At 34.6% G+C, this 72,089-nt stretch overlaps 2 protein-coding genes across 3 annotated transcripts; both read right to left on the reverse strand.

The window, feature by feature from the left end:
* Nucleotides 1-22,445: 22,445 nt before the first annotated feature.
* On the reverse strand, nt 22,446-24,574 carry LOC114181879 (large ribosomal subunit protein eL19y-like). The gene is made up of 5 exons (XM_028068551.2): nt 24,363-24,574; nt 23,952-24,074; nt 22,891-23,204; nt 22,710-22,774; nt 22,446-22,627 (listed from the first exon to the last, which is right to left on the reverse strand). The coding sequence occupies exons 1-5, from the start codon at nt 24,472-24,474 to the stop codon at nt 22,603-22,605; spliced, it is 639 nt and encodes a 212-aa protein (XP_027924352.1). The 5' UTR covers nt 24,475-24,574; the 3' UTR covers nt 22,446-22,602.
* Nucleotides 24,575-36,317: 11,743 nt separating this feature from the next.
* Nucleotides 36,318-59,651, reverse strand: LOC114184768 (serine/threonine-protein kinase STY13-like). 2 transcript variants are annotated; one of them, XM_028072081.2, is made up of 6 exons: nt 58,931-59,651; nt 58,596-58,728; nt 58,193-58,388; nt 38,940-39,064; nt 38,686-38,844; nt 36,318-36,958 (listed from the first exon to the last, which is right to left on the reverse strand). In XM_028072081.2, the coding sequence occupies exons 1-6, from the start codon at nt 59,059-59,061 to the stop codon at nt 36,644-36,646; spliced, it is 1,059 nt and encodes a 352-aa protein (XP_027927882.2). In that variant the 5' UTR covers nt 59,062-59,651; the 3' UTR covers nt 36,318-36,643. The 2 variants fall into 2 exon arrangements, with proteins under 2 accessions (XP_027927882.2, XP_027927890.2); XM_028072089.2 differs by lacking the exon at nt 58,596-58,728 and having other exon boundaries at nt 58,931-59,650.
* Between the last annotated feature and the right edge of the window lie 12,438 nt (nt 59,652-72,089).

Here is a 72,089-nt window from a genome sequence, read left to right on the forward strand (position 1 = left end):
CCGCTCGTGGTCCAACTCTTCGAACCTCCTCGCTCGTAGTTCAACTCTACGGACCTCCCCGCCTGTAGTCCAACACGCGTGGTCCATCCAGCTACGAACCTCCCCGTTCGCAACAACTCTCAAGTGTGAGCACGGAACATATGACCCTCCCGACTTGTATCCTCACACGAGAATATCGTTAATATGAACCTCCTCATTCATATTAATCACGCATTCCAACACCAATCACGAACCTACCCGTTCGTGATACAGTCAAGCATATCCTAGACCAGACCCAACATAACAAGCCATGCAACACATCATAAACGCACCTTGCCACTTGCATTATCGCCTGGTGCAACTTACGCGCCACCAGGCGAAATAGTAGTGTAGACTGCTTGGCAATTCCACAACACCATCAGGCGCCACAACACAGGGCTTCCCTATTTCTTGCTATCACTTGGCGGTTCACTCTGCACCACTAGGCGCTACATCAATAATGTGCACTACTAGTTTTAGGTACTCTAATTCAATTCCTAGCATCTAACAATTCAATTCTCAATTATCCAGAAACCAAAATACGCATTCATATACTTCATATACTCAATTTTACATCATAACTCATATGCATCATTCAAGTATAAGCACACATCTATCCCTTTATAAATTCATATAAAACCATCAAAATAAAGTGTTATACCCAACACAATCCTGGACAACCAAACAATATACAACCTAGGAAGAACACATAACCATTGCCCCAAAATATCTCACGAACAATAAAATAGTAATAATGATAATAATAAAAATAAGAACAACAACAATAATGATAATAATAATAATAAAAATAATAATAGTGAAAATAATAATAAAATAAAATAAAATGAAACAATAATAATAAAATAATAACACTAATAAGATAAAAGAATAAAAAAAAATAATAAAGTAAAACAATAATGATAATAAAATCACAAATAAAATAAAAAATGATAATAATAATAACAATAATAATAAAATAATAGTAAAATAAAAAAATAATATAAAAATAAAAATAAAAATAATAATAAGAATAATCTATAACAATATATAAAGGGGATTCCCCTTTTTGTGTCCACTTTTCAAAATACCGATTTTAACCTTTAAATATAATAATTTATTAAATTTTTAAAAATTGATCGTTACTTTTACAAACTTTTTATAAAATCATACGTCTCTGTTTCTTCTCTTCTTCTTTGTTTATCAATGGTTATTTTTTTATCTGTTCTGATATATTTCACTTTATATTTTTTTTTAACTTAATAACATTATAATATTATCACCTACTAATATAATATCATGTATATTTAAAAACTGCATACACACAGGCGCGATAGCGCCTGTGTTACTCTAGTAATAGTAATAGTAATAATAATAATAATAGTAAAATAAAATAATAAGAATAATAATAACAATAGTAATAATAATAATATAAATAATAATAATACTAATAGTAATAATTATAATAAAAATAATAATAATAATAATAATAAGTGTTCCACATTTAGAAGAAAAACTATAAACATCACGACAAGTAAAAAAATAATAATCATAATAATCACAGTAGTGATGGAGTCATATAGAGAACTCAATACAACGGAAACCACAAGCACATATATATTCTCTCTAAAACCACATACAACAAACATCAAGAGGTTAAACGATAAAAGAATTTGGTTCATGAGAAGACTTTCATGCATCAATATATAACGCAAATGCATATAATATCATTAAAACAAGAAATGACAACTCCCCTAACCTAGATTCCTTGCTTCCAATTGCAAGTTATGATCCTTGATGATTAACACAACTCCCATTTCCTGACCCTTTTACTTTTCCACGTTCAATATCTCCCAATTCCCTCTTAGCTCTCTCTTTTCAGTGCAATTTGATTGAATGTATCCAAAGGTCTCTACCTCACCCTTAACTCACTGTTATTCTCCCCTCACAACCTTAATTTTAATGGCTTTAATGATTAAAACGAAATTATCATTAACAAAGAGCTTAATGATCATAACTCACTGTTATTCTCCCCTCACAACCTTAATTTTAATGGCTTTAATGATTAAAACGAAATTATCATTAACAAAGAGCTTAATGATCATTGAATTACTATTTTGTGATGGTTTTCCAGCCCTCTTGACTTCCCCTTTTGACGGCTAGGGTTTATGACCTTTCCCATTCATGCCAAAATTAATTTTAGCAAAAAGAAAGCCTAATTCATGTTTAACAAGGTTTGAACACACAATCATTCAATTACAGAACAATTGTACAATCAATTCAACCAATTCATGTTTCGTGATAATTCTTATAAATCTAGGATTTTATAATCACTCATCATGATCAAACATATCATTAAAAATAATAAACTATTAAAATAATATACAACTAACATACATAGGACTTGAACCCAAATTCTCTCACATAACTAAGTAATCTTAACCACTAAAGCTAATATTATTCCACATCATAAACCCCAACATTAAATGCCATAAAGGTTCCTACTACCTGCATTTATTAAATAATTTATTTATTTAATTATTTAAAATTTTCAAGTCTTACACCAACTGTATTAGAGTGAACGAGCAAAGAAGGGTGAGGATTGGTGGTTGATTCTGGCTAGTTATATGGTCATGAATGATGATGAAGGGTTCTGTTCCAAGTGCAGGCTGCAGGAGTAGGAATATGAGGATGATTGGTTTGGGTGAAGGTGAATGAATGAAGGAATGGAAAGGATGATGGTGATATAACTTTGTTAAAGGTTGGAGGTACGATGGAGGCGTGAAGATTCTGTCAAGGGTGATAGTGGTTTCAATTAAAACAATATTGTGATTCAATGCAGTAATGCACACAACAGATTCAATATGAGTCAAATAAATGACACGCAAAGCTCGATATACAACTACATTGTGTTTGTTTTCAAGCACAACGGAACTGCATCACATTCACCACAAACATTCAACCATTCAGATGGAGTACTTACCTTTTGCAGTCCCTATCAGTTGTGTTGATGGTTTCACGTCTTAGACAATTCCTTCCTCCCCTCGACTCACTTCCTTTCTCTGTTTTTTTTTCTTTCTCTATTTTTTTTCTCCTTGATGTATAGTTGGCTATCTCCAATTTTTTTATCTAATTCCAGTTTTTCATGAACTCTGCTCCCCTCCTCGCTCCTCTTTTTCCCTTTGATTTTGTTCTCTCTGTCGTGTATCATGAACTCCCCAGGAAGATGCAAAGAAAATCCAACTTAAAATCCCTTATCCTTCTTGTATTTCTTGAGTCGTGTGAGGAGAAGCCAGAGGAAAGGGCGATTGTTTCCTGCAACTTAGCCACCCTATTTCCTATCCACCACAGACACCAATTTTTCATTTTTGTATACTAATTAATAGCAAATCAAGCTAATGCATGGAGTCAAGCACCATGGGAAAAGGCCTAAGCCTAGTTAAATTTTAGACAATGGATCTTTGCATCTTCTTTCTCTTATTATTTTTTAATCTGTTTTCCGTTTTTTTTTCTTTTTCTTAAATAATAAAGAGTAAAAATAAATATGAAGAAAAATGTAAATAAAATAAAAATAAATAAAATAAGAATAAAAATGAAATAAATAAAATAAAAGTAAAATAAGATGAAATGACAAAAAAAATAAAAGTAAAATAAGATAAGAAGAAAAAAAATAAAAAAAAACAAAAGTAAATAATAATAATAAAAAATATACATTATAACCCAGACAAAATTGGGTGTTGACAAGACCCATCTGCTCTAGTTCAAAATCATACGCTACAACCTTAGGCAAAAATGCAATGCCAAAAGAAACCTAGACTACTTGGCCCAAGACCCAAAAGGAAAATCTTACACTACTAGAACCATAATAGAACGCCCAAAATAAAGTTAATTTAAAAAGAACTCATTGATGACCTAAAATGATAGGAGCTTGGGCCCATCTTCCACAAATGATTCCAACTCCTATTGAGTGTGCTTGGCCATATCTAGGGGGTATGCCAAAACATATAGTATGTTCGTACTGTAGTCAAAACATGAAATTGCAGAGATTCTAATTCCACTAGATAAAATTGGTGTTGTCATGTTCTAGATTTCTACTGCCATATGGTTTTATGCATACTTTCATCTAATTTTAGCAGCATTCATGGTTTCCACTCATTCATCTTCATTTTAGAGTACTTTAGATCATCTTTGCATCCATATTTCATCTTAATCTGTTTAATTTAAGTTCTCATTCATATGAACATTTTTTCCTTATTTTAATTTTCATATTTTTGTGTGGAGGAAACCTAATTACATAAGTCAAGCACAAAGTAATGAAATATGTGCACCAGCAAGGAACTCGTTCAAAATGTGTGATGCAAGTTGCCACCTAATACCTTTGTGGTTGTCCTATGATGCTTACTCATGATTTTGAACATGGAATAATAACAAATTGTGATTGTAAAATTGAAACCACATAAATCATTTGGAATAAAAAAATGCATGAACCATATTTCCAAATCAAAAATAGACAAAATAATGAACCTCATTAAACCTAAATTGCAATGAACCCTACAACCACAAAGGGAAAATCCATACTCACCTCATATGGACCAAATCATTTATCCAAAACTATCACACATCCTAAATGGAAGAAATATGGTAACCCAAAAACCCTAAACCCAAATATCACATATCCACACAATAAAAACTAAATCAATCACCAAACCTTTAACCCAATAAAAGAACGAAAACGTACCACCTTCAATTGGAACCAACACACCATAAAAACATGATCACAACGAACAAGAGACAGAATTGTAAACAACATACCACCTTCAATTGAAAGGCACGCCAAGATGGAACGAGAAGAAACAATGGTAGAGTTTCCCTAAACCTAGAATACTTCAAAGTGGGTGGCACAAGATAGTTTGAAGGCACACAAGAGAGGAGTTTGTCCTAAATGCAATATGTTAAAGATGGAAATAACACAGAGGTGGGAGGAGGGCAAAACTTATAGAGGTTTCAAAGAAGGGACATGGGAGACGAGTTTCTTCCTAATTGCAATATGTGAAAAAAAATGTTTGAACCCTTACCCTTTAGCTTCCACTATGGAATAAAAAATTCAGTTTAAAAAAAAAACAAATTAATGCCATGTAATGTGCCACCTCAGGTTGTCAAAAGTTGTAACTCCAAAATATTGTCAAAATATCAGTTTCATGTTATATATTATATCATGGATTTTATTTATTCAACCTATTATCTTCTCGTTCCAAGATACTTGAAAGAAATTCTAAGATATTGGGTTTTTTCTTACCTAAATGGGTTGTCTTGTACACAAATTACAAAAATGGGAAGGTTTAAAAATAATTAGCAAGTCTAGGGTAAGTTATGTTCAACTAACACAACTTCAACATTCATTGTATACAAGTTATAAGCTTCAAAGATGACTTTAAATTTAAATTTTCAAAGTCAAAAGTCGTGTGGAAAGAGCATGCCTTCTACTACAAAAGTCGTAAGCCACGAAAGCAACTTTCATTTATTATTATTATTTTAAAATTAAAAGTTGTGCTCTAGATGCACTACTTCTCCTTAAATTTTTTTAAATTGAAGTTGTTCCTTTAGTTAACGACTAGTACTTAAATAGAAAAAACCTCTAACCGTAGTATCTTCCAAATAAGATCCTTACACATATGCTCATCTCTCTCGCACCCAATTCACCTACTCATTCCCTATAACACTGAGCCCTAAGTTATTCCTTCGCATTTTCTTCTACTCAAATGCTTATGCAAAATTTGAACACTCCAAAGCGTGCTTCTTAGTCAAAGCAAACACATACACCCTCTCTCAATATTTCAATGCTTCCTTGACGTTGTTGACAACCTTGCCAAATCTGACATCTTGTTCAATGAGTATTGTGTCAACCTCAAAGACGGTTGCTAAATGTAACCTTCATTTAAAACACCACATTCCAGCATCCATACTTGTACGCATTCATCAATGGGATCTAGATTTTTCCAATGCCCTATTATCTCTTGGAGTGATAAACAAAATGGTATACTAGTGGTTAGAGACTATGTAATCATCATCTCAATCCCATATAATCATAATAGAATTCATGTTCTTATAAAATGACTTTAGTGGAAAATTTCTAAAATGAAAATTGTGACCAAAGAGCACGACTTTAGTGTTGAATCATTTACACGGGAGTCGTGCAAACAGAACATGACTTATAATTTCCACAAATAAATTGAAATTTATTCTCCTCACTCACGATTTTAGTTTAATAAACAAAAGTCATGCATCAAGAACACAAATTCTAATTAAAAAAAATGAAAGTTGTTTTCATTGCTCACAACTTTAGTAGTTGAAAAGGTGTGCTCTTTACACATGACTTTTGACTTTGAAAATTGAAACTCATTTGAAAGAAGATTGTGTTGCCAAGTTTCCAAAGTTCTCAAAATAGTATAAAGCTCTTTTTCATAAATGGAATAGTTGATGTGACTCGTTCAACCTCTCATTGAAGTAGGTTATGGGGTGTTCCTCTTGGAGAAGCACGACCTCATCACCTATATTGGAGGCATCACACTCAACCTCAAATTTCTTGGAGAAGTTGAAAAGGACTATAAATGATGCATTGATAATTTTTTGTTTTAAAGTTGCAAAGCCCTTTGCTTGATCATTGTCCCATTTGAAGTCCACGCCCTTCTTCACCAACTCATTTAAGGGTATGACTATGGTACTAAAATCCTTGATAAACCTCCTATAGAAACTAGCCAACCCATGAAAGCTTCTCACTTCACTCATGGATTTTGGGGTTGGTCAATCTCTTATTGTCACCACTTTCTCTTAATCCACACGAACTCCTTTGGAGTTCACCATAAACCCTAGGAAGATCACACGATCCATCCCAAAAAAATGCATTTTTCTTTGTTAGCATACAAGGACTCCTTCCTTAGGGTCTCCAGTACAATCCTTAAATGACGCATGTGCTCTTCCCTAAACAAACTATAGATGTGGATGTAATCAAAGTATACCACTACAAAATTGAATATGAACTCTATAAGCATATGATGCATGTGCCTCATGAATGTATTAGGTGCATTGGTCAAGCCAAAAGGCATGACTAACTACTCATACAATCCAAACTTAATCTTGAAGGCGGTTTTCCATTCATATCCCTCTTTAATCCTCATTTGATTATACCCATTTTTCAAGTCTATTTTGGAGAATATGATAGTACCATGTAACTCATCAAACAAGTAATCTAATCTTGGAATGTGATGCCTATACTTAATTGTGATGTTGTTGATGACCCTACAATATATGCACATCCTCCTACTCCCATTCTTTTTAGAGAAAAGAATCACATGCACTGCACAAGGACTCGTGCTAGGTTGCACCCACTCTTTTTTCCTTAGCTTTACCACTTGTTTTTGGATTTCTCTAGCCACTTCAGGATTGGTCCTATAGATCGGCTGATAAGTTCATATTTATGCCTTCATTTAACCTTTATTTTAGGTTTCTTAATTAGATTTTTTGTTGTTTTAATTAGGATTTATTCTAATATCGCTAAATGAGCTTGAGATATAAAATATGTTAAAAGTAACTTTTCAATTGTATAAATTTTCTATAAATATTAGGTTAAATTACTATTTTTGTCCCTCTATTTGTCAAGTAATATTAGTTTGGTCCTCAAGTTTTCATTGTCTCAATTTGGTCCTCATTTTCTTAAAAATGATTGAATTTGGTCCTTGTCGTTAATTTTGACCAGACAGTGTTAAAGTCAAAGCCACGTGTCAATTTCTGGTTTTTTTATTTTTTATTTTTATTTGTTTTTGGTTTAATTACTCGGATTGTACCCACTTTGGTACAAGTGTGTCAATCTGTTACTCGCTTTTAAAAAAGTGTCAATTGCATCCAAACTTTTGAAAAAGTGCTTCAATTAGGTCCCTTTTAGACGGAGTTGACTAACGTCATTAGTCAACGTGCCACGTGTCAATCTGTGGTTTTTTTGATTTTTTAAAATTTTTTAAAATGTTTTTTTTTTATTTTTTGAAAAAAAAATGCCATGTGTCAGGTCCCTGTGTGTGACACGTGGCATTGTTAGTGCCACGTGTCAATGTCACTCTCAGATGTCATTGTGTTGATTTCGATTTAATCCTCATATATGTCTTTTTGTTTCAATTTAGTACTTACTTATGTGTATCTAATTCAATCTTGACCTATTTTTTTTTAATAATTAAAATCCATTTTTTATAAAATTAAAAGTAATTAAGTATAAAAGTTTAACAAAAATTAAGTATTTGATATTTATATTAAAATTTAGTGGTAAAAGTCATTTTATTAAGTCATTTTTAATAAATAAAAAAATTAGTGTAACATTAAGACAAAAAGAAATTTTGGTTTAAAATTAGTAAGAAACAATATTGTTCTATTTTGGAAAAAAAAAATTAACAAAACATGAGTACTTAATAAAAAAGTAATTAATAAAGTAATATGTTAAAAAGTCATTTTTAATAAAAAAAAATATTAGTAAAACATTTTATACAAATAATAAATTTAGTCTAAAAAATATTAGTAAAAAAAGATAGATATTAGTACTTAATTTTGCAAAAATATTTATACTTAATTAGTTTTAATCTTAAAAAAATGGATTACCAAAATATTTTTCTTAGTAAAAAAAATTGGGACAAAATTGAATAAGATACACATAAGTGGGTACCAAATTGAAACAAAAAGACATATATAGGGACTAAATCGAAATCAACACAATAGCATCGGATAGTGACACTGACACGTGACATTGCAATGCCACGTGTCACTGACAATGCCATGTGTCACACACAAGGAACTGACACGTGGCATTTTAATTTTTTTTTTCAAAAAAATTTTAAAAAAAATTAAATTTTTTTAAAAAACAAAAAAAAAATAAAAATAAACCACAGATTGACACGTGGCATGTTGACTAACGGCGTTAGTCAATTCTGTCTGAAAGGGACCTAATTGAAGCACTTTTTCAAAAGTTGGGATGCAATTGACACTTTTTTAAAAGTGGGTACCAGATTGACACACCTGTACCAAAGTGGGTATCATCCAAGTAATTAAACCATTTTTTTTAATTTTAAATTTTTTTTAAATTTTTTACACGTGTCACTTCGCAGTTGCGCCACGTGTCAAAATAACTCAATTTGGTTCCTATATTTGTTTTTAGTTTCCATTTAGACCCAATTTTTGAAAAAAGAAGCAATATTGTTCCTCCTTAAATTGACACTCAATTTAATTTTTTTATAAATCTTATGATGATATTCTTAATAAAATTGACATTAATTTTTGTAAAAAAGAAGCAATATTGTCCCTCCTTAAATTGACACTCAATTTAATTTTTTTATAAATCTTATGATGATATTCTTAATAAAATTGATATTTTTATTAAATATTTGTAGAAATATTTTTAAACAATTTTTTTTAGTTTTATTATTAAACAAAAAGTTTAATTACTCGGATGATACCCACTTTGTCATCATATATAAAGGCAACAAGTGTATCATATTATACGAACTTAGTGAAGATTAAAAATCAAATAACTTGTCACACATAAGTTTAGGAACTAAATTTCAAATTCAAAACAAAACCAAAGTCTAATGTTTTGTATAGAATTTAAAGTTAATTTAAAATATTTAATAAAAACGTTAATTTTAGTAAGAATATCACCATAAAATTTATAAAAAAGTAAATTAGGTGTCAATTTAAGGAGGGACGATATTACTTTATTTTTATAAAAATTGGGACTAAATTGAAACTAAAAACAAATATAGGGACCAAATTGAGTCATTTTGACATGTGGCACAACTGTGAAGTGACACGTGTAAAAAATAGAAAAATAAATAAATAAATAAATAAACTAAAAATTGACACGTGGCGTTGACTTTAACATCGTCTGGTCAAACTAACAATAAGGACTAAATTGAATCATTTTTAAGAAAATGAGGACCAATTTGAGACAACGAAATTTTTGAGGGCCAAACTGATATTACTTGATAAATAGAGGGATCAAAAGAATAATTTAACCTAAATATTATAAGGTGTTTTGATTGAGTTAAAAGCTAAGTTTAAGCTCATGGATTAGTTAAGCTACAAGAAATCAAGTCAAGCATTACATGAAAAAGGCAAATAAAAGCCTAAAAAGTGAATAAATGGTCTAAAAACCAAATTGGTTGAGTCAAACTAAATTTGGCTAAGATAGGAAGAGGGAATAGGCAACGAAAATTAAACCTTCTAGTTTTCTCTATTTTTTTCACAAAAAGGCTTTGATAATGCAAAAATATTAATGATAAAAGATAATTTGGAACAAATATATCTTTAGAAATTTTATTTGATACTTTTAAATAATTATATAAATTAATTATATCATATATATAAAAAGATAATAAGTATCATATCCTTTTAAACCTAACAAGGACTCTTTGCTTGTAAATACTAGATTAGGATTTTATTTTGGTCTTTGTATTTTGGACCTAGTAGAATAGGGCTTTCTTTGGGCCATGTATTGGGCCTTAGAGGAAATTGGGCTTTAGAAGTAATTTTGGACCAAAAAGAGGAATTGGGCCAAATGGGCCGAGAGTAGTGCATATACTCTAGAGAAGCCTAGAAGCTTCTCAAACTTGCTCTCCAAGGATGAAAGTTAGCTTCCCATGGCATGACAAGTGTGACTTGCTTAGGTGGCAAGTCACACCTCCCACATGCTCCTTTTTGGCTCCAAAATTCAACTTTCTAGACTCCTTTTTCCCTCTACTTTTTGGAGACTCCTTGGTCTCATTTTAGCCTATTAATAGAAGGCTATGGACATGTATTTTTCAGCTTGAAATTGAGTAATGAATTGCTGCCCAAATTTGTGCACAAATCTCTTTTGAGCTCACCTTAGAGTAAACTCTTCTCTAGTTTACTCTAGTCTTCTTCCTTAGGAGTTGGCCTCACCTCTTTTAAGAATCCTTTCACCTACACCAAACCAAACACCTTAAGCTTCTTTCCTTCATGCTTCCGCATCCAACACCATCTATGGAGTCTTCATTCTTAATGCAAGCTTCAATGGAGACAAGAAGAAGCCATCATGTGGTATTATGAGCCTTGGTTGCTCTCAGTTTTAGTGAGTTAAGTGTTTCTTCTCCATTTTTCTTTCAATTTCGTGTTGTTCATCTCTTGTTCTACTTGTCTTGCTATTTTTGTTTCTTTTATTTTAAGTATTCATGTCTTTTTACTTTGGTTCATCTTCATTTGCTTCATCTTGAACCATCCTTGTGTGCTTTAGGTGTTCTATTTGATTTCTACTATTTACTTTTCATTTTAATTGAGTATTTGTTGTTTTTGTTCAATTCATTCTCTTGTTCTTGAGTTTATTTTGATTTTAAGATCTATATGTTTTGTCTAGAGTCATGTTTAGTCCATATATGTCATTAATTCCTTGTTTAGCTTTTAATTTGCTTTGAATTTGTTGGTGATGTGCTGCTGAATTCTGTTTCAGATTTAAGTGTAGTTTTTAATCCTTAAAAATTAACACTCTCTTCTCCCTTTGAGCCTTGGAAATGAACCTTCACATCTAGATAACCTTAGTTATCTTAATGTCCAGTGGGAATTTTCCTTGTGCTTGCTTAACATCACCATAAACCATACTAAATTTCCTTTCAATTAATTATGCTTTGGTGCTTTTTCATTTCTGTTTTTGAGTTCAAATTGCTATTTAGATCTTAGCAATGTCTTAGAGTCAATTTCCATTGTGTTTTATGATCTTCTTTTGATTCCTTTAAGTTTCCTTCTTCTTTGTGTTTTTTGTTTCCATTAAAATGCAAATGATCAAGTATAGTTGATGTGACCCTAACAAGCCTATCGTAACCGGAATTACGACGGGACGGCGAATCAAAAAAGAAAACGGGTTTAAAAAAGAGATTTGGGAGTCGTCACCATAGTTATTATGGAAAATTATGGAAAACCATAAAAATAAGACAAGTCTACGAAAAACCAGATTTTGGATCCGAGAGTCGGTTACGCGTAGGGAAGGTGTTAGCACCCTACGACGCCCGCCCGAGGGCGATACCTTTAATTAAAAATGCAAAGTCGATGTGGTTTTCAAGTTGTTAATTTTCCCCAAAAATAATAAGACAAAAAATGATAATAAGAAAAAAAAATATTTTTTTAAATTTTTTGGGCCCGACAAGGATTGACCTTGGTCCTACGTATTCTCATTAAAAATGAGAAATCAGGGTTATGTAGTTCTTTAAAAAGATATTTGGGCAACAATTGAGAAAATGATTTGATTTTTTGGAGGTGAACCTGACAAGGACTGGCCTTGCTTCTACATATCTCACGGTGGAGAATCAAGGATCACGTAGTTCTTAAAAAAGACTTTTTGCTTGAAAATGTTGATATTTTTGTATTTTGAAAATTTTATATTTTTTTGTATTTTTGAATTACATGAAAATATGTGTCACACGACGCGAGCGGTCGGATAGACACTAAAAGAGAAAGAAAAATATTTTGGTATTTTTAGAAAATAAGTGTCACACGGTGCGAGCGACCGGACAAACACAATGAAGAGAAAAAAAAAATTCTTTAGTATTTTTAGATTATTTTGAAGAAAGTGTCACACAACGCGAGCGACCGGACAGACACAATAAAACTTTAAAAGAACATTTTTTTGATTTTTCTATATTTGTAATTTTTATAATTTTCAAATATTTTGTTTCCTTTTTAATAAATAAATAAATAAATAAATAAAAGAGTAAATTATTTAAGAAGGATAAAAGTGGAAAATAAAATATGGGGGTACATGAGTAATTAGTGGGAGTTGCATGAAGTAAATGAGGTGTCTTTATTAAAAGTGGGGGTAAAAATGAAACAAGTCTAAAATAGGAATAATACACAAATGAGTGGTGGAGTCAGTAAACTTGGTAGTGCAGGAAGTATTGACTGGGGGGTGTGTAGTGAAACATAGACAACAAATAGTAATATCAAACAAATCCAAAACAAATATGGGAGTATGGGACTATCAAATATCAGGGGTGCGTACGAAAATAACAAACAGTCCAAATGAAGGTGCAAAGATAAGAAAATGGGGTGTACGAAGGAAGCAAACCCAAATGAAATACAAAAAGGGAGTGCATGCAGTATGGCATGGGTGTGCGAAGAAAAAGCAGTGGCATGCCACTTTCTTTTATTCCCTTAAACAAAACCCTAATTAAAGGGTAATCTCTCACGACAACCTCTTCTTCTCACGGCAGTCTCTTCCTCTTTAGCCACCACCTCGACTCCAACCCCTGCGTTCACTCTTTAGCCGCCACCACGACCTCCGTTGGAGGCTTCATTGGCGACACCATCACCCTTCACTCCACCTCACGCGAAACACTATCGCATCTGTGTCTCCTCCTTCTTCTTTGGCGCGTTCAAGAGAGCGGTGGCTTCTTGCTCGCGGGATCACACGACAGCGCCGATCCCCTCACGGTTGCGCGTCGCTGGCGTCCACTCCGGCGCCCACTCATCCCCAATCCTCGAACCTTTTCTTCCGCGAGAGAGAAATGTGTGATTGCCTCCACGATTCGCCACCACCGCGTCAGCCACACCGCGACTAGGTCCGCAAACTTCACGCGACCACACTTTTCAGTTCAAAGCTACGACTCACCGATGACATATTTGGGTGTTAATGATTGGGGAAGACGTGAGAGTTTGTGTGCTATTCGTGATTTAACAGGTTGAAGGTGATGGAAGAAATAAAGAAGAAAAGATTGGCATTGAATCTGTGATTAAAGATGAAGGTCGTTGGCTTATTTGTGTGCGAGTTGCGTGTTGATGGAAGTGAGTATGGGGAAAGGTTAACAGAGGGTGGATTTTTGATGGGGATGGAAAAATGGTGAGGAGGTGAATCTGTTTAGTGAGAGGTAATGGGTGACAATGGATTATGGTGTTTTTGTTGGAATTCTGAGGATGAAGGTGTCATTTTTTTATTTTGTAGAGAATAGAATGAGAAAAAAGCCCCCTTGATTGAAGAAGGTGACTTCATGAATGAAGGGACTCTGATGATATTTGTTGTGCCTCTGCTTCGTTCCTTTCCCACATCGAGACGTAGGATAAGGCTGAAAGCAGATGTTGCTTCCTGCTCCTTCCTTCTTCAGCCATCATGACCATGGCCAGCTAGCTATCAGAGACCTTACGCTAACCTCTTGGTCTTCTCTTTTTTTCATTTCATTTTTTTTCTTAAATAATAAAAAGTAAAAAAAGGAAAATAAAGAAAATTTTAAATAAAATAAAAATAAATAAAATAAGATTAAAACGAAATAAAATAAAATAAAAATAAAATAAAACAAAAAAAAATATAAAACAAAAAAATAAAAATAAAAATAAAATAAAAATAGAATAATAATAAAAATAAAAAAATAAAATAAAAGTAAAATAAGATGAAGAGAAAAAACAAAATACATTATAACCCGGACAAAATTGGGTGTTGACAAAGCCCAACCTCAATTGCATCAACAATCCCAAGCCCACATCAAGGTCCAATCACTAGAAGCATGATGAGAAAGATTCACATGGCCCTCTCATAAGATGATCAAGTCAATCATGGGCTATTTACATTATTCACATGGGCTGAAGAAATCTCTAAAATATGAGATGATGCATGAAGGAAGTAGTCTAGGTTTAAATTGGGCCATTGTTTAGGCTTTGCTTTCAATAAAAGCTAGAACACTTTTTGGGATCAATTGGGCCGAGCCCAATTTGCTACCTTTGGCCAAGAATTACTTGAGTGACTCTTCATTTGGATGCAAGCAAAGCATGAACTAAGCAAGGAGAATGTGATGGAAGCATGGCGCGTGTGACTTGGGCAAGGAGAGTGTGATATGCCACTTGGCATCATTAAGACTCATCTACTACATCACATAGTCTACAATCAAGCTTCTTCTCCAAGCTACATCTGGATTTCATCTTTGTTGCATTTTCTCTTCATTTGGCCGGTCATGTGCCTATAAATAGAGCCACTCAAATATTGTAATGAACTCTTGAAATTTCTAATAGAATATTTGTGTTGAGATCACTCCACTCTTCTATTATTTTGAGAGCACACATGGCTAACCTTCTCCTTCATCTCCTCTAGCCACCTTCCATACCATAGCTCCACTTTTACTCTTCATCTTCCCCAAAAACCTCCATTGCCTAGAGCTCTTCTTGCTCTTATCTTCATTTCCGCTGCATTTCATCTTCTTTTTGGTGTCTTCCATGGATCTCCTTCCTCTCCTACTCCAAGGACGTCCATCAATTGGTATCTAGAGCCATCCAAGCCTTTTGTGCATCCATCGTCTTGGTTTGGGTAAGGTTCTTGGTTCATACTTGTCTCTTGTTTCAATTTCCGTTTTGTCTCTCTTCTCCACTGTTTTCTTCACTTTTGCTGCTGTTTTTTTCATGTTTTTGTTGCTCTCCACCGTTTGACATTGAGGCTACATGAATCTCCATTGATTCATCTTGTAGTACTCCTTGCTTCATTGGTGCAAATCTGTGTTTAGGTTCCATTTTCGTTTTTCCAGCACTTCTTCTTTGATTCTTGAGTTTTCTGCATTTTTATTCGGTGAATTCAGTCCTTCTTTGCATTTTATCATTCCAGTTATGTTTAAGTCATGTTCTATGCTTTGTTTGTGCTTCAATTCATCTTTTCCACCGTTTAATTTCATTGCTTATGATTTGATTGAGTTTCCGAGCCACATCTCACAGCCAAAACACTATGATCCTTCAAGGAAGTGTGTGGATGTTTAAGGCCTGAATCCTCACTGTTTTTCATCCATTTCACCGATTGGATTGTGCTTTTATGTGTCTAATATGTTCTTCTATGATTCATGCTTGATTTCAGTTCATAATCAAGTTCTTTAGCTATGCTTTCCATAGAACATCTCCTCCAATTTCAGAGAGCAAATCTGCTCCAGTTTTCTTCTGTTCTCTACCAAATCATTGCACGCAGTCTCTGTTTTTGATTTTTTGTGAGTAACTTAGTGCACCAAAATTCAATCTGATTTTTGCCTCATTTAGTTAACATCTAGACGAAAAATACAAAAAAAGAACCATTCAAAAATGTTGAGTACAAAAAAAATGAAAAATCACGCAAGTTGAGGCTCATATTTCCGTTTTCTGGCACTGCAGTTTCCGAGAATTCACCGTTCCATTGCTGTTTTGTGCGTGTTTATGTGTTGTTAGTGCTTGTTTTCACATGAATTTTGGCTTGAGTTTGTACTCTATATTGCTCCATTATTGATTTGATTTGGAAGTCAATTCATCACTTCATTTGCTACTGCTTTGCAATGAGTACTTTAGCCATATGATTGAGCACTTTTGTTTTGTTGTTTTTGTTGTTTTCATCTATTCTAGTGCCTTTCTAGGTTCCTTTTGTGGTGCTTGTTTTTATTTTCCAGCCTTTAATTTTTTGTTTGTCACTTCTTGAACCTCCTTCTAGTCATGTTTTATTTCAATTCTCTTTTGGTTTAGCATTTCTAATTAGCTTTTCTTGCTTTCTCCTTTGTTTGGGTTCATCTACTTGTCTCTCGGTTTTGGTTGATTAATGATGCTATGGAGTTTAGAATGGTTTGTATGATATGGTAGCATCTTAGGTGGTGGATATTGAAGTAGAATTTTAGCTTGTGTGCTTATTCTTTTCCTCACCTATTGAGAGTTTTGGACCTATTCATTTGAGAGTGTGTGTGCTAACTCCATTGCTTGGTAGAGTTTTCTTGCTGTTTTGTTTTTTGGTGCAGGTTTGGTGGTTGTTTTGGCCTTAATTTTGGTGTCTTGAAGTGCTTACAAGTGCCTTACTTGGTGGTGGTCTTTGTTCAAATCAAAAGGAGGCTAAAAGCCAAGCTCTTGGCTCTTGATTTTGTGCAAATTGGCAGCACTTTGACAGCACATTTGGAGTTGCATTGTTTCTTATTTTTGGCTTTATTTCTTTGTACTTTGTACTTCTTTTTGGCACACCTTATTTTGTACCATTTTGAAGCTTCCTTGATTGTGAAATTGCATCTTTTGAGCATCAAAATTTGAGATATTAAGTGGCTTGAGGTTGCTTCATTTTGAGTACCAAATTAGTGAACCAAAAATGCTTTCAAATTCTCATTTGTATCCATGGCCTACTTAGGTGTCTTGGGGAACCAAAGGTGTTCAATCCCATCTCCTAAGTAGAACCTTTTTCATATTATAGTGCAACGTTTTAGTAAGTGAGTGTGTTGAAAGTTCTAAGTGCTTTCTCACCTTGCTTTTAGGCCGCATAGTTAGACGCTTAGTGGTTTAAATTTGTGAGACCAAAGTCTCTAAAATTTTTGCCATTTAGGGGTCCGTTTTTAGTGTTAGTCTTTTCTTTTCTTTGAGTCTTGTTTGTGCTTGTTGTGTGTTTTGCCTCATGTGGTTCTATCTACTTATTACTTGAACATTTGTGTGAACTTTGAGTACTTTTTCAAGTGTAACCTTGGCAAGGATTGGCCTTGGTACTTAAGAAGTCCGTGAGACTCACCTCGCTTACCTTGAGCTACACTTGTGCTAGTCCTCTTCTTTCACCCTTTTATCCAAGTGCATAAGTTCATTCAATCACCATGAGTACATATTCTACATATAGTCCTAGGTTGCATAAGCATGATAGTCATGAGTTGCATCATACATTTCATAGTGACATTCCATTCTTTGGGGAGAATATAGGTCCACTATCATTCATAGATTGGATGTGGGATATAGAGAAGTTGGTGCAACCATTCTTTAATAGATATAGTCAGTATGATATTCTTAGGCATGTTATTTCTAGATTTGTAGGACGTGCATGTGAGTGGTGGCATCAAAGGCAATTTCAAGTGGAAAAGGGAAGAGCATCATGCATTAATACCTTTTATGAACTGAAAGCATGCATGTGGAAACATTTTGTTCCCTCTTCATATAGGATCACTCGAGAGCACAGTCTCGACAAGAAAACTTCATTGATATAGGAGATACATTCATTCAAAATCTAAAGAAGTTTTCTCGTCAAGAAAGAGATTTTAAAGATAAACTTGACTTGCTCTTGAGTAAGAAAAGAGAAATTGAAAAGCAAAGAGAAATTAAAAAGCAAAGAGACCATGTGCAAAAAGAGAAAGAGGAAAAGGAAAGAAGAGATAGAGAGGAAGAGGAAAGGAAAGATTCTGACAAGGCATTGCGAGAACAGAGAGCAAAAATAGAGCTTCAAAAGAAAGAGGAAGAGGAAGAAGAAATCCTACTCAATAAAAGAGTGCTACTAAAGGCACCTCTGACCCCCACAATTCTCATTGAATCAGGAATTTTAAAGGGAGTGCTCAAATCTTTTAACTCTTCTTATTTCATCAATCATTCTCATTTCTTGAAACCAATCTTTACTTTTGCTGAGTTTTTCAAGCCAATTTCCCTTCCCATTGTTTTAAACTCCTCAAAAGATTTTGCAAAATCAGACTTTGAGTTGATGTTGCCTACTAGGTTTGAGACAACTCAAAGTACACAAAATTATTTTTGTGAAGTAGGTCTTGTTAATCTTCAAGTAACTTTCAACAATACAACAAGACCTTCATTTGTCCTCTACTTTAGATATACTCATGCTTATCAATATGGTTTTCATTCCACTTTCAATATATCTCATTTAATTCCTTTTGTAGGATCCATGGATGATGACCACCAAGATTTGAGGGCAAATCCTCTTCAAGGGGAGGGGATGATGTGACCCAACAAGCCCAAGTCCACATCAAGGCCCAATCATTAGAAGCATGATGAGAAAGATTCACATGGGCCTCTCACAAGATGATCAAGTCAATCATGGGCTTTTTACATTATTCACATGGGCTAAAAAAATCTCTAAAATATGAGATGATGCATGAAGGAAGTAGTCTAGATTTAAATTGGGCAATTGTTTAGGCTTTGCTTTCAATAAAAGCTAGAACACTTTTTGGGATCAATTGGGCCGAGCCCAATTTGCTACCTTTGGTCAAGAATTACTTGAGTGACTCTCCATTTGGATGCAAGCAAAGCATGAACTAAGCAAGGAGAATGTGATGGAAGCATGGTGCGTATGACTTGGGCAAGGAGAGTGTGATATGCCACTTGGCATCATCAAAACTCATCTACTACATCACATGGTCTACAATTAAGCTTCTTCTCCAAGCTACATTTGCATTACATCTTTGTTGCATTTTCTCTTCATTTGGCCGGCCATGTGCCTATAAATAGAGCCACTCAAATATTGTAATGAACTCTTGAAATTTCCTATAGAATGTTTGTGTTGAGATCACTCCACTCTTCTATTATTTTGAGAGCACACATGGCTAACCTTCTCCTTCATCTCCTTTAGCCACCTTCCATACCATAGCTTCACTTTTACTCTTCATCTTCACCAAAAACCTCCATTGCCTAGAGCTCTTCTTGATCTTATCTTCATTTCCGCTGCATTTCATCTTCTTTTTGGTGTCTTCCATGGATCTCCTTCCTCTCCTACACCAAGGACGTCCATCAATAGTGTGGTGGTGATTCTGATTTGTGGTGGAAACTAGTTGCTGTAAGAGCTACAAAAGAAAGAAAACTCCTTGTCCAAGAAACACATGAAGGGGGATTGATGGGTCACTTTGGGGTAGAAAAAACCCTAGGTCTTTTGAAAGAAAAGTTCTTTTGGTCACATATGAGGAAAGATGTCCAAAGGCATTGTAATAGATGTATTTCATGTTTGCAATCCAAGTCTAAGACAATGCCCCATGGATTATACACCCCCTTACCTGTTGCTTTAGCCCCTTAGGAAGATATAAGCATGGATTTTGTCTTAGAACTCCCAAGAACACAATGGGGTGTTGATTCTATTTTTGTGGTGGTAGATCGTTTTAGCAAAATGACACATTTTATACCCTACCTCAAAATGGATGATGCTAGCAACATTGCTAGGCTTTTCTTTAGAGATGTGGTCAATCTTCATGGTATATCCCGCACCATAGTTTTTGATATAGACACTAAGTTTCTTAGCCGTTTTTGGAAAACTCTTTGGTCAAGACTTGAAACTAAGCTTAATTTCTCTACTTCATGTCACCCACAAACTAATGGGCAAACTGGAGTTGTTAATAGGTCTCTATCTACTATGCTAAGGGCAATTTTGAAAGGAAACCACAAATCTTGGGATGAATGCCTTTCCCATATTGAGTTTGCCTACAATAGAGTAGTTCATAGGACTACTAAAATCTCTCCATTTGAAGTTGTTCATGGCTTTAATCCTCTCACTCCCATGGACTTGCTACCACTTCCTACATCTTTTGATTTTATTCATAAAGAAAGGGTGGCAAAATATGATTTTGTTAAGAAAATGCATGAGAGGATTAAAAGACAAATCCAGCAACAAACAGAGAGGTATGCTAAGTACTACAATAAGGGGAAGAGTGAAATAATTTTTGAAGAAGGGGATTAGGTGTGGCTACACCTTAGAAAATTCCTAAGCAAAGGAAGTCTAAACTTAGCCCTCGAGGTGATGGTCCCTTTAAAGTGCTGAAAAGAGTCAATGATAATGTGTATAGGCTAGAGCTGCCTCAGGGCTATGATGTGCATACCACCTTTAATGTTGCTGACTTGATACCTTTTGCAGGTGGCACTGATGATGAGGCAGAGACTACATATTTGAGGACAAATCCTTCTCAAGAGGGAGGGGATGATGAGATGCCTCAAGTCAATGGACCTACAACAAGAGCCATGGCTAAAAGAATACAAGAAGAATGGGTCTTAAATGCGCATGCAAGGCCCAAGATGAACTTCACATGGGCAAGGAAGATGTGAAGACCTAGCCTAGGACTCTTTGCTTGTAAATACTAGATTAGGATTTTATTTTGACCTTTGTATTTTGGGCCCAGTAGAATAGGGTTTTCTTTGGCCATGTATTGGACCTTAGAGGAAATTAGGCTTTAGAAGTAATTTTGGACTAAGAAGAAGAATTGGGCCAAATGGGTCGAGAGTAGTGCATCTACTCTAGAGAAGCCTAGAAGCTTCTCAAATTTGCTCTCCAAGGATGAGAGTTAGCTTCCCATGGCAAGACAAATGTGACTTGCTTATGTGGCAAGTCACACCTCCCACATGCTCCTTTTTGGCTTCAAAATTCAACTTTCTAGACTCCTTTTTCCCTCTACTTTTTGGAGACTCCTTAGTCTCATTTTAGCCTATAAATAGAAGGCTTTGGACATGTATTTTTCAGCTTGAAATTGAGTAGTGAATGTTGCCCAAATTTGTGCACAAATCTCTTTTGAGCTCACCTTAGAGTAAACTCTTCTCTAGTTTACTCTAGTCTTCTTCCTTAGGAGTTGTCCTCACTTCTCTTGAGAATCCTTTCACCTACACCAAACCAAACACCTTAAGCTTCTTTTCTTCATTCTTGCACATCCAACACCATCCATGAAGTCTCCATTCTTCATGCAAGCTTCAATAAAGATAAGAAGAAGCCATCAGTGTATGAACAATCAATTTTATGCATAAATATCATTTAAATCACAATAATCAAACCCTAATTAAGACGACCCGACTAAAATGTGTGGCTTTGATATTTAAATGTTTCCACCACCTAAGATATACTATAAATTTGAATATAAATTTGAATATATATATATATATATATATATATATATATATATATATATATATATATTAAAAATATTTAAATGTCTAAAAAATATGAGAAAGAAGTAAATACCGAAGATATTTTACATTGACAAAACGTGTATAGGTAAATTGAAAATTCCTTTCTTATTTCAACTTTAAAATGATGCTTTGATTTCAAGTTTTTCTTAAAATCACACGTAAGTTCGAGTCAGCCTCATCATCACACCTTTATGAATGGCAAGAACTGAAATCTTGTGTTTTCTCTTTTTAGAACCAAATTAATATTTTTGCTTTGTCAGTTTATAAAATGCAATTTAAAACATTACAGATTAACAACTTTTTCACCAAAATATCTTTAAATACTTTAAACAAAATACTTCATAGGAAATCGCCCAATTCATACATGAAATTTGCCAAAAGTATAAAATAACTACCGAATTTCTGCAAGAGCACCTATAAATATGACATAAAATATATACTTATAAACTCTGTTTAATATAAATAATTTCTTGTATACTTAAAGACCTTGAATATTGCAAAGTCTACCTATATCTTGTTCGTACAAAGATAATTAAGATAATACATACATCAATGCCAAATAAGACTAAACAGATCAGGAGGCGATAGAAATGCCTTACTAGTTTAACAAAATATATAAATTTAAAATAAGTTACTTAATAAAACAACTAATTCTCTAGTACTTTCGGTCGCTTAACACGGACAAGACGGAGCTAATTTACATGTAACCTAACTCTGTATTGTAGTTGAATTATATACGCGGCAAATAAAACAAAATTCGAGAACTTAAAACCAAAACACATTCGTGCAAAAGCATAATGTTATAATTTCATATACTTAAATAAGACCAAAAGAAGGTCTAAGCAACACAAAAATTCAACAATACTTGTCAAAACTACTTTAAAACAATAACTGAGAATGGCAGCCCCAAAAATTCTACGAGCCAATATCAGAATACGTGGCTCACTTCTTGGATTTCTTTTGTGCTCTGCAGTGAAAGATGTTCAATTAGACAACACATAAAACCCAAAGGGTATAAACATAGGACAAGCATAAATTAAACTACTCACTGGGCGGGCTGTGACGCTGTAGCAGCAGGAGCACTGGGTGCAGCTGATGACTTCTCCCCAGGACCCTAGTCAAATTTTATAATTCCAATTTCAGCAAAAATTATTTTGAATGCATTAAATCCCAAGCGCACCAATCACTACATTTTCATTTAATATCTACTCAATTAAGTATGAAACTCACTTGGGCCAATCGCTCCTCCCTCCGGGCAATTTTCCTTTCTCTGCTGGCCTTGTTCTTGGCACGTTTCGCCTCAAACTGATCAGACAATGTCTTCTCTCTTGCCTTCTCAGCTTTCGACTTGTGTATGCTCTCCATCAAAACCCTCTTGTTCTTGAAAACATTACCCTTAACCTTCATGTACATGTCATGGTACATATGCTTGTCAATCTTCTTCGACTCCCTGTACTTGCGAAGCAAGCGTCTGAGCACACGCATTCTCCTCATCCAAAGGATTTTAGTTGGAAGCCTAGCCTCCCTCGTACCCTTACGCTTACCTAGTATTATTCAGCAAATAATATAAGTATTAAGTAATCCCCTATTTCCTTGCTGTCTCACCCATATATGTTTCATACATAAACTTGGTATTTTGCAAGACAATTAAACTGATAAGTCCAATTATCAAGAGTGCCAAAATCATGGAATGTAAACATGTAATTGTGGCTTATGGTGCACCATTGCAGGACTCCCTAAACATATGACACATGGCAGTCAGCAAAAATTAACCCACCACACTGCTCTGCCATGGCATCACCACTTAACATTATTTGTCAAAATGGGAAAGAACCCAGTAAAACATTTCATGATAACACAGCAAGTCCATGATATTTCATAAATATCAACAAAGTTTGGGACATTAAGAATTAAAGTTAAGATTACATTACACATTAAGGTCCGCTTACATAAATAGCTGAGATAAAGCTTTATTGAATAAGTAAATAGCATGCAGGCAATCAGGCACCTAATCATATATATACTGGTTTTATATGTAGGTTGAACTATTTTCAAGTAAGTTGCAAGATTATTTTCAGCATCTATTGTGTAGAGCTTATTTCTGAAAAAGTTCATGGACATAAGCTATTTAAAAAAACTCTAAACCATTTCCACGAGTGGCTACTTCATCATATGAATCTAAATAAACTACAAAGATTTAACCAATTGAGAAAAAAAAATGATCAAACAATTTTTAGATACCCAAATCATGATGGTTTTCACATTTGGGCAATTAGGGCTGTGACCAATACCATATCCAGAATGACGTCCTTTTCTCTTGGCTTCCTTCATTCGACGGGCACGTGAGCGAGAGTGAATCTTGGTGGGCTTCCTGATAATAAACCCATCCTTAACCAGCTTCCTTATGTTTTGGCCTGAAAATAAAAACTCTCAAGTATTAAAAACAAATACACAGAACCACGAATAAGGCATTTGGATCCCGCAAGACCGATGCAATCATTAGCAAAAACCAACGACATTCGACAGTAACATTAGCGACAAAGGAATTGCAATCTACGCGTAAAATATCTCGTGTTAGCATCCGCATATGTTCATGCAAACGCACAAAATCACCGAAAAGGTTCAGATCCTATAAAACCTAAAACGAGATTATTGAAATGAAATTAATAATGACAAAAAAACGGAAGAGAGTGAGTGAGTACGAGAATTAGCCATGGAGATTTCGTTGACTTCATTGGGGTCAAGCCAAACCTTTCCTCTGCCGCACTTGAGAACGCTTGCAGCGAGGCGCTTCTGCAGTTTCAGCGAAACCATCTTTGCTGCAGAATGTTGGTGATGCCAACCTTATCACGGACGGACGGAGAAGAGAAAGGACCTTAAATCTCTAGGGTTTGAATATTATACTAGGTTGGGTTTGTATCCCATGACTAGCTTTCACGCCGACTTTCACTTTGGGCTGGTTCTTCCTGCACCCTCGCTTTTTCTCTCTGCACAACCTAAATTTTGATATTTCCATTTTACCCCTCCGTCAATATTTAGTCAAACCATAATTTGAAATCTCTTTTTCCACCACACTTTCCTGGGTTCGGTTTTTCTACCGGAAAAATATATATTTTGCGTCTACTGAGTTGCCAAAACGATATCGTTCCACTTAAGTTAGTAAATAAAAAGTATTTTCCAACTTTAATGATATCTCTTAAACGGTAATGTTTTATTATGTAGTCTTTACTATTATAAAAGTAAAAATTGGAAGATCCCAGATTCTTTGTAAGTTAACCTCAGTGACAAAGGAAGTGATTTAGCTAAAATGATTCATTTGTTGTAAGGATATCCAGACAAGCAAATAAAACGTCCACTACCACAAACACCACCACAAATGGTAATGATTAAGCTTGAGGTGTAAATAAAGTGATGAAACAATGTAACAGAAAGCAAAAATTTGTAACTAATCCAACCAATTGATACAAGCAGGAATGTTTGCATAGGATAAATTTAATCACACGAGAAAAGAAATATATCCACTTTAGATGGAGAAAGTGAAGTTCAAAGAGATAAGATACAAAGTGTCATAGCCAATATAAGATGGGAAATTGAAATTCTATTATGAATAATGTATCTGATTTCCTCCAAATTGAATATCCTGCATTCTGCAAAGTGGAATGTACAAAGCAGAGATTATACAGAGTTGAAGCCTTGGAAAGTGAAGCAAGAACAAACACCTTAAAGCTAAAAAAAGTTAGAAAACAAAGATGCCTTTGAAAAGAATTATATCCACTTCAGATGGAGAAAGTGAAGTTCAGACAGATAAGATACAATGTGTGAATATGAGATAAAAAATTGAAATTAGATTCTAAATAAAGTATTAGATTTCCTCCAAATTGAATATCCTGCATTCTACAAAGTGGAATGTACAAAGCATAGATTATATAGAGTTGTTCATGGAATTACTTATTTTTCATTCTTGTTTACACAATACATGCAACAAAAGTTGATCATACAAACATATCAAGTTTCATAACTCAATAACTCAAAAAACATGAGTTCAAACAAAATCGTTAAATACAATATTCGTACCTAGATTTTAACAAACAAAGTCAAAGATCAAAAGGCAATAAAATACAAATATCTGAATACAAAAACATGCAGTGATAATATATAATACAAAAACAAAGTCTACTAATAATCACGATAAGGACGAGGTGAAGTAGGGGCTTCTTCATGATCTTGTTCCACTTGATAATGCTGCACTTGATTCTCTTGTTCAGCCTGATTCCTTTTCTCTCGAACACGAGATGCAGAGAAAAAACCATTACCTTCCAACTTTCAAACTTCAGTCTCATTTTTTTTTGTGTAAAGTGTTTCTAGGTCACCATAAATTTTTCTCGTATGTCTCTCACCCCACGCTTCCACTAAATTCTAACCCATTTTCTTGTCCCAGATTTTTTATTCCTAAACCATTTCAGCCTCCTCCCGTCATTCTTATCGAGGGTTTTGAACAAATTAACGGTTTTCTTTGCAACTAACATAGACAAATAAAAAAGAAACACTGAAATTATGAAACAAACCTTTAGAGCACTGTCAATCTTCCCAAAATGCAACAACTCGCCTCAATCTCAATCTCGAAGCCCACAGTAGAGCGTTCTATGCCAATTGTAAGAAAGAAGAGAGGGATTCAGGGTTTTAGGAATTTAGGGATTTAATGAAGATTATACTTACCCGTTGAAAGAAGAAGAACGAACTCCAAAAGAAAGGAGATTGAGTGAGCGTTGGAACTTGGAAGAACAAGCTTCTTCTTTTTTAGTGAAAGCGAGGTAGTGAGTGTGAGAGAGAATGGTGAGAGCGAGAGTAGTGAATGAAGAAGATTAAGGAATAGAGAAGATTGAACGAAGAAGAAAGATGAAGAGTGGTGAGCGAAAATGAGTAAGGGAGATTAGTGAGTGCAAGAGATTTCCTTCTCTGTGAGTGAACCAGCTCCAATTTTGGAGGGAGGGAGAGTAGTGAGCGCGAGATATGGTATAAGCATATTTTGGATTTTAATTTTTATTAAGTAATTATTTCCACATCCGTATGTATGATCAGTAGGTAAAAGTTTTTAAAAATTATCTACCAATATTTATATCATTACATACGGATAATATCCTTCGCAAAATTTCCTGCTCTCACGCGCCAAAATTACATACGAAAAATTGAGACAAAATTTATTTAGCATTATATATGGAAAAATCCGTATGTAAAACGATTTTTCATATCCGTATGTAAAATCCATATGTAACAACTAACTTACGTATCGATCCATATCCACATGTAATTATCTGTAGGTAATTCACATTTTTCTTGTAGTGAATAAAAACAGTTTGTGGATTTTTTTTTTTTTTATTATGTGCCTACAAAAATGTTTAAAATAACCATTTGAAGGACTCAATGGTCTCATCATACAATAAGGCTGCCCCAAATATCACCCCTCATCTATAATGATTAAATCCCAAGAAAATTGCAAGAGACCTATGATCTCCATTTGTACAATATGTTGTATCAAACGAAATGACATCTTCAAAACATTGATAGTCAAATTACATTCTTGCATCAGCCCAAAATATGTTTCTCATTTGTTCTTCCAAATCCATTTGGTAGGCATGAGTAAAAAATGAAGGATTATCTATTAGTTGTCATTGGAAATATTATAACAAGTTTCCAACTTCATCACAATCATATCTCTCCAACTCTTTGAATTCAAATAATTCTTTGCATCTTCCCTTGTATAGCCCAAATTCTCTCTACCTCCCACATATTTACTCATCAAATCAATGATGCATTTTGTTGAATCCCTGCATGTTCTGCCATTTCAAGATCATATGCTTGACAATCAGTTATTTTTTGTTGAGAAGCTAATAAATGGAATTGTTTTTGGTGGATGAAGTGGGTGATTATGATCATCAATCAACTACTCTACATTTTTCATTGACTTTTTTTGTAACATCCTAGACGAAAATTACTTATTTAAAATTTAAAATAATAAAAATATTAATAACTACATTTATTATTGAAATCCTTTTCCCAAAAGTATGAGAAAAAAATTAAAACTTCATTTCAAACGCGCCAAATACAAAAAAAAAAGTCATAAAGGCGTTCACCTATTACAAATATAAAACGGTTCATAATATTGATTACAAAAATAATCTATAAAATCCATAAAAGCATTTCTATGTAAAAACTCTCATCCTGGCCCCACTCTGGCTCTAAGTATCCACATGCTCACCTACATAAACATTTGCTCCCATGTAACGAGGTACATGATCATCGCTAAACACACACAGATAGAGTGAGCTCAAAAATAAAATATACATCGCTAGATACATTATAATAACAAATTAAAACCCCTAACAGTTCTAATACACTCCAATCTCATACCCAAACTTTCAAATCTCCCTCTAGACGCCTCTCGATTTTACACCCTTTGATTATTACATTGATTGATCCTTGTTGCCACGAGTGTCTACTCGCCCCTCCGACTACAAGCCACCACCTATAGTCCACACACTGGAATAAATTTGTCATAGCCAGAATCTGCAACACCAAGTGGAGTTCCCCAATATGAACTACAGTCCGTATTTGTCCCAAGACTATCAAACTTGTCGGCTAACACCGAGGATGACAATCTTCTGGAACCCATCCATACGAGCCACGATCTTGCACACTCCAATGGACTTCCAAAACCACCAGGCAACAACCTCGAGTGGCCACATGTTACCCCAATACAAGATGCACTCGTAACTAGGCCCCCAACAAAGCATCACATCAGTACATCCATCCAAAGCTATGTAGAATCCTCCACGCGATCCGGGTCTGCAACCGAAATCGCCTAGTGCATCACAAGCGTCGCCTAGCGTTGTCTGGTTCCAGATCGCCTGACGATCTCCTCACGTCGCCAAGTGACAAGCGCCTTCCACTGCCTCTACCTAACAACCTCCACCTAGTAGATAACACATATCATAAAAAAATATATAAAAGTTATACTAAAAAACTTTACCTAAGAACATATTTCATATGTAAAAATCCTATTATTTTTTATTAAAAATAAAATATTTTTAAGTTACGTTCAGACAATTTTATTTTCTTAGTAAGTTATAACAATTGACACCTCGATCACTTGAAATCTCCATCATTCACTCAGTTGAAACCTCCATCACTTGAAACCTCCACAATCATCAGAAACCCCCATCATCGACATCACTCTGTTGTAGACGCAACAACTTGGCAACAACCTCCATCCCACACAACAATGTCGACCTTCATCATTGACCCACGCAATGTGACTCCGCGAAAGAAACGCGTCCCGATAAGGTTAAGGTTCACGTTCCAACTCTGGCCAAAACGAGGTTCACGTTCACGAAGCAAAACCCCATTCACAAACCAAAACATTGCGCACGAGAAGGAATTAGAAACCCTCCTCAAATTGGGAAAAAATTGTAAGTGATGGGTTTAGGGTTTTACATTTTGGGATGTATGTTGGTGGCTACGTCTGTGGGAATAATCCTCATGAATAAGGTTGTGATGGCGACATATGGCTTTACTTTTCCCATTCCCTCCCTTGAATCTTTGATCTGCTTGCCTCTGATTTAAAAGATGCCATGCTTCTTTTTACTATGCGTTGTTTCGATAAATTACCTATGATGTTCATTATTTTAGTGTCACACATGTATGTATTTGAAGGTGTAAAGAAGGGGAAAGCTTTTCGGTATGATAAAATTATGTGTCTTATAACTGTAACTTCACTTTGGTATTATCTGTTTGCATAATTCTGATTGCACTACTATAACATCTTGAATTAGGTCATTGAAGATGTGGTTCAGTTGTAATAACTATAAAATGGCCTAATAGACTGGATATGTGATATAGCGTGGGAGTGAACTAGAAAAAAATCCTATAGGATGGGCATTTGACTTGGTGGTTTGTAAGAAACTATAATATAGAGACTTTGAATAGTTTATCATGACTTTAGTTTCATTCTCTAAATGCTAATACTTTAAGTTGATATGTTTTAATTATGTCTGTTATGTTGCCAAATTCTAATCACTACATCCTTAATTTTGAATTTATTGGCATCCTGTAATCATATAAATGAAAAACATATAGTTATTTCAATGTCAAGTTCTATAAATGAAAAGTCTATTCTGTTGCCAAATTCTAATCACTACAACACAATTTTTTTTACGTGTTGTCATATGAAAATTTAGTATGAAAGGATTCTTATTCATTTGTATTCTCTTCCCATATAATATTGGGTTGCTGAGATTAGACATCAATTTTCTTTGTCTGGTGCAGTTTCTGTCTCTCATTATGTATGCCTGTTGCATGTTGGATACTCCTTAATCTTACAAGATCATTATCTTGGTTATGGCCCAAGACATGACGAGGATGTTGCAAGAATTTGGTTCAAGCTAAACTTAGATTATAGCCCAAATTCTAATCACTACATCCTTAATTTTGAATTTGTTGGCATCTTGTAATCATATAAATGAAAAACACAGGGTATATTATCACTGCTAACACCCATGGCATTTTTGGTGAGCTAGCAAAAATAAAGCCTAATGGTGGTTACTCTCTGCTAGGTTTTCTTTACCCCTTCACATTCATACCACAACTAATAGCTAGCAAAAATAAAGCCTATTCTTTGCCCACCAAGGTTTGAACCCATGACTTTCCACTCATAAGGCCAAAGCACAACCACTATGCCAAATCACATTCGATGATACCCTCCAATGCAAAATAGTTTACATCATCAATTCCATACTCAGATATTATTAAAAATAACAATAAAACAACAACATATAATTGGCATACATAAGACTCGAACCCAAGTCCTCTCACACAAACCAAGTACTCTTAACCACATGAGCTAGTACTTTTGCACGTCACACCAATCCACAATTAATGCCATAAAGGCTCTTATTTCTCACATTTATTAATTAATTATTTATTTAATTAATTAATTTCACGAGTCTTACAAAATCCATTTGTTATTGTTTATTTGGGTTATTTAATGAATTAGAAGAAACCTTTTATGCTAATTAAAATTCTGATACCTACACTTACAACTTATTACACGTGAACTCCTTACAAAATTAGGCATCACCAGGCTAAGAACAAGGTAATAATAGTAAGGCAAGTAATCAAAATAATTTAAACAAAGTTGGTTAAAATAATTTGTAAATGAATAAAGAAATAAAACGCGAAACAATCTTTTTTTTTTCTAATTTGTCTCCTTTCTTCTATACGTGCCTTTTTTTTTCCCAAATGCACTTTCTGCTTTCTAAATCAATTCCACCACTTTTCCTAAGTTTTTTTTCTTTCTCTCTGTTGACTTTTTATTCTTTCATATTTGAATCCTTTATGATGTAGCCATTTATTTTTAATTTTTAGGGTATTCTCTTTAATATTAAAGTGAAGATTTTCTGTTGTTTACAATGGTTAGTTAATATGAGATTAGATGCATGTTCAAAAAGGAAATTCAAAATCAGAGTTCTAATTCTACCCTACTTGTCACTTGTCATAACGCAAAATTCTTTCTTCCTTCCCAACTCTAATATTCCATTAAGTGTATTTAATAGTACTTACACTATTACAAATTCTAATATTACATGGGAATTTTCTTGCAAATTTGTTAAAAAAATTTGCAAGAAAAGGCCTTTTCCTGCTATTTTTTCTAAGAATTTTAATTGGCAGGTAATTCCTTCGTGAGTAATTATTTCCTACAAAATTATAAAATTCGCAAGTATTTCCTACAAAATTTGTTGCGAAAAGTGTTTTATACAAAATATTTTGCAAAAAAATTGGTAGTAATTTCCTGCAAATTTTTTTTCATAACGAAATTTATAAGTATTTCCTACAAAAAAAAAAATTGGCAAGAAATATGGGTTTTTTTTAGTAGTGTTAAGAGTCTCCAAAAGCTAGTAGCACCAAAGGAGTTGATTTCCAAAATGTCAACTATGAAGTCAACATTGTAACCTTTTGATAAAGGATTATCTTGTTTCCTTTTAGATTCATAAATATGGTGAAGTTGTTTAAGAAAGCTTTTTGAAAATTTCCACTGGACATTAAGATAGCAAGCTATCTAGATGTGAAGGTTCATTGCTCAAGCTCATGAAGTGAAGAAGAGAGTTGGATTCAAGTTCAATAGCATACGGATTTAGAAACATTTAAAGAACAAAAATGAAAGAAGAAACAAGTAAAAAATGGAAAGCATAGAATATGGTGCAATGGATGAAGTACGCCACTCCTAGGGGGGATCAAAGTCTACCAAACCCTAAAGATGAGTAAAGAATCATGGAACATAAAAATGTACCAAATAACTAAAATATAATAACAGGTAACTAACTACTAGTAAAATAATTTTAAAACCCAACTACCTCCCAAAATTCTAAATACGTACAAATTTTTCTCCCTATACAACTAACTACCTTACATTTTAGCAACCATACGAAGCATAAAACAAGACAATCAAACATGTTAGAAAAATTCATTATGTAATTGAATAATATCTTAATTATTAGATTCATAATCTCCATCAACAAGATTAGGCTTTTATAAGACAACAATAAGGGAGATTAAATAAGAACTAAAGTATTGATTTAAAGAAATGAATAAAGTTAACCATATTCAATAAGCAATGAACTATCTAAACAATAATGTCTTTGGGAGGACATCATGTCCCATTCCTAAGAGATTAAATTAGGCAAAGACATATAAAGAGTAAATCTCTTAACATTATCACATTATCATCAAATTTTAGTGCTAAATTTTCAAAGCATAAAAATAATGTTTCATGTGAAACACTAATCTAAGAACAATGTCTAACAAAAAAAACATCAGTCCTAAGGACAATTGAAGATAATAATACAAATTACACAACACATAAACATTTACACATTTATCTTGAAACCAAAAGAAAAGAATAAGATAAGAAGTATACATGAAAGGTAGTAAAAGAAACTGTTGGAATTATTTTAATATAATTTAAAAAATAAATAATAAAAATAAAAATTCTACTGTTACTCATGTTTTTATATACCTTTATGGGTTAATGTTTTTTATGACTAACGATTATATTCTTATTACTATTTACTTCTTTGTCTCCCTTTTCTACCTATAAATACCACCTAGGTGCATGGGGAAAGACAATAACAAAGACAACAAACACTAGAGTTTTTCTTAAAAGTGTTCTTCTTTTCTTCTCTATATTATCTGGTGTTCATAAGGTTCGGAGATCCTTCGCTGCACTCGATCGATCTGACGGGTTGTTGTATCTTGGGAGAGAAATGCATATGATTTGAAATACATATGATTGTGTAATTGTTTAGCCCTGTGCAGTAGGGGCGTTTTCTCTCTAAGGATAGCGCTATGCGTACCTCAACCCAAGCTATTTCTACTCCTTTCCTCATCTACTTTTTATCTCTATTGTTATTATAATTGTTGATCTCTTATTAATATTCATTGATTTATATATATGTCTTAGTATTATTACTGCTCTAGTAATTATTATTATGTTATTTCATATTTTTATTATTTTAGTATTATTTGAGTAATCATTTTCTAACATTCTTAGAGAGAAAATTCTTGTTATTTCTTTTTTTGATTACTCGTTTGTTTTCATTTCTAAAATTAAAAATAATATAAAGCTAAAGACTGAAAACACATTTTATGAACTAATGTGTTTCTTATAGTTATAATTAAACTAGTTTTAACTAAGCCTAAAAATTTATGTGTACAATTGTGGTTACTTTTATTGGTAACAATAAATGAAATTATGGATAAATGAATTTCCTGCTCATTGAATATTTTTTTTGTGTGATGTCTATAACTAATGTTTATGTTGTTATATTGATTTATGCTTTATTATTGTCTATTCTTACCATTAATAAATATGTTCTATATCATGTATATATTTTAAGTGTTTTGAATGAAAATAATTATAAAATAATTTGTCATACTAAAACTACTATTGTGTAATGGAGAACACATGAACTAAAGTTTGCATTTGCAAAGAAAAATAAAATTAGCTTGATATTTATATGAAAAAAATGATTGCTAATAAATATAATCTTTATCAAATTTATGAATTTAAAATTATTGTTTATGACATGAAATTAAAATGAATTATTTTAATTGATATCATGTTTAAGATCATGTAAATGTTGATAAAAGAAGAAATCTTCATATCAAAATTTGAAGGCATGGTCAAGTAAAAACTAAACTTGTCTTCCAACAATTATTTAAAAAAAAAAAGAGTTTTTCATGTTTCTGAATTTAGACACTTTCTTGTGCTCAACAAGGATATGAAGTGGTTTCCAAGTGCAATAAGATTATTATTTCTAGACATGTGTTTTGATTGGTAAATGATATATTTGTGATGAGACAACAAACACTAGAGTTTTTATTAAAAGTTTTCTTCTTTTCTTCTCTATATTATCTGGTGTTCATAAGGTTCGGAGATCCTTCGCTACACTTGATCGATCTGACGAGTTGTTGTATCTTGGGAGAGAAACGCATATGATTTGAAATACATATGATTGTGTAATTGTTTAGTCCTATACAATAGGGACGTTTTCTCTCTAAGAAGAGCGCTATGCGTGTCTCAACCAAAACTATTTCTACTCCTTTCCTCATCTACTTTTTATCTCTTATTGTTATTATAATTATTGATCTCTTATTAATATTCATTTATTTTATATATGTCTTAGTATTATTACTGCTCTAATAATTATTATTATATTATTTCATATTTGGTTAAAATACCTTTTTGGTCCCAATTTTCGTCAAGTTTTTTCAAATAAGTCCTAATTTTGGTTTTGTGTTCAAATAGGTCCCAATTTTTGTCAATTTTGTTCAATTGGGTCCTTTTTTGCTAACACCGTTTAAATCATTAACGGCCATGAACAATGAATGCCATATGTCACTTCGTGGTTTTTTTGAATTTTTTGATTTTTTTTTGAATTTTTTTTGAATTTTTTTTAAATTTCTTTTAAAATGTACACGTGTCAACCCAGGAGTGTGCCACGTGTCACTTCGTGGTTTTTTTGAATTTTTTTAAATTTTTTTTAAATGCCCACGTGTCAACCCAGTAGTGTGCCACGTGTCAAAGTCAATGTTCTAAATTCAATTTGGTCCCTATATTTGTTATTTTTGTTCAATTAGGTTTCAATTTTTGTTAACATTAACCAATTTGGTCCCTCTCCAAATTAAAACCAAATTTAATTTTTATATTAAAATTCACATTTTTTATTAAATATTTTTATATAATATATTAAAATTCGCATCATTATAACTTTGATATAAAAATTAAATTTGGTCACATCTTCGATAGGGACCAAATTGGTTAATGTTAACAAAAATTAGGACCTAATTGAACAAAAATAACAAATATAAGGATCAAATTGAATATAGAATATTGACTTTGACATGTGACACATTACTGGGTTGAAACGTGGACATTTAAAAAAAATTCAAAAAAATTCAAAAAAAATAAAATAAAAAATTCAAAAAAACCACGAAATGACACGTGACAATCACTGTTCATGGCCGTTAATGATTTAAACGGTGTTAGCAAAAAAGGACCCAATTGAACAAAATTGACGAAAATTGTGACCTATTTGAAAACAAAACCAAAATTAGGACTTATTTAAAAAAATTTGACGAAAATTGAGACAAAAAAAGTATTTTAACCTTCATATTTTTATTATTTTAGTATTATTTGAGTAATCATTTTCTAACATAAACTCCAAAGATGGAGAGAAGCAAAACGAAAAACTCAAAGTGAAACGTGAAATGAAATAGAGAAGAAGATTTACACATTTTGTTTCAGAACTAACAAAAAAAAAAGATAAGAAGTAAACTTGAAACATAGCAGAAGAACCCGCAAAGATGGAGAGAAGCGAAAACTAAAAACCTAAAATGAAACTTGAAATGAAATAGAGAAGAAAAAGCCTTTATAATTTTCTTCTACTGTAAATTTTCAAAAATCCTTCGATCAATCAATTACAACACCAAGTCATCAGTAGATAAGAGCGGAAAATGAACATTTACAATAAAACCAAAATTATTGATGCACAAGGAAATTAGGGTTGAATCAGTAAAGTGAGGATATAATTGGTCAAAAGACAGAAAAACCAACAAAGTAGACACATGTCAAAATGATAAATAGGGGTGGATTGGTAAATTTAGTGGACGTTGTTTTGTATATATTGTTATAGATTTAACAAATAGAATCACATAGCAATTGATGAAGAATTTAAAAGTTTATGTAATTGTTTTCCTCTCATTCTGTTAATACATCTACACACTTATAAGTACCGATACATTGAAATTTTAATTAAATGTATTGGGAGATGACTTTGAATTCACTAACCTTATTTATATACTTCATTCTTTATTTCTTTTTATTTGATAGACGATTTTGAACTTTACACAGAACGGTCTAATTTTGCATTAAACTATCTACTCAAGACGATCTGTCCATTCATTAAATGGTCAATTCTTTAATCTGATTGTAAAAACAATAATCAGTCATGGCCATCAACTTTGGGCATTCGGCATATGTAAGTGCATGTGCATGGCAAATCGAAAAGGTTACCAAGTTCCATAAACGGGTTACATAAACGCAGTGATAAAAATGGTCCTCCATTTTCATTTATTATCCATGTCATTTCCATACATTAAGCATTAAGCAGGAGGTGAAGGCCTTTGGATGAACCATATTGTACAACAATACATCTCAGCAACCTCAACCCCAATTGGTTAGAAGAAGTGAGTAAACCCAATGTTAAAAGAGAATGACATGCTACTCTTACTGAGAACATCGAATGAAGGTGAACTAAACTGCGTCATTGAATAAAAAAAGCTTTCTTGTTTAGATTTTAGTTGCAACATTTTGTGACGGATTTATTCAGATTACCACAATGTGATCTCGGGGAGCTCCATTGTGTGGTCATCAGTAACACTGATTAAAGCAGAAGAAACACCCTTTAGACCTGCCTTCAATATCAACTTTTGGGGTTTCGCTAGAATCATCTCTTCGAGCCATTAAAGCACTTGTACCTGGAGATTCTGGTGGCAATACAGCATTTTTGGATGATGCAATACGCATCGGAACAACTGGATCGGCCGGGGAAATGGTAATTAGATATCGAAGCAACATCTGTATTATTTGACTGAAATTGGGTCGATCATTTGGATCCTCTCTCCAACAAGAGGTCACAATCAGAGCCAATTCATCAGGGAGGTCTTCAGCACTCGGCCTTGTATTCTGAAACAGTAAAGTTAATCTTTATATTGTCAATCCTTAGTGAACTCCACGAAAAAATGCAGCACTCTTAATGATAAAAAATATCAAAATATGATCGTAGTCATCTAAAGATCTTGAATATAACAATTTAAACTCTTGAAGATTACACTAGTATATGATGTATCACATAAGAAACTAGACTAGCTGATAACCAAGCCAGAGCAATGGTGATAGGGTAAACGCCATTAACCTTGGCAATTTAAAATAAAGGATCTACATGATTTGAAAGAATACTTTTCTGTTAAGTAATAATCAAATCTTAATTTTACTGTTTTACGCTTTTCGTTTTCAAATATTTAAACATGGAATTGTGAAGACAACATTTTATTTCCTCTCCATGTGATCATTCCATATTTAAATCTTTGAAAACAGAAAACAGAGTGAATTAAAACCTTGAAATAAAGGTTTAAGGGTCTGGTTCAACAGACTTCCGCATAATAATTTTTAGAAAAGAAAAACAAGACGAAAATTTAATTGACTTTTTATGAAGACCTTCTAGACCCAATCCATGTTCAAGGCTCAATCCATGGCCCACATGCATTTCAAGCCCAAAGTCTACCAAGAGGCCCAATAACAAGGAGCATTCTAAAGAAGATCCAAATGGACTTTCCTCAAAATGGCCACACTTCTCATAGGCTTCAATTACTCTTTTCATGGGCCAAGGATGGGCCAAGGAAGATGTGAAGATATGAAGAGATTACATAATTGAACATTATAGTAGCCTTAAAAATTAGGCCAATTGTTTAAGCCTTGCTTTCATAAATAGTAGGCTAAATAAACTTGTTCATTGGATTTTAATTGGGCTAATCCAAGCCCAATAGAGAGCCTTGGCCGAGAGACTATCCTTGCCACATGAAAGGAGCGGATTCAAGCTTGCAAAGGAGTGCCATACCGCTTGTTCCACATCCATGCCTTCATGTGCATCCAATGGCCGAGAAAGAGAGAATTCTTCTCCAAGCTTACATTTCATTTCAAGCAAAGTTTCATGTACATGTACATTAGTGTCATTCTCTTCTATAAAAGAGAGTCTTATGGCACTTTGTAAAGGTTACTCTTGAATTTTCTAATAGAATAACTGTGTTGAGATCACTCCACTCTTCTATTAATTTTAGATCACCTAAGCTAGGGGTTTACAACATTTCCTCTAGTCACTTTCCACTAGCCTAGCTTTTAGTCTAGTTGTCACCTTTCACCAATCCAAACTCCAAATACCATTGCTACAAGGGCCTTAAACACTTGCTTCCGTACTCATTCCGTTGCCTATGGAGTCTCTTCCTTCCACCACACGTTGGACCTCCATCACTTTTACATGAGTTAAAATTAGTTTATGCATGAACTAACATAGAAGCTCTTTCATATAGCTCCTCCAATTTTTTACTTTGAACTTGTGCATAAGCTAATTTTAACGTTTGTGAAGTTAATTTCAATTTCTTTTCATATTATTATCTCTTAAATTCTAGAGAAACTCATCCCTAAATATGTTTCTATAATGTAACCCAAAAAGGGCAAATATATTTTCACATGCATCAAGAAATGGTCTCCATCAGCCTTTTTATGGAAAGGTAGCTCAGAGTGACTCTTCTAGTTATGATACGAGATGGCTTGCTAGAATAACAAATTATACCACATGTTATGACTTTGAGCATAATTGATTATGGTAAGCATCAAATGAAAAGAATGTTATCAACCTTAAATGCAGCTGCATATGCAGCCTGTAGATTTGACATGCCTTCAAAAGGCAACCTATTATGGATGAGCTCCCACAGAACTATAGCAAAACTGTAGGCATCCACCTTATGGTTGTAATGCTTCTTCTCCCCTTGTCTTAGAGTGACAGTGCTGTAAAGCTGTAACCAAACAAGAATGAAATTGTAAATTACTAACATGGATCACCAAACTGAAAAATTAATAAATTGTTCAATTTTTGACAATTAAGAAGTACTTCTGGAGCCATCCAACGATATGTCCCTGTCTCAGCAGTCATCATCTCTGTTAAGGACTCTTCTCTGGCTAGACCAAAATCGGCAAGTTTAACGGTTTTATGATCTTCTGTCAAGATCAAGTTATCTGAGATGAAAACAGAAAATTTGATTAGAATTCCACTAGATCGTAAAATAGATAGATATTCCTTGATAGATATTAACATCAGATTTATAGAAATATGAAGCTGTTTATTTCCACAAATATTCATCATCTCGATGGTCCATCCAAAAATCATTACACCTAACAAGTGAATGAAGGAATTGCCTACATTTTTTCATCCGCTAAAATTATAGTTTTGGTCCTTTATATTTTACTAAAATTCATTCTTATTCTTTATCTAGCAAAGGATTCATTTGGTCTTTTTAACTCTTGAATTTCAGTTAATGTTGTCTTTCTGAAACTATAGTAGATTCCCATTTCGGAGAACCGTTTTGAGCCTATTTTTAATTGATTCAAATCATGAAATTTATCTTACTAGAGTTACCAACATGAAAGTATGAAATGAGATTAATTATCAAAGCAAAAAGGGCATAAACAAAGAGGACAGTATGGGAAAAGTGACTCTTACAAGTAATTGAAAAAGAATCTGATATTAGAATTTTCAATTTCCTAGTTGATCATGGAACTCACTTTTTCATGCATGTTCAAGATCTTTTCTGTTACATTTGAGTTGAAACAGTGAAATCGGAAAATGATGTTATTATTGTTGAAACGGAAAATACAGAAGGAATAAAATCTTATTGCCAAAGATCTAGGCTCCACAGAGCTGCTACTGCCCTCAGTCCATAACAGAAATATCTATTCTTTCTCTCCTCCCCCTTCCCTCTCCATAACAGTCCTCATATACCCTATATTTCGCTTCATGCATTTGTTAATTCTGTAACATTTTCTTCCACGTCAGTCCCTCTCTTTCCTTCTTCGTTCCTCATCCTAACATAGAGCTTCCAAACCTTAGGCCTTCCCTCTAACTCCGGTCCTATTATTATAACCTTCCTCAAAACGAGACTTGTCCTCAAGTTCCAGCTGAGGAAACTGACTCTTGATGTTGAACTCCTTCCCTTGTTTCCTCCATTCCTTGTCCCTGCCACCTGGTTAATAGATTCTCCAGCTTTCTTGATTACTCTTCTAGCTTAGAGTGCTTCAGGCTCCATACTCAATGTGTTACCACTTGCCAACGATAGAGGAAATGTCACCTATTTTTTATTCTACTAATAACTGTGTTAGATATTGTTTGATATTATTAAGATATTGTTAGACATTGTTAATCACAATATCAAACAATATCTTCTATTTACTCTATTTATTTTCAGTTACTCTTTTTAATTGTACCTCTCTCTATCATAAATAGATTATCTTATAATAAGGGAGATTAATCTCAAACCCTATTCTCTTTCTTCTCAACAAATTGTTTAGATGTAGTCACACCTACTAATAACGGGTAAACTATATAATAACTGCTAAAACAATTTAGTCCTACTATAAAGCTTAAATCACGACTCTCCCCTTGTAATATTTGCTTATAAGAGACCTAACAATACTTACTCCCAAAGGAGTCACCTTGTCCTCAAGGCAAAAGAAGGAAATTGCTTCACGATGGTTTCCACTGGTTCCGAAGTGGCCTCAAGTTCTAGCAGGTTAGTCAACTGGATAAGCACTTTGGCAGTCTTGTGAGTAGTGTTACACAATGCTTTCGCAGCAGTTGGTGTTACCTGCAATTCTAACTTTTCCGATAACATAAGTGATAGAAGTTGGGATTTTCTGAGAGAGGGCAGGGAGGGCCTTCTTTAGTACAAAAATATGGAACACGAGGTGGAGGTGGATTTTACTCTCTGGTGGAAGGGCCAATTGAAATGCAACTACTCCAATCATTTTGTAAACTGATAAGGACCATAAAAGCATGTACTTAGCTTCTCATTTCTCTTACGAGCCAATGGTTGCAGCCTATATAGTTGTAACTTGAGATACACCCGATGACAAATAGCTAAGGATTTGGCATACTTCATCTGAATTTTGTTTTTCACCAATTTCCATTGAGATCATGTAACATTTGATCCTTCTCATGAGTCATCATGTTCACCTCTTCTTCAGTTGACATATATAGTTGTAACTTGAGATACACCCAATGACAAATAGCTAAGGATTTGGCATTCTTCATCTGAATTTTGTTTTTGACCAAATTTCCATTGAGATCATGTAACATTTGATCCTTCTCATGAGTCATCATGTTAAACTCTTCTTCAGTTGACAGAACAATGGCTCCTTTCAAAAGATGGGGTGGGTCACAACCATACAATGCTTTGAAAGGAACCAATTTCAGAGAGTTGTTATAGTCATTGTTGAACCAAAACTCGGCCATTGCTTAGGCTTAGATCTCGTGAGGCATCACAAATAAGTCTCTAAGAACTAGTTGACTATCTCGATTTGGCCATCTATTTGGGGATGGTCTACAGAACTAAACTTGAGTCTAGTGCCAGCTAATCTGAAAAATTCTGACCAGAAGTGGCTTGTCAATATTTTGTCACGATCCGATACAATAGAAGAGGGAAACCTGAGCAACTTAACTACCACAATGATAAAAGTTTTGGCAATCTCTTTCGTAGTAAACGGGTGGCTAAGTGCAATGAAATGAGTGTATTTAATTTGTCAACTACTACTAAGATCACATCATTTCCTTAAGCCTTGGGAAGCCCTTCAATGATGTCCATGGATATATCAGCCCACACTTGCTTTCGTATAGGCAGAGATAAAGTTTGATATTCGCTCCTTTGGCATGTCCCAAAGGTAGCAACATAATGGTAGATATCTTTCTTCATGCCTTCCAAATACACAACTTCAGAGATTCTTTTATAGGTTCTAAAGAAACTTGAATGCCCCCTAGCATGTTGGGTTTTTAATAAAGTTAAATGTATTAGCCATTATGGGTAACAAGCCGTTGTAAGAAACTATAGCCAATGTGAGTAGTTAATGCAATATTGAAGTGTAGGTAGTTAATGAGTTAGTCGTTTATAGTTGTTTTGAGTACAATGGTCAGGAAATTGATAATGTTAATTTTTACCATTATCCAAGCCACATTTTCTTAGCAAAATCATCTCTTCCAAAGCTTTTAACCTACTTTAATCCTCAAATTTACCTTACTTTTGTAAATAAATACATTTTGGGTTACATTAATCTAAATATACCACTTATCCCCATTTTTTGTGTCTATTTATAGATTGGAAGCTTTGTTCCAAAAGTCCAGACAAATGAGTAACCCGGAACAGCAAGAAGAGCAAAAATGCCAACAGGAAGCGCCTGGCGACACAAAGCCAGCGCTAGGCGCAAGAGGCCGCCAACCAAGCTCCAGCCAAGCGCCAACCAGGCGCCACTATTACTCACCGCCTGGCGGGACCTGGACACCGTCGGGCGGTAGATGGAAACTCTGGGTATTGTTTGTTCGCTAGCGCCTGGCGGTGAGAGGCTTCTGCCAGGTGCCAGTTTTCGCTGATGTGTCAAGTTGGCCCTTTTTCTTCTGTTTTCGCGAAGGGAAACTTATCTTGGACTGTTTGGAGCTCGAGCAACACGTTTTGAAGCGCTTGAAGGTCTGCTAGGGCTAGTGGGAACTACCCTTTATTCCTCTTTGTATCTCCTCCCTCTTCCACTCCCATTTTGTAAGCTTGAACACTCCATGGCAATGGAGAGCTAAACCCATTTTTGTTGGGGTTAGATGTAACCACTGAACTTTCATGTAGTTTTGGATGATTTGAATATATATATGCTTCTTCCATTCATTGCTAGTATCCTTGTTTGTGTACTTAAAGTTTGCTTTGTTTTAATCATTCATTGCATGATATTTGGGTCATTAGGTATTGGAAAATATCTCTTGAATCCTAGAATTAGAACAAGATACCTAATGGAACTTGTATCTAGGAATGGAACTTGACCCATTAGTTGTCGTAAACCCTAATTTGTAAAGCGGGGTTGTTTATTTAGGGATTCAAGGAATTGGCTCTAAATAAGGAAACCTAGGCTCATTCAACTAAGGGATTAGGGTTTGAGTAGACTTGTGGGTTGACATTAGTAATTAATGGAGAAGAATTTTATTATTTAATATACATGAGAGTAAAGTAGGTGAAGTCTAACTCCAACAATATCAATCCATTGCATTTCTAGTTTTTACCATTTTCTAGAGTCTTCAAATATCCAAGTTCACATTTTATTTGTTTATGAAATATTTATTTTCTTGCACACAAAAATCCAAATTATGGATTTATTCTTTAGTTTAAATTATTCACTAATTACGCAATTATTTAGTATGTACGAGTCTCTTGGGAAACGATATCCCGGTCTTACCAGTTACTACTTGCGCGACTTGGTACACTTGCCAAAGTCTTAACAAGTTTTTGGCGCCGTTGCCGGGGACCCATGTCTAATACTAGACAATTGTGTGATTTTGACTTATTTAGACTTAAATTCTTTTTTTCATATTTACTATTTTTGTTTACTTATATACACACATTATTTGGGCTAACTTACAGTTCGAGCTTGCTTTTGTTGTTGCTTTATAGTTTATGCAGGGTAGGATCCGTACAAGGAAGACTGCATCTTCATAACCACTCCTTGTCGATCCTAAGATAGAGAAAACTACCCGCAGAAACAACAGTGCCACAAGGAGACAACGAGCTCAAACACAACAAGTTGTCCATCACTCTTCTACTTCAGACACTCTTCCGTCTACTTCTCAGAATCTTGATTCTTTTCCAGAAGAAGAAATGGCTGAAAATCCTAATGGGGATGGTAGAGGTCGTATTAACTTTGGAAGATTATGAAGGGTTCACAGGCCATATTAACTTCAACAGTATTACTAGGCCAACCGTCAATGCCACCAACATGGAGATGAAGTCAGCTCTTATTCATCTGGTGAAGAGTAATCAGTTCAACGGCCTGTGTTATGAGAATCCTTACACTCATCTGGCCACATTCTTAAAGATATGCAATACTGTGAAGATCCATCAAGTTCCTGATGAAGCCATACGACTGAGTCTCTTCCCGTTCTCGCTAGCAGGACTCGCGAAAGCCTGGCTGAATTCCTTTCCTGAAAATAGCCTCACTAACTGGGATGACGTGGTTGCAAAGTTCTTGAGCAAATATTTTCCCCAGTCCAAGGTTAATAAGGGAAAACAGGAAATCTCGGCATTTCAACAAGATATGGATGAGTCTTTAGGCCAAGCATGAGATAAATTCAAGGGACTGCTGAGGAAAACTCCCATTCATGGGTTTGATCAACCTACACAGCTCACTCTTTTCTTGGCAAGGTTTAAATCCCAGTCAAAGTTGATGTTGGATGCCTCTGCTGGTGGGAGTGTCAAGTGGAAGACACCAGAGGAAGTGTATGAGTTAATAGAGAATATGGCAGCCAATGATAATGAAGCTTATACTGAAAGAGCTCATTCTCAAAAGAAGGGTATTCTAGAGCTTCAATCTCAAGATGTTCTATTGGCTCAGAACAAGATTATGACTTAGCAGTTGGAGACTCTCATGAAGAAATTGTCACAACTTCCCCAAGAGCTTCAAAATGCCTCTATAGCTCAACTCCAACAAGTGCAAAGTTGTGAGTTATGTGGAGGAAACCATACTAATGGGCAATGTGCTATACAAAGCACATCTCAAGAGGAAGTTAGTTATATGGGCAATCAGGGTCGACCAGGGAACTATAACCAAGGATGGAGACCTCACCAAAACATGGGCCAAGCAGGACCTTCCAATAGGCCCCCACATCAACAAACATACCAACATCCCTCTTTGTCTGATAGAACATCTAAGCTTGAAGACATGATGCAGCAATTCATGCAAATGTCAATTCAGAATCAAAAGAACACCGAAGCCTCAATTAAAAACTTGGAGGTGCAAGCGGGGCAATTGGCCAAGCAAGTGGCGAATCAACAAAGCAGTTCATTTTCTGCCAACACCGAAGCCAATCCCAAAGAGCAATGCAAAGCGGTGGTCACAAGGAGTGGTAAAGAAGTGGGGTTGAATGCTAAAGGAAGTGATGAAGCCAAAGCCAAGCCCAGTGATAGAGTAAAAAACAAAGATGAGGAAGAGATAGATGAAGAAATTGTTGTAGAAGAGGAAGAGAATAAAAGTGAAAATAGAAAAAATGAGAAAAAGGAAGTGGCAATAAAATCACCACCAGTGAAAACTCTCCCATATCCTCTCAAGCCTTCAAAGAAAGACAAAGAAAGGCAATTTACAAGGTTTCTGGACATTTTCAAGAGGCTTCAAATCAATATTCCTTTCTCAGAAGCCTTGGAGCAAATGCCAACCTATGCAAAGTTTATGAAGGAAATCCTCACAATGAAGAGAAGATTTATTGAAGAGGAAACCATAGAACTAGAGGCTGGATGCAATGCTATCATTCAGAAGATGTTGCCTCCAAAATTTAAGGATCCTATCAGCTTTACACTTCCAGTTACAATTGGGAGCCTAGCTGTGGGGAAGGCCTTACTTGATTTGGGTGTTAGCATCAACTTGATGCCTCTTTCTATGCTCAAGAAGATTGGGGAGTTAGAAATCAAACCCACTCGAATGACATTGCAACTAGCGGATAGGTCAATCAAATACCCTCACGGAGTAGTGAAGGATGTGCTAGTTAAAGTTGACAAATTCCTATTCCCAGTAGACTTTGTTATAATGGAGATGGAGGAGGATGTTGAAGTTCCTCTCATCTTGGGGAGGCCATTTATGAAGACTGCAAGAGTGCTAATTGATGTTGATGATGGCAAACTCACCGTGAGAGTTCAAGATGAAGAAGTGAACTTCAATGTTTTTGAAGTCATGTCTCACCCAAAGGATGTTGGAGGATGCTTTAGAGTTGATATGCTTGATGAAGTGCTCATGAGCTCCAAGAAAGATCTACACGCCTCATCCCCTCTAGAGAAAGCTCTAATTGATGCCTTTGAGACTCTCAATGATAAGGAGGAGAAAGAGATTGATTATTGTTTAGCCAATCTTGATGCTTTGAAGGAAATCCCTCCTCATGAGGCGAAGATTGAAGATTTGAAGGGTGAGAATGAAGTCACAAAGACAAAAGTTGAGTTGAAGATGTTGCCCCCACATTTGAAGTATGTGTTTCTTGAAGGGGGTAGCAACAAACCTGTGATCATCTGTAACTCCTTATCACCCTCAGAAGAAGAAAAGTTGATTGAGGTGTTAAAAGTCAACTCAGGAGCCATTGGTTGGTCTTTAAATGATCTAAAGGGAATCAGTCCCTCCTACTGCATGCATAGAATCTTCATGGAGGAGGATTTCAAGCCAGTGGCACAACCTCAGAGAAGGTTGAATCCTGTGATGAAGCAAGAGGTGAGAAAGGAGGTATTGAAACTCCTAGATGCTGGAATTATTTACCCAATTTCGGATAGTGCATGGGTGAGTCCAGTGCAAGTGGTTCCCAAGAAAGGCGACATGACAGTGGTTCGTAATGACAAGAATGAGTTGATATCCACACGAACCGCCACCAGCTGGAGGATGTGCATAGACTACAGGAAGCTGAACAAGGCCACAAGGAAGGATCATTTCCCTCTTCCTTTCATGGATCAAATGTTAGAGAGACTGGCGGGTCAAGCTTTCTATTGCTTTTTTGGATGGCTATTCTGGTTACAACCAAATTGTGGTGGACCCTAAAGACCAAGAGAAGACAACCTTCACTTGCCCTTTTGGTATCTATGCCTATAGAAAGATGTCATTTGGGCTTTGCAATGCACGAGCCACGTTTCAACGATGCATGTTGGCTATTTTCTCCGACCTTGTGGAGAAGTATATAGAGGTCTTCATGGATGATTTCTCGGAGTTTGGAAGCTCATTTGATCTTTGCTTGGCAAATCTGGAAGTTGTGCTCAAGAGATGTGTTGAAACCAATCTCATTCTCAATTGGGAGAAATGCCATTTCATGGTGACTGAAGGGATTGTCTTGGGCCACAAAATATCTTCCAAGGGCATTGAAGTGGACAAAGCAAAGGTGGATGTCATTGAGAAACTCCCACCACCAACAAATGTGAAGGGAATCCGGACCTTTCTTGGACATGCGGGTTTCTACCGACGCTTCATCAAGGATTTCTCCAAGATAGCCAAGCCATTGAGCAACTTGCTCAATAAGGATATTTCCTTTAATTTTGATGCTGAATGTTTAAATGTTTTCAATCTTTTGATAACCAGCCTAGTCTCCGCACCCATAATTACTACACCTAATTGGGAACTTGATTTTGAACTTATGTGTGATACAAGTGATTATGTGGTTGGGGCTGTTTTGGGGCAAAGAAAGAATAAGATTTTTCATTCCATACACTATGCTAGTAAAGTCCTTAATGAACACCAAGTGAATTATGCAACTACTGAAAAGGAGTTACTAGCAATAGTGTATGCCTTAGAAAAGTTTCGTTCTTATCTTATCGGTTCTAAAGTTGTGGTTTACATTGACCATGCTGCAATCAAATACTTGCTCATTAAACCTGATTCTAAACCTAGATTCATTAGGTGAATTTTGTTGTTGCAGGAATTTGATCTTGAGATTAATGACAAGGGTTGTGAAAATCAAGTGGCAGACCATTTGTCAAGACTAGTGAATGAAGAGGTGACCACACTGGAGAAGGAAGTGTTAGAAGAATTCCCTGATGAAAAGCTGCTTCTAGTGTCTAATAGACCTTGGTTTGCAGAAATGGAAAACTTTAAGGCTGCTCAAGTTGTTCCTGAGGATATGAGTTGGCATCAACAACAGAAGCTGTTCAGGGAAGCAAAATACTATGTGTGGGATGATCCTCACCTTTTCAAGATTGGGGCAAACAATCTGTTGAGGATATGTGTGTCTGAAGAGGAAGCAAGAAGTATTATGTGGCATTGCCACAATTCACCCTATTGAGGACACTACAGTAGAGAAAGAACCGCTGCATAGGTTCTACAATATGGGTTCTATTGGCCGAGCACTTTCAAAGATTCCCATGCACATGTGAAACACTGTGACAAGTGCCAAAGAACAAGGAGTATCTCCAGAAGGAATAAAATGCCTTTGCAGAACATATTGGAGGTTGAAGTGTTCGACTGCTGGAGTATTGATTTCATTGGCCCCTTGTCTTCCTCATTTTCTAAGGAGTATATCTTGTTGGTTGTGGACTATGTCAGCAAATGGGTGGAAGTTGTTACCACGCCCACAAATGATGCTAAGACAGTCATCAAATTTCTCAAGAAGAACATATTCTCCAGATTTGGTGTCCCAAGAGTCTTGATATGTGATGGAGGTTCTCACTTCTGCAACGCTCAGTTGAAGAAAGTCTTGGAGCACTACAATGTCAGACATAATGTCGCTTCTCCCTACCATCCTCAGTCAAATGGACAAGTAGAGGTGTCAAACAGAGAAATCAAGAGATCCTTGAGAAGACAACTTCCTCCTCAAGAAAGGATTGGTCTATCATGTTAGACGATGCTCTGTGGGCCTACAGGACTGCATTCAAAACTCCAATTGGGTTGACTCCATTCCAATTGGTATATGGGAAGGCTTGTCATCTTATAGTGGAGTTGGAGCACAAGGCTTATTGGGCCATGAAGTTCTTAAATTTTGATCCATCCTTGTCAGGGGAGAAGAGAAAGCTACAACTTCATGAATTGGGAGAGATGCGACTCAATGCCTATGAGTCCTCCAAGAGCTATAAAGAGAAAGTGAAGGCCTATCATGAGAGGAAATTGGTGAAAAGAGATTTCAAACCCGGTCAACAAGTGCTTCTATTCAACTCAAGATTCAAGTTATTTCCAGGGAAGTTGAAATCCAAGTGGTCAGGCCCATTTACCATCAAAGAGGCGAAAGCTTATGGGGCAATTGAAATTGAAGACCCTTCCTCACAAACAAGTTGGGTAGTGAATGGCCAAAGGCTCAAGCCTTATTTGGGTGGTGAAGTTTTGAGGATGACCACCGCATGCACCTCAGTGAAGCCTAGAGTCCTTACCCGTCAAGCTCGTGACATTAAACAAGCGCTTCCTAGGAGGCAACTCAGCACTCTAAACTCATTTTGGTTTCTAATTTTCGTTTATTATTCAGTATGATGTTTGTATGCATTTGTGAAATGTGTTAGTATGATTGTTGTGTTTGTTGAGATGTTGAACTTTGTGTTAAATTTGCATCTGTGAATCTAGGGTAGCATAACTTTGAGTGTTGTCATGCATATTCAGTTTTAGGATGTGATAGCATGTTCTTGTTGTTGCATTTCAGATGGAGTTCAACCTTTGTGCATCTTAGAGTGTGGCAATGTAAAATTGGTTGTTTGTGAGAATAGTAGTAGCATAGTTGTGTAGTGAATTCATGTCTTAAGTTAAGTTGTGCAAATGTTATGTGAATTAAATGTTTTGCTTAAGTGTGAATGCTTGTGTTGAAGTTGGAAAAGCTTGAAAAATATGTGTGCAAGAGTGAAAGGTTGGTGGGAGCACAATAGAGTCAAAGCCAACCCAACCATAACCCAAAAACACAAAAAATCCACCCTGCAGCTTAACTGCCTAGCGGCATTTTCCCTCTCGCCTGGCGCTAGATGTGAAATCAGCCCTTGGGATCACTCCAGAAGCCAGGCGCCTGGTGGCACCTTCGCGCACGCCTGGTGCCACACCAGAAAAATGGGGTATTAGGTGTTTCACCGATACGTTGCCTGGCGGCTCAAGACCTCCCGCCAAGCGGTACTATAGCGTCAGCTCATGTTGGGCCTTTTTAAAGTGTTTTCGAGTTGGCCCAACCCTTACACTCTTACTACTCACGCCTGGTGCAGCTGCTTCTCTCTCACACTTGCCAAACCCTAACCCCCAATTTCAATCTCTAATTCCCCAATCCTCTCCTAAATTCACAAACCCTAACCCTCAATTTCTTCACATTCTCGTGCTCTCCTCATTCTCACTCATAACAACCCCATTTTCGCCAGGCGCTGTTGTGCACACACCTCACATCAGCCACTCTTCACGTCTCATTCAACCTTCACTTGCAACACTCACCCTTGCATTCAAAATTCAAGTAAACTTATTTGTGTTCTTCTCATTGTTTATGGAGTGTTTGATTCTTGTTTTACTTAATAATCCATTCTTGACTCACTTGATTAGTTTCCTTTGCTTTGATTATCGTTATTACTGTCTTTATTTGTGTTTAAAAGCGCGTGTTTGCTGTTATTGGGCTGCCATTGTTTTTTTTTTTCTTTGCTTTGTTGTTCTTGCTCGTCCACCACGAGTCATGGCTGCCCTGTTTTGTTCCGCCAGGTAGTGGCCATTTTGGCCTGTTTTACCGCCAGGCGGTGGCGCCTCGCCGCTGGTTCAAGACTTCTGGCGCCTGGCGGCACTTATGAAGGGGCCAGGCGGTGGCCCCTTTTTTTGGCTCCTTCTTTGATTTTCAATTGATTGTTGCTTGGGTTGTGACGCACCAGTCCTGCAATAGTTTTTGCACCTGATTGACTCTATATTTTTGTTGCTCTAGCTTAGTTTTTATATGCAATTAACTCTTTTTGATTGAATCTCTCATTCCAATGCTAACATTAAATTGCCTCTTTGTACCGAATGCTTATTTTGCAAATGCCATCCTCCTCCAACCCCCAGAGGATAAAGACCGCCATTGGCAACCCCACAAAAGGGCAGAAATGCAAGGAGAGAATTTACTCTCACTACTTCCTCACAAAAGACAATGAAGACCGCTTCCAAGTGGTCATGCAGAGAAAAGTTGTGGCAGAGAGGAAAGTTATTCTAAAGCCCGAGGAAGTCAATGAATTCCAGCTGGAGTTAATCAGACGCGGTTGGGAAAGGCTGGGTAGCTACCCTAGCACATTCAGTGTAACCTTGGCGAAAGAATTTTATGTCAATGCCAAGGTTATCACCTCTGCAGCTCCCACCTTTCTCAGCTATGTACGGGGAAAAGGGTGCCCTTTGATGCTGACACGATCAATGAATTTTTGGGCACCCAGCTGGCTGATGATGTGGAATGCCAATTCTCAACGTTGGATGATGAGGGCATGGCGCTCGGAGAGCTGATCCAAGCACTTTGCTTGGCGGGTGAAGGATTTCATAGGGGCACGATTCAGCGAGATTCCCTTCACCCCTGGCCCGATTCTGGCCAACTTTTGTGCACGCCAACATATCTCCATGCTCCCATGTGTCTGATCTCACAGAGGGACGCGCCACCATTATGTACACCATCCTGACAGGTCGGGTGATGGATGTGGGGCAGTATATTGCCAATGAGATCCACCGGTGTGCCAATGCTGCTGGCAAGGCCACTCTTGGCCATCCCTCTCTCATCACCCATATTTGCAGCCTGGCAGGGGTGGACATTTCTGTACCCCTTTGGAGAAAGCAATGCAGGACCTAGACTTTTCCTATTTTCAGAGGTGCTGCTCAGTTGCTCCCTGACCTCGGAGGCGCCACCAGCCACAACCAGAACCTGAGCCAGAGCCCGATGCAACCCGCATGATTGATATGCGGTTACAGGCTTTGAGGCCAAGCTAGATCATCTTCAGCTCTTGGAACCCCAGATGCAAGCTTTATACCGGCTGGGGATGGCCAATGCAAATATGCTTACGGACATCTCCCTAACGATTCCAGAGCTGAGCACTCCATCAGCTGAGGAGTTTGCAGCCACTGTTGCTTGGCCTAGGGCCAGGCCACTTCCACTAGGGGAGGTGGAACCTCAGCTGCTGGAGATGAGGAGGAGGAGGAGCTAGACGAAGAGGGCAAGGATGACGCCTAAGCTTGGAGAGAGTGAATCATATTTTGCAGGACTTGTTTTGCTGATAGTCCTGATTTAATTTATGCTTTTAGATTTCAGTTTTAACTTTCTTTTGATAGTGTTGAACTTTGTAGCTTAGTGTTGAACTTTGTAGCTTGGTTGGTGAACTAATCTTTTGCATTGAATTGGTACTTTTCATGATCATCTTTTGTGCTTGTTATGAAATGATGTTGAATTGGCTTGTGAGCATGAGCTTGTGGTTGTTCTCATTTTGATATAGTGATGCTTGATTTTAATTGTGATCAATGATTTTGGCATATGTTGACAATTGTGGAACCCAAAGTACCTTGTGAGTGGTTGTGCCCCAGAGTTGATTTCTGTGAATGCTATCACTGTGGACTCATAATTGACTTTGCTTGAGTTCATTTGCTAATCATTTACTTGCATGCTACAGATGATCAAGGCCATCTTTCTTTTTCCTGTCATATAATTGAGCCAATCCTTTTCAAGTTGAAGTCTTGGGCAAACCCTTTGAGTCTTCTTTGAGCCTTAAAGATAAAATGTGTCATTCCTTGAACCTTGAGCATAATGAAGATATTGACTACCTTACTTTGAGCTTAAGAGAGCAAATGATTGTTAGTCATGAGTATGGTTCAAGTTTGGGGGAATTATTGCTGATACAAGGGAGCATGTTGAACCTTGAGCATAATGAAGATATTGACTACCTTACTTTGAGCTTGAGAGAGCAAATGAATGTTAGTCATAAGTATGGTTCAAGTTTGGGGGAATTATTGCTGATACAAGGGAGCATGAGAAAATTTGTAAAGTTTTTGGTTCAATTCAATTCAAAAAATTAGTTCACCAACCAAGCTACAAAGTTCAACACTATCAAAAGAAAGTTAAAACTGAAATCTAAAAGCATAAATTAAATCAGGACTATCAGTAAAACAAGTCCTACAAAATATGATTCACTCTCTCCAAGCTTAGGCGTCATCCTCGCCCTCTTCGTCTAGCTCCTCCTCCTCCTCATCTCCAGCAGCTGAGGTTCCACCTCCCCAAGTGGAAATGGCCTGGGCCCCAGGCCAAGCAACAGTGGCTGCAAACTCCTCAGCTGATGGAGTGCTCAGCTCTGGAATCGTTAGGGAGATGCCCCTAAGCATATTTGCATTGGCTATCCCCAACCGGTATAAAGCTTGCATCTGGGGTTCCAGGAGCTGAAGATGATCTAGCTTGGCCTCCAAAGCCTGCAACCGCATATCAATCATGCGGGTTGCATCGCGCTTGGATTCTGGCTCAGGCTCTGGTTGTGGCTGGTGGCACCTCCAAGGTCAGGGAGCAACTGAGCAACACCTCTGAAAATAGGAAAAGTTTAGGTCCTGTGTTGCTTTCTCCAAAGGGGTACAGAAATGTCCACCCCTGCCAGGCTGCAAATATGGGTGATGAGAGAGGGATGGCCAAGAGCAGCCTTGCAACAGCATTGGCACACCGGTGGATCTCATTGGCAATATACTGCCCCACATCCATCACCCGACCTGTCAGGATGGTGTACATAATGGTGACGCGTCCCTCTGTGAGATCAGACACATGGGAGCATGGAGATATGTTGGCGTGCACAAAAGTTGGCCAGAATCGGGCCAGGGGTGAAGGGAACCTCGCTGAATCGTGCCCCTATGAAATCCTTCACCCGCCAAGCAAAGTGCTTGGATCAGCTCTCCGAGCGCCATGCCCTCATCATCCAACGTTGAGAATTGGCATTCCACATCATTAGCCAGCTGGGTGCCCAAAAATTCATTGATCTTGTCAACATCAAAGGGCACCCTTTTCCCCCGTACATAGCTGAGAAAGGTGGGAGCTGCAGAGGTGATAACCTTGGCATTGGCATAGAATTCTTTCACCAAGGTTACACTGAATGTGCTAGGGTAGCTACCCAGCCTTTCCCAACCGCGTCTGATTAACTCCAGCTGGAATTCATTGACTTCCTCGGGCTTTAGAATAACTTTCCTCTCTGCCACAACTTTTCTCTGCATGACCACTTGGAAGCAGTCTTCATTGTCTTTTGTGAGGAAGTAGTGAGAGTAAATTCTCTCCTTGCATTTCTGCCCTTTTGTGGGGTTGCCAATGGCAATCTTTATCCTCTTGGGGTTGGAGGAGGATGCCATTTGCAAAATAAGCATTCGGTACAAAGAGGCAATTTAATTTTAGCATTGGAATGAGAGATTCAATCAAAAAGAGTTAATTGCATATAAAAACTAAGCTAGAACAACAAAAATATCGAGTCAATCAAGTGCAAAAACTATTGCATGATTGGTGCGTCACAACCCAAGCAGCAATCAATTGAAAATCAAAGAAGGAGCCAAAAAAAGGGGCCACCGCCTGGCCCCTTCACAAGTGCTGCCAGGCGCCAGAAGTCTTGAACCAGTGGCGAGGCGCCACCGCCTAGCGGTAAAACAGGCCAAAATGGCCACTGCCAGGCGGAACAAAACAGGGCAGCCATGGTTCATGGTGGACGAGCACAGAACAGCAAAGCAAAGGAAAAAAAAAAACAATGGCAGCCCAATAACAGCAAACACGCGCTTTTAAACACAAATAACAGTAATAACGATAATCAAAGCAAAGGAAACTAAAAAAGGGTATGTATGTTATCATCCTTAGTCTCCTCATATTAGAGTTTCAAGGAATGTGGTTTTCTTTGAAACACAGTATTTCTTTCCATCATATGTTGCACCATCATCTTCATCTTTATCTCTTATGCCCCAATTTTTCAGATTCTTCTAAACTTGTAAAACAATTCAAGCCTAGTGTTCTATATGAAAGACATTGTCACCATCCTCCAGGTGCCCTTCATGATTCTGCCCCAACACTTGACCCTGTCATTGCTCCTACACTAGATCTTATCATGTTTGTCCTACCTCTTCACAGGTCCACTCGATCCTCTAAACCTCATGATTGGTACGGTTTTTTTACACTTGTCTCTTTATCAACTATCTTGTCTTCCATTTATATTCCTTTTAGTTATACACAGGCTATATGGATCATGAATGTTGGAAAAAGACAATACAAGAAGAGCTACAGGCACTTCAAGAAAATCACACTTGGAACAATATGTCTTGTCCTCCTATGGTCAAACCTATTGGAAGTAAATGGGTGTTCTCTATCAAGCTTCATTCTGATGGCTCATTGGATTGTTATAAAGCTCGATTAGTAGCTCTTGGTAATAGACAAGAGTACGAGATTAATTATGATGAGACATTTTCTCCTATTGCCAAGATGACTACAATTCAGACCATTCTTGCTTTTTTTTGCTTCTTAGTCTTGGCCACTGCATCAAATAGACATGAAAAATGTTTTTCTTCATGGTGATCTCAAAGAAGAAATTTACATCAGACTTCCTTCTGGTATGACTCCTTCTTGTATTGATGTTTGTAAACTACGACATTCTTTATATGGCCCCAAACAGGCTCCTCGGGCTTGGTTTGAGAAGTTTTGTACTACGCTACTAAAGTTCTTCTTCATACAAAGTCAATATGATTATTTTCTCTTCTTTCACAAATCTCCCACCAGTATAGTTCTCATTTTGGTTTATATGGATGATCTCATCATTACAGGAACTAATCATGGGTTAATTACTAACTTGCAAGCTAAGCTACATGAAACATTTCGCATGAAAGATCTTGGACAACTCACATTTTTTAGGATTGGAGGTACATCATTCGTATATTAAAGTACATTAAAGAATCTTCTGAAAAAGGTTTGTTTTATGGTTCCAATAACCGTACAAGAATTGTTTGCTATTCAGATGTTGATTGGGAAGAATTTCCTTCTGATAGAAGATCTACTTCCGGATATTGTGTCTTCATTCGTAGTAACTAGATCTCTTGGAAGAGCAAGAAACAAAGTGTTGTGGAAAGATCTAGTGCAGAAGAAGAATATAGAGTTATGGCCTCAGCCACTTCTAAACTTGTTTGGCTTAAGCAGTTTCTTAGATAGTTACAATTTGGAGATGTCACGCAAATTACACTTATATGTGTCAATTAGGTTGCTCTTCATATTAGTTCTAATCCTATTTTTCATGAGAGGACCACACATAATGAGATTGACTGTCATTTCATTCGAGAGAAGATTGTATCTGGAGACATCAAGACTGAGTTTGTTAACTCAAGTGATCAATTAGCAAATATTTTCAGTAAATCTTTACAGGGATTGTGAATTGATTATATTTGTAATAAACTTGATGCATATGATTTATATGCACCAGATTGAGGGGAAATGTTAGATATCTTAGATATCTTATCTTTTATCTTCTGGTGGTTACTCCATGGTGAAGAGGATGATGGTGGATGGCAGCTATAGTATTGAATATAGTAAAAACTAAGTATAGAATTAATCTCCACTGTGTAGAAAATACACATAGGGTACAATATTTATTATAGAAAATGATATCACTAGAATTGCTCAATAGAAAATTATCTATTCAGCCACTTTTAGACAAAATATTTGGGCTATCTAAAAGGTGTCATCATTTCACAAAAATATGCTCTTGATATTTTGGAAGAGAAAGACTTGACAAATTGCAAGCCCGTAAATAATCCTATGGCCTTAAATCAGAAGTTAATAAGACCAATTTCTTAGGGAGATATAGAAGGCTGGTGGGAAATCTCATTTATTTCACTATAACAAGACTTGATCTTTTTATCTTGTGCTAATTTAGTCAATTTATGCAGAATCCTCGCACTAATAGCGAAAATGTTATGATTTGCATTCTTTGATATGTAAAAGGGAACCTAGGACAGGATCAAACTTTAGGGTTCGTATTTTTGGAAAGTGTCTCACCTCTTTTTGTATCCTATATATATCCATCAATAAAAAGCAAAACAGTGTAAATTGAATACAGTGTGTTCTATCCATTTTATTTGTTCAAGTCCATATCACTCCAATAGTTCCATTTTATGTTCCCATGTGAGATCTATGCGACCATTGAGAAGTGATTGAAAGAAGTGAATTGTGTACCCGTCCATGGACAACCGAGCCAGACTCACCTTAACATATGGATAAGTTCCCCTGCACTAGTAAATACACTTCTACATGCACAATCCAACTGGCAAAGTCATCATTGTCAAGCATAGGCAACTCCACATTCTTGACTGTCTGAATTCCTCTAATGTCCCACCTTGTACCATTTGAATCCTCCTTGTTCTTACTAATTATGACGATTAACCTTTTCTAATTGTCCTCTACTTTGATCTGCATCACTTGTAGAATGAATTTGAGGCCTTCTACCTTTGTCTCAAGTGCTGCAACCTTGGCCTCCATCTTCTTGGGTGGCATTTGCTGATTTTGTCACCATAAAAATCACGTCTCTCCTTCTCTCAAGATTTGGTAGATCGGACCAAACGTTAGAGACCAAAACAAAGAACAATGAAACCGTGAAATTGGAAAATGATTTTTGTTTAATATTGAAACGTCAAATACAAAAGGAACAAAATCATACTGCCACAGACCTAGGCTCCCACAGAGCAGCTATTACCCTTTGTCCATAACAGAAATGTCGATTATTTTTCTCCCCCTTCCCCCTCTCCATAACACTCCTCATATAGCCTATATTTCACTTCATGCGTTTGTCAATTCCGTTACACCTACTACCACGTCAACCCTCATTTTTCCTTCTCTGCTCCTCCTAACATAGACCCTCCAAACCTTGGGCCTTCCCAAACAATCTAAGCCCTCCAGTCCTATTTACTTTCCAAGCAGCTTAACTTAAGGAGTCGTATCTTGAATCAATCAAAAAAGAGGTTTCAAATTGTCATAAAATTGGAAACAGTTAGTTCCAAAAGAAAATTAACTGAATTTTGGGAGTTAAAGGACCAAAAGTAAACCTTTTAAATTTAAAAGACAAAGACGAAATTTAATTAAAAAAAGGAAGCACAAATATATTTTAGACCTTTTTATCACAACATTGTTAATGAAAACTAGTATAGATTTAATCTTCAAGTAGAACTATCATATATAGAGAACAATCGGTAACAATATCAAAGATTTGCATTTCTTCTCTAATGTACAGGCCATACAGGCTAGAAAACAAAAGATGCTATGCTACCAAATAGTGTTAGCAAATAAACCTTTATGTGAATAAACTTATTCACTTGTATTTTTTATGTAAACAAAACATTACAATTTATAGACTTTATTTTGGCCTTTCATCTCCATGCCTTAAACTCTGTCATCAAGACACAATTATTACCTATTAACCAATACAATAAACCCAAAAAACTCCTAAACAAATTAACTACCCATAAAACAACTCATTAAATTTTCTTCCAGTTAAGTTTACCTAACAAATAGAAAGCTAAGCTTTGATCGAAATAAACAACCCTGAGCAATTAACAAGCAAGCATTATCTGATGGAAGATGTAAAATTCCACAAAACTCTAGCTCAGTCCCAATCTATTCCATTATGAACTACTGACTATAATTTACAACACTAGCAAGTGATAATCTTATACAAATACCAGGTTTAAGGTCACGATGAATGATCCCATGAGAGTGTAAGCATTCCATTGCTCGCGCAATATCCAGAGCAAATGCAACTGCCACACGCATATCCAAGCAGTTTGGCCGGATACCCCAAAGGTATTTGCGCAATGTTCCCCCTAACAGAAGTTCAGTTACAATAACCATAACTGGTTCTTTGCAGGCCCCAATAAACTGCCATCAGACAAATGTATACGTTATTGTGTGACTTATCTTTGCCCAGCTTAAAAATACATGCATACATACATATATACATATACATATACATACATATATATTCGAGCACCGATTAATGTTGTAACTATCTATCGCCAATCTCAATTAGTGTATACACAAGCACACTTCAGAAAAGAGAAAAGCTTTCATTCTGGGATGACCCACCTTAACTAGATTTTTGTGTTGAACTCTAGATAACATTGCAATTTCTCTGCCAAACCGAGCCTCTCTCCTAGAAATCTGTTCTGGGGTTTCACCCTTATTAATAATCTTAACAGCAACATTCTGATTTTTATATCTACAAAAATAAGAAAATCAAACAAGAAGACGGCACACAGTCATCCAATAATTCTCTATTCCGATCCAATAGTGGATGCAACATATGTATTTTTTTTCTAAACAAACAGATTATATAAAAAATGAATGCGAAATTGTGCATAAATCTAGTGCTATCCAAAACAGAACCAAATTAATTTTACAAAAAATAAACGTTGACTTACTTTCCTTCGTACACTTTGGCATGGGCACCTTCCCCAATTTTTGGCCCAACAAATAGTTGCTTGGGATCTATAAGCCACTTTGCATCCAGACTGAACTCCACAACTGAGTGAACCTCACTGCCAGATCCCATTCTACTTCCCCTAAAGATATTGAACTAACAAGTATAACAAGTAGCAGATTTACTCACAGTCAGCAAAAAGACCATGCCCTCTAAGCACTACAAGGAGCAGCTCATACACTTGTGCTACAACATATATTGACTTGTCGGTTGAACAAACCAAAAAGGCTCAACTGGGTACCCAAAAAGCACCATGTTCCAATTTTTTTCAGAAGCACTCACGAAGAAACCAACAAATCAGAATAAAAGGCCTTAGAAGCAATGAGTAGAGTAAAAAGGAAATAACACCTTTTACACACTTTGATTATGGAATGGAGTTGAAGGTTGAAAACCAAAGGTAGACACGAAAACTAATAACCCAGATGGAGATTTGGGACAAAAAAAAGGTTGGAAACTAAAGGTGGATGTTTTAGTGGGAAGAGATGAAAAGAAAGAAAGGATGATCACATTATTTTAATCTATAACGCGTGAGGCATTTCAGAGAGAGAGAGAGGTTCTGGTGGTAAAGTGAAGCCGCGGAAGGAATGGTGTCTGTGTCAGAAAACAGTGTCGCAAGTGGTGGTTGATTTTCTTTAGAATAAAAATGTGCAGGGAGATGGACTTGGAAGAAATCTAGATGCTATTGTGGGTATTTATAATATACAATAATAATAATAATAATAATAATAATAATAATAATAGATGCAAGACAAAAATATTAGCATTAATTAAATAAATCCATTAGAGGTACGGGGTATTTGAATAATTAATAATTGATTAATGGATGAAGTGAGTTAATGCTGATTATGGAGTGGACATTGTGGTCAGTGCAATTATTTTGTTAAGTTGGGCCGTTTAGTTCCAACAAGATTTACAAATGGGGAAGCTACAGTCATAATTAGTTAGGTAAATTGGGAGGTATCTCCTCATTATTGGAATGTTAATTACACCTCCTTAATTTCTAGTTGATTTTATCCCATCCTAACTGTCCTATTACCATTGTTTTTTCTTAAAAAGAATTAGTGATTTAAGAAAGAATCTCAGGTTTACTAGCTTAGCAAACCCGGATAAACGAAAGCTTTTCTCAACATTTATGCATTGGTTGTTTCTATAGATTTAAAAGCGTTTGTGGGAGAGTACGTGTGAGATGGATAAGAATTCAGATCCCTCAATATTGAAGAGATTTCCCTTCATTCACTGGACACCATCTGTAACGTTACTAATTTATTCTGGTTGTTATTTAAAATCACGCATCCCAGTGAAAATGTCCGTTACTTGCATTTAGATGGTTGGCTAGCTGATGAAGAAAATTTTTTAAAAAAGAAGAAGCTTATGTATAATAAAATAGTATAATTATATATATAGTAATATATATATATATATATATATATATTAATAATATTATTATTATTTATATTACAATTAATATTAATATATTTAATTTTCATTTTAAAACTAATATATTAAAATTTAACTATTTTTTAATTATAAATAACAACTTTAATATTATTTTTATATTTAAATTTATATTATCTTTATCTTTAAAGGTAAAATGGTAATCATATAATTTTATTCATTAAAATATTTTTTAATATATCATACTCATCACATCATACATAAATCTTGATAAATTTTTATTACAAATCTACTCATATCACACTATCTTTCTTTTAATCCAAACAACACCACAATTTCCTCTTGATCTTCTCAAATTTATTCATTCACCCTTCATCAAATCATCTTTTTAATCCAAACACACACTTCGTCGTCAAATTGGAAGGCCGAGCAAGTTTTATCCTAAACCTAATTTATTTTCTAAAATGTTTTGATTTGTTTTCATTTAATATAGCTATTACCGATTTTTTTTTATCGTATACACTAAACTCATAAGAAGATAAAATTGTTTTTCATTAGAATTTTATTTATCTCCTGCAAACAAAATAAATTCTCGCTAAAAAAATTAAAAAGCAATTTAGAATATTTCCCTTACTAGTTTGTAATAGAAAATATGGAAGCTTTTAATTAACTTCAATTAAATCTCATTATGTATCATTATCCTTAAACAAATTAATCAACCCTTATTTTTAAAATTTTATCCCAATAGTTTTTTTTTTCTTTTACGAATAATCCACTTTATAAGTGTTTATATATACTTCACTTTTAATTACATTAGCATATTGTTTATTATTATAATTAATTGATAATTTAAGGTGGATATAAATAATTTCAAATAATTATTGTATTATTTTAACTTTAATTTATGTTTTATCATAATATTTTGATTGTTATTGCATTCTTTTTCAAAAATTTCACTCTCTTGAACGTGATAACATGACTTAATCAAATATATACAAGGATGGTAATGGGACGGGACGAGGATGAGGATGAGTTTCACTATCTCATATCCATCTCTGTAGAAATAATTCATTTTCATCCCCATATACAAATCCAACGGGTATCAATCTTTTGTTCCATCCTCATCCCCACCGGATAATGGGTATAATGTAACACCAATTAAGTACACGAAATTAAAGGAAGCATCACAAGAAAGATAACATAAAAGCGTAGTCCGAGAGTTTTAAACTCAACTCCTTACAACCCATGACACACCACGATGCCCAAAAGAAAACTAGATAAAGAGTTTAACCAAAGGTACATAAATCTAAGGACGAACAAATACATGGGTCATAGCCCTAAAGAACTCATAAAGGAATTATAAACCAGTCCACGCGGACTATGCAGCGGAATCTCCACCCCCTGTTGTCCACGGGTGTTCCTCGCATCTGCTCACACCAACAAGTTGATGATCATCGCAAATAGAGTACCACACAGCAGATCACACAACAAAGAAAGTAGGGTAAGCTAGAGCACAAAAGATTTCATCCATCAAATCAGATATAAATTTCACAAAATCATACACCCAAATCAACCAAGCATGTTATGACTTTTCAGGCAATACACTACGACACGACTCGACTCATCCGGATACGTATAACCTGGTCGGATTCAGCGGATGCTTGCACTTGTGGTGGATACCTCTGTTCACCCCTGAGCTGCTCACCCCCGAGCTATGTGTTAAAAGTGTTACAATGAATCAATTTCCCTCACCACAAGGTTAGCCCTTAATGAATTTCAGGCCTCCTACTACTCTCACCACAGGAGTCAGTTCGCTCTAGGTGAGACTAACTGACTCCTTAGAGTGTCAGGATGCAACCTTACCTTGAATCCTTACCTAGTTATACAGATGGGACACCACCACGGACACCCACTAACAGGGGTCATGGAATTACGTCCTGACCACTGAAGCGCGACCCTGAAAGTCTCACCCAGAGACTCCAAGGAATTACGCACTGACATCGTCCAAACATAATCACACAGTTAATTAACATTCACCATGCATGTATACGTTCTTTATACCAACCTTTAAGACCAATGCCTTTCATGTTCTAGGTCCAACTCATTGCAACTCATCATAAACCATCCATGCATAAAGGATTTCCAACTCATCTCGTTATCATGCCTCTTTAATACCAACCATTTCATGCTCATTTCATGCCAAGGATTTATTCAACTTTGTCATTCATAATTCATACACCCTCTCACACATTCAAATATACCCCACATGCCATTATACAATAGCCCCATCAATTGCACACCAAGCACAAAAGAGTAGAGAAGTAAACACCCAACCAGCACGTACCCTCGCCAAAACTCGTCGCTCGGGCCAAGGGGTCTCGCTTAGGCGAGAAGGGCTCTCACTCAGGCGAGAAGGGCTTTCGCTTAGGCGAGTTCCCCTTCGCCTAGGCGAGAATTCGATAACGCTGGCAGAAGCAAACGCACTAGCTCGCTTAGGCGAGCTCACCTCGCCTGAGCGAGACAGTGTCTCGCTCAAAAATAGGGCCACCCGTTTGGGCGACAGCTCGCGTAAAAGGTCTGAGCGAACCTCCGCCAGACTCGCTTAGGCGAGTTCGACTCGCCTGGGCAAGATTACTAGTTCTCGCCCTGAACTCACCTGCAGCAGATGTATTTTCCAAACCCACCAATCATACAAGGTATCCCACGCACCACAAACAATGATTTATCCATACAAACATTCAGTAAGCTAAAAAACAGATAAAAAACAACTCAAACTCGAAACCCTAACTTCCCGTACCTAGAAGAAGGGTTAACAGAAGCCTTGGCGGCACGATAGCAAGCACTACAGCTCTAGGAGCGAGCTAATGAGTTGAAAACAGAGGGTAAACGGAACAAAGGGGCAGGTTATTACGAAACCCTAACTGTCAAATACGAAGAAGATCGATGGAAACCACACAATCCCAAAAAAAAGGCACTTATGTAGAGTAGGAACTGGTGTGAGTTAGCTCGAAGGAGACCTAGAGCAAAACCCTAGCAGAGCGTCCTGTGCGAGAGGAGTAAGGTGACAACTGATTTTTCTGAAAGAGTGAAAGTGGAACTGTTAGGGCAGACTAGGGTTCAGCTTTATACTTTGGGCCAACTCTTAGGCCCATCAGATTTTTGGGCAGCCCTTTTTGTTTAAGGTATAAGAATAATAGGGCCTTACATATAATCTCATACCCATACACGTATCTGTTTTCTTACTACTTCAATATTAATTTTTATAAAATAATAAAAAAATATGGTAAAGGAAATATAATATTATCAAATATTCAGTATAAGGAGGATGGTTGTTTCTTCGATAGCAAATACTTTGAAATAAATTATAATTGTTTAATTTTATATTAGAATACCATAGTTGATAAAATTTAAAAATATTTTTAAAAAAATATAAAAGAAAAACAAATATTCAAATTAAAATATATTTTAAATGTTTGTTTACTTCAATTTTTTAAATTCTAATGAATCTTTTTTTTTTATACACTAATAAAAGTTATAATACATGACTTCATCAAAATGACACAAAGAACAAATAATAAACATAATAATAAAATTTTAACATAGATCTTGTATTTTTGAACTCCAATATATGTTGGATGGTGATTAAAAAATATTCATGGCAATTACATTAAATTTGTATACTCTAGTAAATAAAATTTATTTATATAATTATAGAGAAAAATTATAGTATGAGTAATAATGAGTTAGAAAATAAAAAATAATTAGAAAAACTATATCGAAATAGTATTCTACAGGATGAAAATAAACAAAAAATTAAAAAATTAAAAAAATTAACAAATGTGTGTCTTAGAAACAATTTGAGAGACTATTGAAAGAAATCGTACAAAGGAAAATAAATGTATATAATTAAGGGTGTGATAAGATGAAAAATACCTTAGAGATCTATGAAAACTTTTCAAATATCAACATATATACTCAATGATTAAGAAATAACAAAAATTGTTTTAGCAAAACAAAAGAGTTCTTTAAATGAAACAAAAATTAATAAGTAAAGAATTTTTTTTATATTACCTAGTAAATAAAAGGTTTATGTTATTAAACACTTAAATTGAGAGTATTAAACATTCTCATGTGAAAGAAAAATATACAATAAATAAAAATATTAAAAAATAATAGAAATATTCAAATGTGAGACATAAAAAAAATTTTAATTGACATACATCATTTTAACATAATTACATAAAGGTTATGATAAGATAAAAAATATAGTAGAGATGCGAATGAGAATGAGTTTCATGACAAACCAAATAATTAGAAGAAATAAAAAATAGAAAGTATATATATAGGATTACTTAATTAATTATGAATATTTTAATAATTTAAACGAAGATAGAGATATGGCGGGGATGGGTATTATAGCGGACATATTTTAATAATTTAAACGAAGATACCTAGGGATGTCAACGGGGTGGGTAGGGTACAGGTAGTAGCTCCCCTGTACCCTACCCGATGGATAAATATCAGCCCCGTACCCGTACCCATATCCGTCGGGTATCTGTTATGCGGGTACCCGCCTATTTTTTCATATTCGCTGGTATCCACGAGTACCCGCGGGTATTTAAAAAAATATTTTAAAAAATAAATATTTAATCATAAATTCAAATAAAATAAAATAAAATACATCATTGTCATAAATTTTAAATAAAGTTCAAATAAAGTTCATACAAGTCCAAATAATTATAAAAATAAATATAAAATGACGTTCAACATAATAGAAATTCTTTAATTAGTGCTTGGATCAACAAGCCCACTTCCTTCGATTGATTCCTGAAAAATAAACAAATAAAAAATCACTAACAATTTATATTGTAGTTTATTTTTGAATGAAATATTAAAGAAATTACTAACTTCATCAATGTCCACATCTTGCAACATTGTATAAAGTTTCATGTTGTCCAATTTTAATCTAGAAGAGTCTGAAAACATAAGAAGTTCATTAAAAATTTCTAACAATCACTTAATTAAAATATCTAAGAAAAAGTGTTAATTTCATTACCTTCCATGTTAGTCCATAACCAGTCTTGGAGACACATCAATGCCTTCACAGTATTTGGAAGTAATCTACTGCGATGTGGGGTAAGAATCCGACCTCCATTACTGAATGAAGACTCAAAAGCAACAGTTGAGATAGGGATTGCTAGAATGTCTCTCGCCAGCATTTGCAAGGTTGCGTATTTTAACCTATTACTTTTCCACCACACTAAGATATCAAATTGTGCATCTAAATCAGGAAGTATTGCCTCTTCTAAATAACAATCTAATTCTGACTTGGAATTTGGTGTGTCACTTCTCTTTGCAATCTTATGTTTTGCAAAATTTGACCTCCAATTTTCTTTTCTTCCAAGAATACCTACATCCACTACATTTAGGTTTGAACTTTGAGATGAAGCAGCCAATTCTTTACCCTTGACTTTAATGGCATACTCTTTTACCAAATCTTGACAAATAGATTTTACCTCTCTCAATTTCATAATGAGAATTTTCTCCATAAATTTGAGGAAAAAAATAATCTAACAAGTCAATTTTGTACCTAGGATCTAATACAATTCCTATAGCCATCACCCCATTGATCACACCCTAATACTTATCAAATTTAGTAATCATGGTTGCAGCCATTCCATGAATAATTGAATTAGGACAAGAAAGCCATTCAATCAAATCCAACTTAATTTCACATATTTTTGGGAAAACGACATTCACAGTTGGATACAAAGTACCAGAGAATAAAAGTGTCACATCATAAAATAATTCCAACCTTTGACAAATCTCATTTGTCATCATCCAATCATGTTCACTAGGTAAAGCTTTGTATTGATTATCTCGCTGTGACAATCTATGAAACACATCTTTGTATTGTGTAGCAACTTGAAGCATTAAAAATGTAGAATTCAACCTAGTCTTGCAATCAAGAACTATTTTTTTCTTAAATGGAATGTTCACTTGACCACATGTCTCTATAAATTTCTCCTCTCTTTTAGGTGTTGTTGTCCAAAAATGACACTTTCTCTAATCTTTTCAATAACATCAGAGATTATACATCAACCATCTTTAACAATCAGATTTAAAACATGCGCACAACAACACATGTGAAATAATTGGCCACCTAAAATAAGTTGTAACTAATTAGTTAGAGATTATACACAACATAGATATTATAGCTAAGTTGTAGCTAATTAGTTAGGGATTAAACACAACATAATATGGTAGCTAAATTGAAGCTAATTAGTTAGAGATTAGACACAACATAATATAGTAGCTAAATTGTAGCTAATTAGTTAGAGATTAGATATAACATAATATGATAACTAAGTTGAAGCTAATTAATTATGATTTTAACTATAAAATGATTTTATTGCTAATCCAAAACTAATAAATAGAATTTCTAATTAAAAATAATAATATACATTATTCTATAAAAAATGAATTTATTAAAGATTTTAAAAAACTATCAATATATTAAAAAATCATCAAAAATATATTTTATTATTATATAAATTAATCCCTTATTTGTAAATTATTTTTATTATATATATTTTCTTAAAATAATAACTACCATTTAAATAACACAATATTTTTTCCATTTAAATATTATTACAAAAGGTATTAAAACAATTTATATTAATTATATTGAAAATGAAATGATTAGTTATTATTTTGATAACTATTTATTATCTTTGACGCTATTTTTTTATATTTTATATTAATTTATTGGAATAAAAGAATTATTAAATTAATAATTAATTTATATTGTCACATATTATATATTATTATATTTATGGTACATTTTGTTTTATTTTTTAAAAATTTTTAAATATGAAATAAATTATTTATGATATATTATAAATAAAAATAAATTGTATGTATGTATTTTATTTATAAAATATGAATATTTAATTTAATTTAATTAAGCACTTCAAATTCATTTAATATTTAAATATTAAAATTTAAAGAATTAATTATTTTAAAAATAATCATTAATATCAGTATATAATAATAATTATTATATATATATATATATATATATATATATATAATATAAATACTATAAATAAATGGAAATGATACAAAATATAAAATTAAAGTCAACCAATTAAAAACAAAACTTATAACCTAATCCTTTTCGTATGAAATTTTAAAAACGAATTAAAAACATAAAACATAAAAGTTAAAACTTAATTCTATTCATATAAAACTTCAGAGTTGTCTGTGGGAGACATTATGTCACTGTTCGAACAAAACCCTTTACTTCTAGATCACTTTGCTTTTGGTTGAATAGTCAGAGGCTCGCAGACATCGGAAGTTCGCACCGAAGGCATCAAAGGTAGAGATGGCAAATAAACCCGTGCCCGTGGGTATCACCCGAACCCGTCCCCGTTTTGACGGGGAATCCCCGCTTTGACTGGGTATGGGTATGGGTATGGGTAATACCCGAAATTTTCAACTGGGGATGGGGATGGGGATGGGGATATATATATACCCGCCCAAATACCCGTCCCCGCTTAAATTACTAAACTATTTATAATTTATTAAATAATCTAAAAAATATATATAAATAAATAATATATTTACACATAAAATATAATATAATATAATATAATATAATATAATATAGTATATATACATATAAATAAAATATATTTATATATATATATATATATATTTACACATATACATGTAATATAATATATAATATAATATACATATAATATATATACATAATAATATAATATAATATATATAATATATACGTATAAAACAAATTAATCATTTAACTAGTGAGATCTTTTATAAACAAATTTATAACATTACAAATTTATAAAAATTTAAAAAAAAATATATATATATATATATATATATATATATATATATATAAAAGCATAAAATATCTACGCATATACATATAATATATATACATAATAATATAATATATATTATTATATTTATATTATTATATAATATAATATAATATATACTTAAAATAAATATATATCTATAAAAATATATATATATATATATATATATATATATATATATATATATATATATATATATATATATATATATATATATAAACATAAGATATCCACACATATAATATATATACATAGTAATAATAATATAATATATAATATAATATAATATATATAAATAATTATATATATATATATAAACATAAGATATCCACACATGTAATATATATATACATAGTAATATAATATATAATATAATATAATATAATATAATATAATATATATATATATATATATATATATATATATATATATAACATATTTCTCATTCTCTTTGTTTTTTGTTATACACTTTGTTTACTCTTTCAATTGTCTGGTTTGTTTTTCAAGATTTAATTTTGAAGGTAATTTTTCTTCTTCTTATTACATAATTTTTACTCTCTGTACATGGTTATGTTCAAATAGGTGTTCCTCAATTTCATTCTATGAAATAATTTTTAGGTTACACATTTGATTATCTTTATTTATTTATTTATTTTCATGAAAATGTTTGACTCTTATTTTGTAGCTCTTTTTTTGTTACTTTGGTTATACACTTTTTTACTCTCTTTTAATTGTTTGGCTTGTTCTTTAAGGTTTAAGCATATCTTCAAGGTACTTTTCCTTTTATCATAATCTTAATTATACATTTTTTTTCCCGTTATGTTATGTTCAAATGGATATTCTCAAATTTGGGTCACACATTTAATTATCTTTACTCCTTTATGATAATGAATCTGATGAAGAAGGTACATTATATTCTAGTAATTAAAATTTTCAATTTCAATTATTATATCATATCTAATTTTTCATTTTTTTTCTATTGGTAGGTGGATCGAATGCAAATGAAACCACTGATCATTTGTAAAATTAATAAATATTTTGGTTATTATAAAATTTTAGTAATGTGTAATTTTTTAGCTTTTATATAATTATTTGAATTTTATTTAGTTGTTATTTGATACTTTAATTTGAGATTTATACTATTATAATATTTTTCTTAATATTTGACATCATGAAAATCAAAAAGAGTATGTTATTTTAATATTGAATATTTTGATAGTATCATGATTCCGTTGGTGTGATTTTTAAATTTTTTTTATAAAAAATATTTAATTGATATATGGAACAATAAAAAAATGGGTATGGGTATGGGTATAAGAAAATACCCGTTACCCGGTGGGGATGGGGATGGGTCAAAAGTTGTATACCCGTTGGGTTTGGGGATGGGGATGGGGATGGGGATGAATTTTTATTATGGGGATGGGGATGGGATCATGATACCCGTACCCGCCCCGCCCCGTTGCCATCCCTAATCAAAGGCTGTCGAATTTCGGAAGCTCGCACCGAAGACATCGAAGACTATCGGATTTCGTATAGTGAAGAAGTGCGAACTTTAGGGTTTTGATTTCAGCATGGAAGAGAACTTGAAGAGGTTCCAGTGACGTCGAGTTCGGTTCCTAAATCAGGTTAATTATATCGGCCTCTGTCATTTCTCGTTCATCTTCTTCAAAATTGGTTTGGAGAACAAAGTTTTCTAATCTATTAACTATTTTGAAGAGAACCAGGTTTGGGAAGTTGCAGCAATATTATCAAGTTCAAGTTCAGTTTCATCGATAGTTCAGATTGCAGCGATAGTAGGTTAGTATGGTTCAAATTTTACTTATCCTAGCTATTTTATTTATTAGTCTTAGTCTAGGTAGTGAAATTCTGTTTTAAGGTTCAATTTTGAGAAGTAAATAGATATAAACAGCGACAACGGTGATTGACATCGATAAAAACTCATGTGTGATTGATATAAATCGCGACAGCTATGACGATTTTAGTGTTATTATTATCATTATTATTGCAATTCTATTTTCTTATTATTCAAATTTAATTCGAAAGTTTTCTTAAATTTGAGTCTGAACTCTTGAAATTGGGGTTACTTATCATTTGTCACTTGGTTATTTTCATCAGGAAAACATGCTCGATTTATTGCTATAAATGACAATCGTGAGATATAGTTATAAAATATATGTTTAATGTACGATGAAAGACAACAATGCTTGTTTTACTGGGAAATTATGACAAATGATGGATTATCCTACCATTAATGTCGGCCAAAACAAGTGTGCTTGAAGGATAGTTATCTCCTCAGTCAGTGAAACCAATCGAGATATACTAAACAAAGATTGAATCCCATAATCCCTAGAACTAGAGGATTCGACCATTTTCCCATAATCCCTAGAACTATTTTATGTCAGTGGCGTATATGTTCACAGTAGCCATGGACGGTACACCACCTCTTAACATGCCCTGTATGCAAGCTCCACTATATAGGTACATGCAACACAGGAAGCAACCACCCCATTCCCATGGATGATTTCATTCTAACTTCTATGCACGATACAGTGGTCACACAAACTTAGTATGAAGGAAATATACTTGAAAAGATAAGAAATTAAAGATGTATATTTATAGCCAAATTAAAAAGTTGAGACAAGGATTTTGTCGCTAAAATTAAACTTTGATTGTGGTCCTAGACTCCTAGCTTGTAAACCTTTACCTTAAGTGAAGTGAAATTTTATTTTATGCTATAGCTTTGAGAGTGTAAGCCATATATGCATGTAAGCCATTCATCCTAGTAAATTCGTCAGGAACAATTCTATTGTAATCACATTTCTAACCCTTCTCTTCACCTAATTAGAAGTCTTCCACATATACAAACAAAGATGCATGACTTGGGTTTCTATTGCGCTTCATGAAATCCAAATTTATTTCACATCATATTCGTTGTAATGGTAGAACAACTGGCTACACCATCTTGTCATGATTTATTAATCAACTGAGTAAATATAACATTCTGATAAGCACATGAATGGTCTGAGAAATTTAGAGTTTTTGTATCTTAATTATTATGTCAAACAAATAGTATGAAATTTGTACACTATCCATTACGTTTCATTCCTAATACTGCCACTCACATTGACTTGGAAGTCATTGTGCGTCAAAGACGACTCATTTATGCTCTGATATTTTTTTTCAATGGAATTTAGAGTTTTTAAATATGCAATTATTAAGTTCAAACTTTTGTTCCTATTCATCTAAAACGTCACCTCCTCTGCTGTTTTTATCTTCTTTTTTAAAAAATTATATAGGAACCAACAAATACAATAATTTTTTATTTAAGTGAAATAATTCAAGAGATTTTTTTATTTCCCATTTTTACATATCACCAAATACACATACGTGCATATATTAAGTACAAATAAATAAAAATATTGATACAAGTGAAAAAAGAAGTAAGATTATTCAGTAGAAATTTAGAAATAGTAGTTAAACGAAAACAAAAATCTTTAAATTTTAATATTTAGAAAGTAACAGAGGGAGTATTAATGAATGAAAGTACATTAACACTATATGCATAAAATATATGCAATCAGACTTAGTACACGGAAAACTACTGGGTTGGAAGTTATCCTTTCTGTTTTCCTTTATGGTTCCACCTCAAGACTTTTGCTTTGAGTTTCCAAGTTGATCTTATAACATAGCTTCTTCTGCCATGATCTTCTAGATGAAAGTTGATTAGACATGATTAAAGAAATTAAAAGAAGAAAAATTGAATGATATATATATATATATCATGGTCTAATA

This window comes from Vigna unguiculata, chromosome 1 (genome assembly GCF_037176805.1).
Source record: "Vigna unguiculata cultivar grain cowpea cultivar isolate G323 ecotype 2 chromosome 1, ASM3717680v1, whole genome shotgun sequence".
Lineage (NCBI taxonomy): Eukaryota > Viridiplantae > Streptophyta > Magnoliopsida > Fabales > Fabaceae > Vigna > Vigna unguiculata.

Excerpts from the sequence above, each read along its gene's own strand:
- LOC114181879 (XM_028068551.2), bottom strand. The coding sequence starts at position 24,474 with ATGGTTTCGCTGAAACTGCAGAAGCGCCTCGCTGCAAGCGTTCTCAAG. Across the intron at positions 23,205-23,951 it reads AGGACGTCATTCTGGATATG|GTAAGCGTAAGGGTACGAGG; the intron begins GTATTGGTCACA and ends GAATAATACTAG. Across the intron at positions 22,628-22,709 it reads ACAGCGTCACAGCCCGCCCA|AGCACAAAAGAAATCCAAGA; the intron begins GTGAGTAGTTTA and ends CTTTCACTGCAG.
- LOC114184768 (XM_028072081.2), bottom strand. The coding sequence starts at position 59,061 with ATGGGATCTGGCAGTGAGGTTCACTCAGTTGTGGAGTTCAGTCTGGAT. Across the intron at positions 58,729-58,930 it reads GCCAAAGTGTACGAAGGAAA|ATATAAAAATCAGAATGTTG; the intron begins GTAAGTCAACGT and ends TTATTTTTGTAG. Across the intron at positions 39,065-58,192 it reads TCATCGTGACCTTAAACCTG|ATAACTTGATCTTGACAGAA; the intron begins GTATTTGTATAA and ends TTTTCATCTCAG.